The sequence below is a fragment of the Halichoerus grypus genome, chromosome 9 (genome assembly GCF_964656455.1).
Source record: "Halichoerus grypus chromosome 9, mHalGry1.hap1.1, whole genome shotgun sequence".
Taxonomy (NCBI): Eukaryota; Metazoa; Chordata; class Mammalia; order Carnivora; family Phocidae; genus Halichoerus; species Halichoerus grypus.
The window spans coordinates 2,425,261-2,496,635 of NC_135720.1; the positions used below are offsets into that span (position 1 = coordinate 2,425,261).

General features: G+C 48.8%; 2 protein-coding genes across 6 annotated transcripts; one reads left to right on the top strand and one right to left on the bottom strand.

Annotated features, from left to right (window-relative positions):
- The first annotated feature begins 7,181 nt into the window (after positions 1–7,181).
- On the top strand, positions 7,182–10,094 carry GPR31 (G protein-coupled receptor 31). Its single transcript, XM_036095690.2, has one exon. It carries the CDS (start codon positions 7,706–7,708, stop codon positions 8,645–8,647), a length of 942 nt encoding a protein of 313 aa, XP_035951583.2. The 5' UTR covers positions 7,182–7,705; the 3' UTR covers positions 8,648–10,094.
- A 12,060-nt stretch (positions 10,095–22,154) lies between these two features.
- CCR6 (C-C motif chemokine receptor 6) lies at positions 22,155–58,893 on the bottom strand. 5 transcript variants are annotated; one of them, XM_036095687.2, is made up of 9 exons: positions 58,638–58,893; positions 54,273–54,362; positions 51,424–51,612; positions 49,872–50,160; positions 39,041–39,155; positions 37,042–37,137; positions 29,275–29,370; positions 24,790–24,899; positions 22,155–24,690 (listed from the first exon to the last, which is right to left on the bottom strand). In XM_036095687.2, the coding sequence occupies exons 8-9, from the start codon at positions 24,796–24,798 to the stop codon at positions 23,572–23,574; spliced, it is 1,128 nt and encodes a 375-aa protein (XP_035951580.1). In that variant the 5' UTR covers positions 24,799–24,899; positions 29,275–29,370; positions 37,042–37,137; positions 39,041–39,155; positions 49,872–50,160; positions 51,424–51,612; positions 54,273–54,362; positions 58,638–58,893; the 3' UTR covers positions 22,155–23,571. The 5 variants fall into 5 exon arrangements, with proteins under 5 accessions (XP_035951580.1, XP_077910598.1, XP_035951578.1 ...); XM_078054472.1 differs by lacking the exon at positions 29,275–29,370; XM_036095685.2 differs by lacking the exons at positions 29,275–29,370; positions 49,872–50,160; positions 51,424–51,612; positions 54,273–54,362; positions 58,638–58,893 and adding an exon at positions 39,681–39,803.
- Between the last annotated feature and the right edge of the window lie 12,482 nt (positions 58,894–71,375).

Below are 71,375 nucleotides of genomic sequence, written 5' to 3' on the forward strand. Positions count from 1 at the left end.
GAGAAGAAGAGAAAGGGGGTGGTGTTTCTCGAGGATCAGGTTCTGAGAAGTGCATTTTATTTATTTTTTTAAAGATTTTATTTATTTTTGTGAAAGAGAAGGAGAAAGAGAGAGCGAGCACGAGTGCGGGGGAGGGGAAGAAGGAGAAGCAGACTCCCTGCGGAGCAGGGAGCCCGACGCGGGGCTCCATCCCAGGACCCTAAGATCATGACCTGAGCAGAAGGCAGACGCTTAACGACTGAGCCCCCCAGGCACCCCTGAGAAGAACATTTTAATCAGAATTAGAAACACTCCCATTCCTGTGTCAGCTCCTCAGCTTGCTGACAAAGCATGAGGCCCAGGCGTTTGGTAGGATAACCCGTCCCTGAGGGGAAAATCAGACTCCTTCTCGAATCCGCCAGAGGAGCTGCCTGGCCTCTCTCTAAAATACGAATAAATAAGTACATAAGTAAAAATTGCAGACTGAATGGAGGGAAAAACCACATTGTAAGCTGCGTCCCCCAGCACTGAATCTATCTTGTTTGCATGAAATCCTGGAAGGAAATTCTCTGCATGGCAGGATTATAAATGATGTTTTTCCTATTTGACCCTATAGCTGCCTATATTTTCTACATAGAAGAGATCACTTCTGTAATCCGAAAATAAGCACAAATTTAAGAATTAAATTATTAGGTTGTGAGTTTGCATTGTGCTGGGGAGAACCAGTCCTGGATGAAGGTCGGGGCCTGCGGGTGATGCACAGACTACATTCCCGAGAGAGGACGTTTGTGCGATTAGCATTTTGCCACTGGCCTCGTGAAAACGAGAATGTGAAGACCCCTTCCGACAGGTCTTACAGATACAGAAATGGCGGGGCATCAGGGGAAAGAAGACCGGAAAAGAGAGGAAGAGCCAGCTGGGGGGAGAGGGGGATGGCCATCAACTCCCCTGGGGTCCCCGCCCTGATCTGGGAAGGGCGCGGGTCGGGAATAAGGAAGAAGCACAAACCATAGCTACGTTTGGCATCATTTATTTTTTTTATGATTTATTTATTTATTTGAGAGAGAGAGAAAGCCCCTGTGAGCCAGGGGCAGCGGGAAAGAGAGAGAATCCCAAGCAGACTCCATGCTGAGCTTGCAGCCCGACTTGGGGCTCAATGTCACGACCCTGAGATCACGACCTGAACTAAAACCAGGAGTCAGACGCTTGACCGAAGGAGCCACCCAGGTGCCCTGACACCATTTAAGTTTAAAAATACATGTGTGTCGGGCGCCTGGGTGGCTCAGCTGGTTAAGCGACTGCCTTCGGCTCAGGTCATGATCCTGGAGTCCCGGGATCGAGTCCCGCATCGGGCTCCCTGCTCGGCGGGGAGTCTGCTTCTCCCTCTGACCCTCCCCCCTCTCATGTGCTTGCTCTCTCTCATTCTCTCTCTCTCAAATAAATAAATAAAAAATCTTTAAAAATAAATAAATAAATAAATAAAAATAAAAATACATGTGTGTCTCTGCCGGGGATGTCACAGTCCCTGTCTTTTCCCTTTTCATTGTGCGTTTCCGTGTTTTCCATTTTATGCATTGAGAATATATCACATGTGCAATCAGATAACATTCAAGTTATTCTGTAAAGATGCTTCAAGGGTCATAAATGGGACTGGACCGTGGTCAGTGGGCCACAGGTTTATTGAATGAACAAACTAATGAATAGCGTACTTAAAATGACCAGTTTCACAAAAGCCTATTTTAAAACACCACTTCTGGCTCTGTTCAACCCATTTCCCCGGCAGCAGGGAGACAACAGCTCTGAAAACCTGGTCCCATTCACCAAGACTGCTGTCAGTTTTGCTTTCGTCCACACCTTCCTCTCCCGCGTCCACTTCGGAAGAGTTCGGGGTTTTCCATCATTCTGAACTTGAAACTCCGTTTAATTGTAACATGTGCCCAAAAAATGATGAAAAAGAAAGTTGTTGGGTTTTTTTGTTTTGGTTTGGTTTGGGGTTTTTGGTTTTTTGTTTTTTTTTTCTGCTAGGTAGAACCTTTCTACACTTGACCTGTGTTGGAGTTTGAGTATGATCGGTCACAATTTTATTTTTGTAGGATTAACACTTTCCTACAACAATAACTTATGTTCATAGTGATTTCTTATGCATGAAACCCTGATTACATTCATCATTCACTCCTTTGGGGGTATTTGCATTGTAGGGATATTCTGAGGTTGCTGAAATTCTTGTACCCAAACCCTAAATTCAGACACGTGCTCTGGATCATCACAGGACTCTGCCACATTCATGTGACTTCCACGCTCTGAAGCGGTACTCCCAGCTCCTTTTTCTAAAACATTAACCATTTTTCTTGGAAATGACCATTGCTCCTTCCCCCCAAGGCTCACCCTCCCCGGGGTCGGAGGTGAAAATAAGAGAAGTGAAGAGTCACCGGGTCTTAGACCGGGAGTCCTGCCCCGCTGGGGTAAAGTAGGAATTCCTTAGGAGGAGGAGAAGCAGGCTTGCGGGGGCTGGCAGCTGGGTATGGCAGCAAGAAAAGAAAGTAAGATGCAGTGAACTTTTGAGAGTCTCCAAGACAGCCGCTCGCCACGGTTGAGAAAACGTGCCGTCGCTGTGTTGGGACCCTGCACACCCCAGCTGTGGGCCCAGCCCCCCAGCTGCGCTGCCGCCTCGCCCCGGCATGCCTGAAGACTCTATCCCCAGCCCATTTCAGTTGTACCTATTATTGAATTTTATCATGCGTTTCTTACAATCCTGTGTGTATTCCTTGGCCTTCCCTGCTGGAATGTAAGTCCTTAAAGTTAGGAAGTATTATGAACATGATTAGTATTTGTATCCCCAGCACAAAAGGTACAACACTTAATATGTTCTAAATTTTTTTTTAATAAATAAATGTGTAGTAAAGTATTTACCTTTGCCCAAAAAGAAGTGCTGACCTTTGGCCTCAGCTGCTGGGAGGTCACTCTCAGCCCTTGGAAGGTCATGCGTGATAGAGATATGTTTTCCCCGGGGGCTTTGAGCCAGCCAGATGGTCATACTGTGATGAGGGGCAGGGGCTTTGGGCCACACACATCAGCTGGTCCTCCAGAGGGGAAGGAGCCTGAGATGGGCCACACAGAAGGCCAGCCACCCTGACGTGATGGACCTCAACGAGGCCTCTGGACATCAAGGCTGGGGGCTCCCCTAGCTGACAAGGGGATACGGGGAAAGCCACCTCATCCCGACCCCATGGGGAGGACAAAGGAAGCTCCATACTTACTACTTTCCTGGACTCTGTCCCCTGCACCTGCTCCCTCCCTCAGTGGATCCCAATCTGTGTTCTTTTTCTGTAATAAAATGAAATTATGAACAAAACAATGTTCAATGAGTTCTTGGGTCCTTCTAAAGAATTATCAAAACTGGGGGTGGTCTTGGAGACCCCTGACTTACAGTTGCTGTCTGAGAGGAAGTGGTCTTGTGGGGACGGTCGCTCCAAACCCCATCGTTGGTAACCTCGAAGCGAGTGATAGGAGAATCTAATTCAGAGTAATTATTCAGTCTTTACAAAGTCTTCCATCTGGTTACCCTCAGACATAAAAGAAAAACTGGAAAGGAAAAGTAGAATTAAATTGGTGTGTTGGTTTGAAGCAGTGATTCAGTTTTCATTTAAATTTAAGAATAGGCTTGGGCGCCTGGGTGGCTCAGTCGTTGAGCGTCTGCCTTCGGCTCAGGTCGTGATCCCAGGGTCCTGGGATCGAGCCCCACATTGGGCTCCCTGCTCAGCGGGAAGCCTGCTTCTCCCTCTCCCACTCCCCCTGCTTGTGTTCCTGCTCTCGCTCTCTTGCTCTCTCTCTGTCAAATAAATAAATAACAATCTTTTAAAAAAATAAAATCTTTAAATTTAGGAATAGGCTTGTAAATAAAGCATACACCGTAAAAACTTCTCTGTGAAAACAGAGAAGCTTCCTTAATGGGAAGAGCATTGAAGAAATAGTAATAGTGATTGAAAATAGAGTTTCTGGGGTTAATAAGATTTAATAAGACAAGATCCCTGAGGGAGAAGCTCAAATATTATAACTTTAAAAGACAGGAAGTAAAAAACAATTTAGTGTTTTAGAAATAAGGAAGATAAGTGTGCACAAAGAAAAAGAAGCAGAATTTTAAATTCTGTTATTTTTATTTCCTATATTTATAAAGGAAAACATGTAGTTATTAATGTTTGTGTTATCTATTGAGTTAGGATATCTATTATTTAGAAGGTTTTTGGTATAAGCTGAAATCTGCAGTTACGGGGTAGCTTTGAAAGTCTGTCAAAGTCCTCAGTGTGTCGTGAGAAACACATTTGAGCAGCTTACATCCCTGAAGAGTTAGTTGCCAGCTTTTCTGGGTGTCCCCGGGTGCCGATGGCAGTCACAGGGATGAGGCAGGCAGCCTCCAGGCGCCCTACCTGGGGCTGGCCGTATCGGCCGTGTCGAATTGTCTCGTGCTCCCGAGGAGCCAGCCACAGGGAGGCTACACTGGCGGGTCCTCGTCCATAGAAGGTATCACTATGGGGGTGCCCACTGGGACATTCCCACAGTCTGGAGGCTTGGAAGACTCTCCAAAGTCCCCTTTTAGGAAACAAATAGGTGAACCTGCCTGATGCAGAGATGGGTAATATGTGGGTTGGTGGTCCAGCTGGAAAGGAAAACTCTGAGTCAAATCACCTGAAATATTAGGTAAATCAATGGCCCTGGTGGGCTTCTAGAGACGTGGGCTTTTTCTGACACAGGAGTGAACTGTGGCCAATCGGGAGGCAGCAGAACAACATGGTCACATCCCCGGGCACTGGTTGGCATCTGGGCTGGGAGGACCCTGCTCCTGCCATTTCCTGGCCTGTGACCTTGAGCAAATTACCGAACCTCTGTGGGCCTCCTCCTCTTCATCCATAACATAGAGCTTAAAATTGTACCTACTTCAGTTCATTGCTGCGTGTTTCACTGATAACATGGGTGAGTGCGTGGTGGTGCTGGACACCAGACAAACATGCAGCAAACCTTAGTGGCTATTACTGCTGAGACGTTTCTAGGTCTAAAGTCAGGTCCCAGAAGGGAAGACAACAGAGCACCCTAGAACTGATGATCAACACAAAAGGGAAGCACTATGTTGGGAGCGAAAGGAGTTCTGTTGAAATCACATGGAGATTAACAATGACAACAGCAAATGGATCCGGCACCCACGGTGCCCCAGGTGTGGTGGGAAGGATTTACCTGTAGAACCTCTGACACTCATCGTGACCCTGCAAGGAGGTGCTCTCATCATTTCTCACTCAACAGGCTGGTACACAGATGTTCCTTTGCCTCCCTCAAATTACACTGCTGCTAAGTGGAGAAACCAGAGTTAGAATGAAAATATAGTTGACTCCAGAGCTCAAACCACACTAAACAGAACCAAGATAAGTGAGGCTCAACAGTGGGTCAGGACCCAGGTGAGTGAGGCTCAACAGTGGGTCAGGACCCAGGTGAGTGAGACTCAACAGTGGATCAGGACCCAGGTGAGTGAGGCTCAACAGTGGGTCAGGACCCAGATGAGTCAAGGTCAACAGTAGGTCAGGACCCAGGTGAGTGAGGCTCAACAGTGGGTCAGGACCCAGGTGAGTGAGACTCAATAGTGGGTCAGGACCCAGATGAGTCAAGGTCAACAGTAGGTCAGGACCCAGATGAGTGAGGATCAACAGTGGGTCAGGACCCAGGTGAGTGAGGCTCAACAGTGGGTCAGGACCCAGATGAGTGAAGGTCAACAGTGGGTCAGGACCCAGGTGACTGAGGCTCAACAGTGGGTCAGGACCCAGATGAGTCAAGGTCAACAGTAGGTCAAGACCCAGATGAGTGAGGCTCAACAGCGGGTCAGGACCAAGATGAGTGAGACTCAACAGTGGGTCAGGACCCAGATGAGTCAAGGTCAACAGTGGGTCAGGACCCAGGTGAGTGAGGCTCAACAGTGGATCAGGACCCAGGTGAGTGAGGCTCAACAGTGGGTCAGGACCCAGATGAGTCAAGGTCAACAGTAGGTCAGGACCCAGATGAGTGAGGCTCAACAGTGGGTCAGGACCCAGGTGAGTGAGACTCAACAGTGGGTCAGGACACAGATGAGTCAAGGTCAACAGTAGGTCAGGACCCAGATGACTGAGGCTCAACAGTGGGTCAGGACCCAGGGGAGTGAGGCTCAACAGTGGGTCAGGACCCAGGTGAGTCAAGGTCAACAGTGGGTCAGGACCCAGATGAGTGAAGGTCAACAGTGGGTCAGGACCCAGGTGAGTGAGGCTCAACAGTGGGTCAGGACCCAGATGAGTCAAGGTCAACAGTGGATCAGGACCCAGGTGACTGAGGCTCAACAGTGGGTCAGGACCCAGGTGAGTGAGGCTTAACAGTGGGTCAGGACCCAGGTGAGTGAGACTCAACAGTGGGTCAGGACCCAGATGAGTCAAGGTCAATAGTAGGTCAGGACCCAGATGAGTGAAGATCAACAGTGGGTCAGGACCCAGGTGACTGAGGCTCAACAGTGGGTCAGGACCCAGGTGAGTGAGGATCAACAGTGGGTCAGGACCCAGGTGAGTGAGGCTCAACAGTGGGTCAGGACCCAGATGAGTGAGGATCAACAGTGGGTCAGGACCCAGGTGAGTGAGGCTCAACAGTGGGTCAGGACCCAGATGAGTGAAGGTCAACAGTGGATCAGGACCCAGATGAGTCAGGGTCAACAATGGGTCAGGACCCAGGTGAGTGAGGCTCAACAGTGGGTCAGGACCCAGATGAGTCAAGGTCAACAGTGGGTCAGGACCCAGATGAGTCAGGGTCAACAGTGGGTCAGGACCCAAGTGAGTCAGGGTCAAGGATGGGCCAGGACCCAGGTGAGTCACGGTCGAGAATGGGCCAGAACCAAGGTCAAGCATGGTCCACAATGGGAAGAGATGACTGGATTCATTTAATATCTCATGATCTTGACTTTCTGGTGGAATCCATGCATCTTGACCAGCCATCAATTTTATTTTGTTCTCAGGGCCAACGGAGGCCCGCAGGTCTAGATCCTAATCCAGGTCGTGTAGGAGGGAGGGGAAGGCTCCTCAGCAGAAAATAAAATTTGACAAAATAAGAGGACAATCGAAAATGGTCAACCGTGAGGGAGATAACTGGGCCACCAGAGCGTCCTCTGTGATGTCAGGGACCAGATCTGAGTGCCTGTGCGTGAAATGGAGCCCCGTGCAGGAGAGGCTCAGTAAGTGTCCTTCCTCCAGAAGAGGAGTGCTTCCCCACGAGGCAAACTCAAACTAGAGAAGCCTTTGGTTTGCATCATTATTTTAACTGTATAAAGACAAGACATCCTGGTGTGATGAAGCCCCTCAGGCTCCGTGGCCAGTAGCCACGGATGCGCACCTGTGCCCACCCAGACATTCAGGACATGGTCGTTCCAGCGAAAGGCCAGATGATGTGAAGTGAAACACAGTTTCCCCTTTTTAGGGCAAAACAAAACAGAACAAAACTGCCAGGGTTTTTTCCCTCCCCGCCGATCCTCTTTCCCCAAACAAATTTTAGTTTGCTTTTGACTTTATCCTGATGCTGGTTCAGTACTTTTTCTTTCTGAGAAAATGCAGAACTCACAGATCCTGTGGCAGGAAAAAGCCCGTGTCTTTCACTTTGTGGGAAGGAGCATTCCCCAAAGCCCCGGCTCTCTGTGCTCTGCTACTTTAAAGTGGAGTCCGGCAGGATCGGCGACATGCCCCCCGCCAACTGCTCGGCGCCCAGCGCCGTGGTGGAGGCATCTGTGGCCACGCTGCTCCTGCTGGAGGGCGGCCTGGGCCTCCTGGGCAACGCCGTGGCGCTGTGGACCTTCTTCTTCCGCCTGCAGGTGTGGAAACCCTACGCCGTCTACCTGCTCAACCTGGTCGTGGCCGACCTCCTGCTGACCTTCTGCCTGCCCTTCCATGCCGCCTTCTACCTGAGACACAAGACGTGGAGCTTTGGACACGCGTCCTGCCAAAGCCTGTTCTTCCTGCAGGTCCTCAGCCGCGGGGTGGGCGTCGCCTTCCTCACGGCCGTGGCTTTAGACCGGTACTTCCGAGTGGTCCACCCTCGGCTGAAGGTCAACCTTGTGTCCCCCCGGGCGGCCTGGGGGGTGTCGGGCTTCGTGTGGCTACTGCTGCTCGGCCTCACCCACCAGAGCCTGTTCGTCTCGGAGGCCGCGTGCCCGGGTCTGGAGCCCGCGGGAGAAGTCTCCTTCAGCATCATTTGGCAGGAAGCACTGTTCTTCCTGCAGTTTGTCCTTCCCTTTGGGCTCATCCTGTTCTGCAACGCCAGGATCCTCAGGACCCTCCAGAGGAGACTCCGAGACCCGGACAGACAGCCCAAGCTGCAGAGGGCCCGGGCGCTGGTGACGGTGGTCGTGGTCCTGTTCGCGGTGTGCTTTCTGCCCAGCTTCCTGGCCCGGGTCTTGGTGGCCGCCTTCCGCAGGGTGGGCGGCTGCGGGTTCCTGGGAGCGATGGTGCACGTGTGCGACGTGACCAACGGCCTCACCTACCTGCAGAGTGTGCTCAACCCGGTGGTGTACTGCTTCTCCAGCCCCGCGTTCAGATACTCCTACCGCAAGGTCTTCAACACCCTCAGAGGCCGAGGGAGGGAGACCGAGGCCCCGGGGGACATCAAAGACTCCTACTCTTGAGGCCGGCCAGCCCGCCGGGCCCCGGGGCGCAGGAAGGGCAGCGATCTGGGCGCTAACGACCACCGCTGAGGGTTGCAGGACGAGGACACTCCGGGGCTGCGCCACAAGGATCGGGACCCCCACGCCGGCACAGCTGTGGCCAGTGCTCTCACACACACCGTCTTCTGGATTTCCCTCAGCTGTTCTGCATGATCGGACAGAGCAGGTGAGCAAGCCAGAGGCTCCTTTCCACCCACGACAAGGCAGACTGAGCCGCTGACCTGGAAGCCCGCTGCTACTGCGCTCTCACGGAAGGTGTTCTCATGGGCCCATCATGGGAGGATGAAGGCGGAGAGGGGCACCACTCTTGCTGCGTCTGGTCTTGGTGAGTCATCTGCTTTCACTCTCCGGGGAGTCTGCTCTCTCCGCCTGCCGCACACACTTGTGACGACTGGCCCCGGAGAGGGCACGCGGGACTGCAAGGCCACGTTCGGGGGGCGCACCTTATTGAGTTCCATGCTCGGCTCTGCCTGGCACATAGTGTTTCCAGTTTATAACATTTTGCTTCATTTGCATGGATGGTACATGATGTCAAAGACAACACTGTTCCCTAGTTTATTATAAGAAACACGTTCCTACTAAATTTCTCAAAATTGCCACCAGAACTTCTCTCTCGAGTTTGAATGTCTAAATGCTTTTGAAACTCGCTTTGCTTCCCTGCCCTGAGAAGTCACTGTAGTTAATGCCCCGGGAGGCCACCCAGAGCCGGTGGGCCCACCTGAGCCCAGCCCCCACGCTCCTGCAACAGCCCCATGGTCTCATGTCGTGCTCTGAAATGATGCCCACGTCTGGAGCTCGCGATGCTGACAACAGAGTGTGGAGGTTTCCTACCGGACTGCCTTGTCTTGTCCTCTTCAAACCTGGTGCTGTGGCCCCCAAAAGGGACCCCCAAAATGCGAAGAGGAGGCACAGGGTCTAGTTTGTGGGGGGCCCACACCTGTGGCCTGAAGCTGCACCTGCCTGGTCCACACGGACAGACCCCTGCTCTTCCCCGGGCCGCCCCAGGATCTTGGTAATATTCAGAGTGAAAAGTGGTGACCTTAGGCCAGAGGAAATGGCAATCCTACCTTCTGGATCGTTCGCCTACCAGGTAGGCTCCTTCTCGGACCCAAGTTTAAAATGTGAGTGTGTTCCTGTTCCTGTGCTCTGCCTAACACGGTTCCCAGAGGATGGCAAATGCGCTCAGCGATCCTAGGCCACGGTTAGCAGGTTTCGTGTCCTCTAGAGTGAGTGGGATTTCAGGTGGCTGGTACGGAGCTGTGACCAGACAATAATGCGGGAGGTCCGAATAAAATTCTCTGCCCTGGACACAGTCTACACCGCGCCCGTCTTCTTGCCGTGGGCTCACTGCACATGCCATTGCACACGATGCTGCTTTTAACAAATCTAACATTTAACATAAATTTAATTAAACATAACATTTTCCACCTCATGATAAACTCTCCACAGTCTTTCTTTACTTGATCCCTCAATAATCTGTCCAGATGTTTCTTAACCATTTCCCTGAGGCTGGACACTGCGATCTGCAGCCCTCCGCACAGGTAAATCGGGCTGTGAAGTCACACAGCCCCCCAAGAGACCTCAGGCCTGGGAAGCCGGCCCACACCGGCCGCCCGAACAGGCTCCGGCCCAGTGCCAGGCGCTGCGGAACCTTCTCAGCACGGCTGTCTCCGGGCTCCTTGCTGGGTGAGCCAGCCTTGTGCAGGAGCTCAGCAGCCGGCCGCACTTCCCACCGATCCCTGCCCGTTAGCCCGGCGACCAGGGGTCTCATCCCAGCAGAGCCCCGGCCCTCCTCTCTGCTCCTGCCGCCCGGCAGGTGGGGGACCCAGGATCTTTCAGAACACCCTGATGCCTGGGCCAAGCCCGATGTTCTGGCTTGGTCGTCTGGGGGTCCCAGGGCACCAGGGTTTTTGAAGCCCCTCTTTAATCCTGTGAATGCGCAGCCAGAGCTCTCTGCCTGGGGTGAGTGGCCATGGTCAGGGCCCTTGGGTCAGCTTCCTGCTCTGTCGCTTCCTAGCTTTGTGACCCGGGACAAACCACCCAACTGCTCTGAACTTCCCTCGTCTGGTGAAACGGGGGTAACAAACCCCGACCTGTGGGATTATCGCGTGGTTTAGGGAAGACAATACATGAGATGTGGAGCACGGAGCCTCGCACAGCGTCAGCACGTAGTAGATATTACTCTGCCGTTCTCAGGCGCTCGGGCTTTTCCACCCACTTCGTTTCCATCCCCGAGCAGACTGTGTGCCCTTCGGGGGGACACAGCGGTTTGCCCGTGCGCCCCCAACATGGGGCCGGGAGGGGGACAGGCAGTCAGCGAACTGGAGGTCGCAACATTCTGCTGACTCAAAGGTTTGCTAGGGTTCTTTCTTCCCGGGAAATATTTTCCAGATCTTCTATGAGCATTCTGTCGGCCTCGAGTGTCATTCTGCACGTCTGTGGAGAGGGACACCGTTTCTGCAGTTGGCAGGTCCCGGGTCCAGCGAACCCTCGCCTCTGAGGATGCTTCTCTGGCATCGTGTCCTGTCACTCCCATCACAGAAGCCCCGCGAGTTCTGCATCAGACAGTTGTCTTCTCTGAAGACATACGGGGGAGGAAGGGGGCTCTTGTCCTTCTCCAAACTATTTTCTCTGAGTGAGGAAATGAGTCAGAAGGAAAGTGTGGGCAGGCAACAAAGGATGGGCCTCAGAACCACAGCTACTTTGCTGTCAATAGCAAGTTTTACTTTCTTTTCTCCTTTGACTTGCTTCTTACAATGCAGCAGGTGCACGGTCTCGTCTGCTATTCTTGCAAATCTCAGCATTGTCTGGAAGGACAGCCAAGAGCCCGAATTTCAATCTGAGTGATGAGTTTCTTTCCCTTTTCAGAGGAGACTGTCAGTGTTTTTAAATTCTGTTAATGTTGTCTTTTTTTTTCCCCCAAAATCCAGTAAGTCCCTGATTCCTCCTTGGCTAAATCTAAGTCCTCCAAGTGCTGGGCATCGTACACAGAGCATTCGAATCTCTGTCTTATGACTTCCTACCCATGTTTTCTGGTCTAGCCCCAGACCAGCCCCTTCATAAAGCCCCCTGACGACACCCCCCAGCACCCCAACACACTCCCCCCACCCTGCAGGCCGCCCTCTGGTGCTCACACCTGCTTTCCCCTCTGCGTCCCCTCCCTGAAGCTTGTATGTGTCCATGTATCTTTGTGTCCCCAGCAGGTGCACGGGGCCTGGCACACAGTAGACAGGGACTACATTGTGGGATCAATAACAAATACATGAACAAACTAATCTGATTTAAAGTTAACCAATTAACTTTATTAATCACATAATAGGTTTTTTAAAAATATACTTTGAAATTCTAGATCCAGAGGCAAAGTTAAAGTATCTTTTTTCCCCTAATTTTATTTTATTTTATTATGTTATGTTAATCACCATACATTACATCATTAGTTTTTGATGTAGTGTTCCATGATTCATTGTTTTCATATAACACCCAGTGCTCCATGCAGTACGTGCCCTCCTTAATACCCACCACCAGGCTAACCCATCCCCACACCCCCCTCCCCTCTAGAACCCTCAGTTTGTTCCTCAGAGTCCATAGTCTCTCACAGTTCGTCTCCCCCTCTGATTTCCGCCCCCTTCATTTTTCCCTTCCTTCTCCTAATGTCTTCCATGCTATTCCTTATTATCATATTATCATATTTTCCTAGGAAGACAAGCATACAAATGAAAATATGATAATCTTTCATATTTATTGGAGAAAGCTTTTCCTCTATATTTTCACAGTCTCTTCTGCCACTAATTGAGTCAATAATTTCGATTTATTTAGGGGTCAGGATAATGAACCGACTGCGTATCTGCCTGTGGGCTGGGTCAGGGGCCATGAAGTGCGTCAGCGACTCTGAGGCTTCCGGAACACACCGCTAGTGTTTATGGACCCCCCAAGCTCCGCCATCCTTGGAATGTCTCCCTTCTTACATTGTGGCAAAACACACATCACGTAAGATTTGCCATCTTAACCGTCTTCCTGCACAGTCCAGCGGCAGGAAGTATCTTCACACTGTGGTGCCTCCATCACCACCGTCCATCTAGAACTTTCCATCTTCCCCAGCTGAAGCTCTGACCCGTCCAGCGCTGAGCCCCACCCCTGCCCCGGTCCTGCCACACACCCGGCTCTTTCTGTCTCTGGGAATGGGACAGCCGCAGGGACCTCGTGCGAGTGGGTTGTGCAGTGTCTGTCTTTCTGTAACTGGCTTATTGCCCCCCTTCCCCGCACCTGTCCCCTGCCCGTGGGGCGTCCATCTCCTGCCCTCCCAGGCCGGGCCCCAGCGATGCCCTTCTCCCAGAGGCTGCGGGCCCTCCTGCACAACCCCGTCCGCTCCCTCCCCTCCTTCATGCAGGTGGTGTGAGAGTGTAGACGGTCTACACTCCACACAGTGTGTGCTGTGCTTCCGTAACACGCCGTGGCCCAAAATAGTAGATGCACCAATGGAGTCTCAATAATAAGTCATTTTCGTTTGCAAAACCTGTGGGGTAAGCAAGGAAAGTACTATTTCCCCATTTGCAGGTGAGCAAACTGGCGCTCTGCGGGGTCAGGGGTATTGTGGGGCCGCAGGTCACCGGTGGGCAAGACCGTGACGCGGGCCTGGGCCGAGCCGGTTGGGGTCTCTCCAGGATGCTCTCGGCCTATGCCTTTCTCTTGGGCTTTCACTGCTTTCTTATAATTTGATTTTCCTCCTATCTGGTGGCATCCCAGTAAATGGCCATCTAGGAGAAAAGATGTGGCGTTTGCTAAGCACCATGGGGTTCGTGCCCACCGTGGCAGGCTCACCGATTCCAGAACATTCCACAGCTGAGTCACCAGCGCAGCACTGCTGTGCCCCCTCGTGTCCCCTTGCGATCTGGTGTCGGTCCCTGCGCACTGCGGTCCCCTACCGTCCACGGGTGCCCCCCTGCAGGCAGGGCCCAGGGGCTCGAAGGCACACACAGAATTCCCCGCAGGTGCGTGGAGCAAGTAGACGCTGTGGTCCTGGGCCCACAGGAGCCCCGCACACCCGCTCGTCATGGACAAAGCTTCGTGGGCACCCCGTGGGGACTCGTGGAGACGTCCACAATGAAAGCTTTTGGTAAAGGCTCCCGAAGGCCGGCCAGATCCAGGCACCCGGAAGAAGCTCAGGGAGAGGCTCTGAGGGCTGAGCTGTGGTAACTAGAGGACATCGGGAGGCAAGCCCTGGATTTCTGAGGAACGGAAGGGGACGTGCTCTGGACACGGAGCCCGAGGGAGCTGGACACTCAGGATAAAATCCCAACTCCTCCCCTTGTGGCTCGTCACTCACAGCCCCCAGACGGGAGGACAGTCTCCTGGGCACGCCCAGGGCTCCCTGCTCACGCCTCCTGGGAACCCCTTCCCGTGATGGAGCCGGCAGCGCGTCTCCGGGAGGGGAACTGAGAATATTAAGTGAAAAGAAAACTTACAAATGCCAGAGACATTAACCAAAAACTGCTGCACAGCTCCCCTTTTATGTTTTTATTCCCAAAATACACCGTAACATGGAACAGTTTTCCCTGTTCTAGTTGCGGATGGCAACAGGAATACTTGGCCCAAATGATAGTCTTACTAAGTTAAACTGACTGAATACAGCACAGCAGGACCTGGGGAAAGAGGCTGGGTTCACGGTGTCATGAGCGTCACGGTTACAAATTTCCTTCCTTCCTTCTGTCTGTCTGTCTGTCCTTCCTCCCCTCCCGCACCCCGGGTGCTCTGGCTTCTCTCCCACCGGCTGGGGAGACCAATGGGCGGCATTTCCAAGCCCAGGAGCGCTCCCGGCCCCAGACTGTGGCCCCAGAGAACACCCGGGAATCTTCCCTCCGTCAGTCCGTCAGTCCGTCAGTCCATCAGTCCGCCCGGGGAAGGAGCGCAGAATGCTTTCTGCACTTTCACTCACAAAGGACAGTTGGCCTGATGAGCCGCCTTGAATCCGGGGAACTGAGCCGTGAGGTCCCTGCCGCCATCCCCACTTGGCGTCTGCAGCAGCTTCCGAGAACAAGCGTGTGGGGGGCACTGTGGGGCAGCGGACGGCCAGGGGGACGGGGGCCCACAGACAGGCTCGCGTGTGTGGCAGGCGGCCGTGTGCGGGAGAGGAAGGGAGAAGCAACAGACCCACACCTCGGGGGCCCCGCACAAGACACCCACAGAGCCAGCGGCAGGAGGCGGGGGGCCCGGGCGCACCTGCTGCGTAGGGCTACTCAACGACACTCTGTAACCTGCTGCCCAAATGCTGCACTTCGGCCCACAGACAGATTCTGATTGGCTCACAAGGCTCACAATTGTCATACTATGTGTAGTTAAAAAAAAAAAAAAAAAAAAAACACATTTTTAAAAGTCTGGATTTCCGGCTCTTCTTGGAAACCGGAAGATTTACCAGCCCTGGACACTGATTCCCCATGCACTGGCAGGGGTGCAGCCCTGCCCATGAGGGCGCTTACCTTGTGGCCCCTCTTCTACACTTCGCCGTGTTTCAAACACAGTTTCCCAGTGTCCCTTCCTTGGTAAATGTGATGGGATGGTTGACTTTCTGTGTCCACTTGGCCACACCATGGTGGTCAGTGGTTCAGGAGATGCTAGTCCGGGTGTTGGGTGAAGGTGTTTAATGGATGTGGTTAACATCTACTGTCAGTTGTCTAGGAGCAAAGAAGATGGTCCTTACTAACGTGGTGGGCCTTGTCCAATCAGGTGAGGGTCTTAAGAGCCCAGACTCTGAAGATGCCTCCAGACTGGGGCTGGAAACCCTGCCTGACACGGCAGCCTGCCATCTGACAGCCACACGCGAGCCACATGCTTGAAGTAAATCCCTGTATCTGCTGGGCATCCCCTGCAGGCTGTTTCTCTGCAGCCCTGAGGGACAGAAGGAAGACGGACTCTTGGCCCTGCTGCCCCACGCTTCCACGGAGCAGAGCCGCCATCTCAGGGACCTGTCAGTGCAGAGTTTTGGGTTCACTCTGTCCCCTCGTTCCAGCTGCGGTCACCTCCAGCTCCCCCCTGATGTCAGTATTCCTGTACCAGCTTGAGGACAGTCCCAAGTCCCAAGGCTCGTCATTTGGTTTCTGTTCGTCATCGGGCCAGTGGTCCTCATGCCCCAGTCACACCGCACTGGGTCAGGCCACAGCTCGTCCAGCAATGCTAAACACGGAAATTCAGCACAGATGCAGGTTTGTTTTCGACCTCTGGGCCAAAGCTCACACTGTTCTATGATCAACACATTTGTATGACACTTTTTAGATTTGGCCAGAAAAAAAAGAGCCAAGCCTCCCCACAAACCTACTCGCATTTCACACCTGCATGAAATAGAATCACCAATTCTGGGCTAAGTGCTCTTTTCAGTTAAAACACACCAAAGGCATATTTAATAATTAGAAATATTTCTAAACTTAAAAAACACAGGCAAAAGAAACCATCTCTGAGCCTGAGCAGGAAGCTGGGGTGCAAACGCAGTGCACATTCTAGAGAAAATAACTACGTTTCTGGGAAGCGATTCCTCGAGGCCACCAAGAGCGTGGCTCAGGTGGAGGACGTGAGATGTGGGGCTCTGGTTTTTAGCTTGTACATTGCTCTCAGGTGGAGGAAACTCCCCAACCCTTTCATGAATCATTGTTCTCATTTTTACTAGAACTCGGGTGCAATCACACTTCTGAGGTTGAAGACTCCAATCACTTGCATAATTAGAAACCTGTTAGTATAATTAATAATCCTGGAACACTCCTGTGATTATATTATTTTACCCACAAGCAATTAGAACTTTTATTTTATTCTAAAACATGGCGTTTCTTTGACTTCAAACACCAGCATAAAACAATTTAAGAGCTAGCTGCCTAGAAAAATGCACTGCTTATTTCTTCTATTAATACAAAAGTAAACACTCGGAAAATAAAGGAAGGAAACTATAAAAATGGTGTAGTGCAATTCACTGGAAGCCATGGTAACTTAGTAATCACATTACTTGAAAATTAAATTCCCCACCTGACATTTAAGGGGTCGGGGGTGTGGAGGATGATTAAAACAAACAGGGTCATTAGCAGAGAGGGAAACAGAGTCTGCCATCCTCATACAACCAGGGCCCCGGATCCCGTGCAGACTGCAGCTTAGCATTTCCTGGTGGGAAGAGGCTTCCCAGGCACTGAAAGTCCTGCCACCAGCGGATGCGCCCCTCCTGGCCCCGCCCACCTCCCTCCAGATCCCTGGGAGAGCTGCGGACTGCCTTGGTAACCATGGTAACTGTCAACAGCTTGGCGAAGCCTGGGTGCTGGAGCTGCCCGGTGAGCGGCTGGCCCCAGTGTCTCCTTCAGCTGGCAGATACGACCGATTCCTTAACACCCAAGGGTGGGTGCACAGGGTATGGGCGTTCCCAGGGAGGAGCAGGAGGCCACAGTCGTGACCTCCCAGTAGGATCCACATCAAACTTACAAAGCCTCGTTCTGAGTTTGCTTCTCTGTGAAATGTGGCATTCAAAACAGGTTTCCCACATCTATGCTCAGCTTATTATTATTAACCATGGCTTAAAACCCAGGGGGTCAGGAGTGTGCTCGACCCACGAGGGGCCGTGGCCAGGGACAGCCATGGGATCCAAGCTATGGGATACAGGGGAGAAGCTCTCAGACCACTAATCAACCTGCTGCAGACACCTTTGCCACGTTTGTGGAAGATGGCAGGGCTCTCTCTGCTGGCAACCCCCTCGGGGCACTGCCAACCAAGGTTGGTGGGGGAGGAACATGGAGGAGAGCCTGGGAGGGAGGTGGAGGCTGTGGGGTGGGATGCATCCTTTGCAGCAGGGGGACCGCCAGGCCCAGGCGCTGCACCGCTTGGACGGGCTCAGCCCTGTAATAGTAACAATAAAAGGCAGGTTGGCTCCAACACGGTTAATGTCTAGTTCACACTGGAGCGCCAGGGAGTGGACTGACCAGTGGGAATTCTGCTGGCTCCCAGGTCACCCAGGATGACGCGCACACTGGTACCCAGTGTCACCGGCTAGAACAGTCACCTGGCTGAAGGCAGTGCGGTGTGTGGTGTCTACGCCACAGTGATAGATCACCTGTACCCAGCCGAGGACTTCGATGTGAGGGGCCCAACAGCTGATGACATAGCTACCAAGGTCATGCACATGTCCATAGTTGGGACCCCAGAGCCCCTGCTCCCAGATCCAGTGGTGGCCACTGCATGACCTTCCCCACATGACTGAGGAACGGCTCTGTTAAGAGGCTCTTCCCAAAAGTGAGGCTAGGCTCCTGAGTCCCCCCCTCCTTGGCACTTTGACATGGGGTCTCCAGGGAGGACCCCCATACATCTCCCACCACACTGCACAGATCAGAAGCCGCAGTGAGATTCTCCATGCATGCTGACTCACCCAAATACCACGCTACTCCTCTGTTGTCCTAATAATTAGGGGGAAACAAACCAGGTATACCCAGAATCTAGAAAGCTAACAAAATGAGTGTTTAGTTTTAGAATTTTAGAATAAATTTCTGGTGAGTAGGAGATTATATCTCTTCTTTTAAAAAAAAACACCTCTCCTTAGTACTTTAGAATACCCTAAAAGTGTCCTAAAATATATAATTTAACGTATATATAGATAATATATTTTCTAAATCATTCATAAAACATATATACATTTGTAAATACATATGCATACACTATGACCAAAACAAACAAGGAGAAACCTAAAAACCAAAATATAGGTAGTCACGTGGCAAAAAAAAAAGAGCCAATCTACTATTACATGAATATTAAAGGCAATTTAAAAAATGAGTGGCAGCAATACTGCAATCAGATTTAAACTTAGTAATTATTATAAGGATTTTCTACTGATTCTGGAGGATATAGTAGAAGATTCTATTCATATTGTATATTTGGTTTTTTCTGTAAAATAGATTTATTCATTACAAATAAACCTTCTCCCGTTAAAAATACAAAATCTGAGGGCACTTAGTTTATTTTTGTATCTCTCCATTCAGAAGGTGACATTAGGTTATCTAGAATCTCCTTTTTTATTATATGCCTCTTTCCTGTTAGAACTGACATTTTAACTCATAGATTCTTCATTGTCCATTTTGTTACTTTTCCTTTTGTTTATTCCCTAAACCAGAAAGTATATCCCCCTGTTTTGTTAAAGCTTTACATCCTCTCACATATCTCAGAGCTACTTTGTTACTTTGGGTGCAAGCGGCGGGGGGGGGGGGGGGGGGGGGGGGGGGGGGGGGAGCTTCCAGTGCGCGTGTGTCCTACAGAGTCAGGACCTTTCACCGGAGAACGTCCTTCAGTGTCCACCTTGTTTCTAACATCATCCATCAAAACACAAAACAAAACAATTATTCAGCAAGTGCTAATATGTGTCCACATATATACACAATATAAATCAAATATTGTGTTATTATAGTGATATATAAGGTAGAGTACAAATAGAAAATACACCACGCTGAAATCAGAAGCATCTCAGTGCCAACAGATAGAAGATTTGGGGGCAGTTCCTTTTTTTCACTTCGTACATTTGTTTTTGGGCGTAAACTTTAAAGCGCTTGCACCACGCAGGCTCGCGGCCCCTGCCTGAAGCCCCTGCGGACGCTCCCAAACCTGCAGGCGCCGCATGCGGCCACCAGGGGGCGGCAGCGCCCCGCCGAGGAGCGGGCCCCAGCCCTGCCACGGCCCTGGTGCCTTGGTCTGCCGCACGTGCACCTGCCCGCAGGCCCGGCTCAGGAAAAGGATCGCGAAGTGTCACGTTGAACTCAAGAACCCAGGTAATCTCTCAAAAGGAGGCAGAGGAATGAAAATTCCTTATTAAAACAGTAACGCTCTTCCCAAACCCGGTGCTGTGAAACTGTGGACTGAGCAGCGCGGATTCCCCGGGGGCTCCTCCTTGGGATGTGGTGGGGGAAGCTGCTGGGCTGGGCCTCCCGGCCGCCTCCATCACCCTCCGCTGGGGCCCCAGCTGAGACCCCGCCTCTCCCTGCGCTCAGACTCCTGTGTGGCTCCACCTGTTTCCTTAAGAGGCGCGGCCTCTGTTCCTTCCTTTTTCAAGGGACCCACTCGGTCCACTTGTCCTTGCTCCCCCTGAAGGTCCTTTTCCTGGCATCCCTGCTCCCATCTCACATAGTGACAGAATTACTGTGTGTTCACTGTTTTTATAGGGACGTGGACACGCGGACAGCCAGTGGAGGACTTTAGGAGTTTTCCCCAGCTTTCTTCCACCTGCTTGTAACCCCGTAGCTAAGCAAAGGCCAATAGGTTGGAAGAAGCCATTCCCACAACTTACAGGTTGTCCCGTTAAAGACCAGGCCACCTGACACCTGCTTTCCCCTTTTCCTCTTTCTGTTGGCTGGGACGGAAATGTGATGGAGGGAGCTAGCGCAGCTCTCTTGCACCAAGAGGATGGCCTGGAGTTGAGGACAATAGCATCGTACTGATCATCTTGGACTGTCTACCTGGAGTCAAAAGAGAAATCAACCAAAGGATTAGGAAGATACAGCTCTTGCCTCCAGCCATCTTATGGAATCCCCTCAATAAAACATCAGAAAAAGTATTATATTAGCAAATGCAACCCAAGGAAAACATAAGAATGCAAGCTGGCAGTCGGCAGCCGAGTCACAGGTGTATGTACTGAATCCTGAAATGTGAAAGCCAGTCACAGCAGATCGTCCTGAGCTGGGCATGCTGCAGCCTCCAGGCTGTAAAATCTCTGAGCACAAAGACAGCATGCATGTCAGGGTCCCTGTAGGGCCACGAGCCGAGTGTAGACTAGTCATAGCAGTTGGACTTTGGGGGGCAGGACAACCCACTAGTCTAACAGTAAACGTGGAACATCGTCGCTCTTCCTGGCGTCGTGAGGGAGGACCTGAGGTGCTCCCAGAACTGGGTCACCACAGCAGGGGCCACCTGACCTCAGCAGCAGGAGCGCCCTGCCTAAACACACGGGGGGCAGAATAGGGTCCCACGGCACGGCCGCCACCACCGTCTGCTACCGCAGCTGCCCCCCCACGCCGCGTGCCCGGAGGAGGCGGGTTTGGGGAAATTCGCACCGCACTGCTGCGGAGCCTGAGGCTGGGACCCAGGGTAGCAGACTGGCCTCTAGAATCATGGCGCCGAGCCTTGCTCAGAGGACGTGTTGCCCCGGTGGGTGGGGGGGTGGGTGTGGGGGCTCAGTTACTGCACAGATTCAGTGGCAGGTGCAGTCTGACCCAAGACGGCCGCCGTCTTTTCTCACCTTCATTCCGTGGGGATGCGCCTCTGAAAATCTGAGAAGCTGGGGTGGAAATGGATATTTGGAACACCCGTTATTAGAAAGGAGGAAACTACCTGGAAAAGAACTCTCAAGTATTTGAAATTAACTTTAATATGAAAAGTTGCTCCACCTGCAGAAAACATGGTTATGGGCTGGATTGTGTCCCCCAGATCCACGTGCTTGTGTCCTGGCCTTCAGTTCCTCAGCCTGGGACTGTATTTGGAGAGGGGGCCTTTACCGAGAGGGAAGACCCAGTGAGGCACAGGCAGAAGGTGGATGTCTGCACACCCGGAAGAGAGGCCACATCTGCCCACACCTGGACCTCAGACTTCCAGCCTCCAGGACTGCGAGACAGTGAATGTCTATGGTGCAAGCTGCTGGGTCTGGGATATCTTGTTACGGCGCCTTCCCAAATAACGCACCGGTATACTATTAGCATAAACTCCGTAGTCATTTAGACCAGATTCTCTGTGCCTACACCTCCAGAGTCCCTGGAATTTGCACACATTCTCAAAAATCTTAAAGGGATTTGAAAATATTGTACTTTTCTGGCCTCATTTTAAAACTAGCTTATTTGTTCAGAAGCAAATAAGAATGCAGTCCGCAAGGTGATGCTTGAACACCTGTCATGTAGGTTTGTCATTTGCAAGGTGATACAGTGCCTGAATTTTCACCTTCGTTTGAGATTTACAAAGTATAGTAAAATCTCATTTATCTAGAAATAACTGATCAACTACTTTGTAACAGGAACCAAGAGAAATCGTCTTCTGGTCAGCACAAATAGTTCTGATCATATGTAAACACACACGTGAGTATGTAATAAATGTAAGCATGTGTATACAAGCAATTTACTAATAACAAACTGGCAAGTCCTAAGTCACTGCCCCTAGGAAGACAGCTCTGACCAGAGCAGAGAGCTGGTTCCTCAACCATAGTAGAATGGTGTTTGCAAAGGAGAAGAGGAGGGTTAACGGCAGACACATGTAAGGTCCAGCCAGAGCCTGTCAGTGGGAGGAGATTTGGGGAAACCAATGAAAAAAAGATACCAGAACTATTAAAGAACAATCCAGAGCCCCTTAATAAAGGGTCAAAATCCATGCGGTTCTGTGTTTCCAGAGGTCGTCGATGCATTGCTGCACCAAAGAGTACGGGTGTGCCTGTTCTGATGCTCAGGGCAGCAAGAAACGATGATATTGAACAAAATAAAGTTATGTATTGTATTTCGGAAACACTTTTATTCAGTATGGCTGAAATTAAATGGGTTATTGCATAAAGAAGTAAGCTTCATTTATCTGAAAATTCGAATTATACAGAAGAGCTGATTTCCAGCTGTGCCACAATAAGCGAGCGGTTTCCGTGCCTGCTTAGAAACACAAACTTATCTCCACAGATTCTCTCGGTGCATCGGCGATCCTACAAGGAGCATCTGAGTAACAGCCCCTGTGTTTCGAGTGCTAGAGTCCAACGCTCATAAGCTGGAAGGATGCGCAACCTCTGAACACCTCTGTCTCTGAGTCAGAACACTGGTTCAGCTTTATTTTGCAAAGCTAAAACTATGTTTGAAACATACAGACTTTGAATCCTAAGCTATCGCGTTGAATTTCATATAGAGATGCAGGTCAAGCTTACAAGAACAATAGAAAGTTTCAAGAACAGATTTCTCAGGATTATACATGTCAGTATCTTTGTAATTCGCATCAGTACCTTCTAATACATGCCTGCATTTTTGTAATGTGGTTTTATTTTTTCTACTTGTGTTCATATGTTTACAAAGCACTCTCAAAGCTTGAGTTCTAGGAACTTTCTAGAAGCCAGAAATTGGATTCCATGATCAACGTCAGACTTTGGGTAAAACCACCTTAAAGTCAGCAGCGGAAGAGAAGGATCCCAGCTCCTTGCCCACCCTCCTTGCCGACCCCTTGGCACAAGGGTCCTCTCTGTGCTGCTTCTGCTTCTGGACGTGGGACAAAAGCTCTTTCTGTGTTGTCTCGGGGAAGCTTCCTTGCATTTTTTAAAAGAAGATAATTTAAACACCTTATGCTCTAAACTGCGCTATAACCCCACTTCCACTCCGATTTGTGTAACAAATAGTTACTAAGCCCCTCTGTGTGCTGAATGTATGCTGTTCCTATGCGGCTTCGTGGAACTCTACCAGATTTTGGGAGAATTACCGACTGCAGAGAACGTTTTCTTGGGGAAATAAAGCAAACATACACTTTCCCGATGGCCTGTTGCCACCTGATCTGCCTTATCCGTGGTGACAATCAACACCAGTGCGTATCCAGCCGCTGTCCATCTCCCCACGCCACTTTTCCAGCTTGGGTGAAATGTTTCACCTTCTGCCTGAAATGAGTTGTGTGAGGGCTCTTAAGTGATTTTTTTCCATCTTGGTTTTCCAAACCCTGTGCATTTTGCTGTGATCAGGAGAAACCGTGCTCTAGAGCTGCTTCACGAATATTCCTGAAAACATCCACGCTTGTGCACGGTTGGCTCGGATTCCGCATTCCCTGGGGCCTGCTTTGGGGAAGGCCAGCTGTAGGGTACCCTGGGGGCTCGGGGCTGCAAGAGGACAGTGTTCCTGAGGGCATGTCCACCGTCCCCGAGCCCCCGGGCACCGCCCGCTCCGGGCCAGTCACATGGTGAAGGACGACGCGTTCTCGTTGTCCACGGTCTCGCTGTTCTGCCTGGAGGTGAAGGTTTCCGAGTACAGCCTGGAGCAGGAGAAGCCCGGCGCCTTCTGCCTCCGTCGCACACACCACAGATCCTTCACGATCTTCAGAAAGTAGCTCCTAAACTTCTGCCCAATGAAGGCGTAGAGCACAGGGTTGAGACAGCAGTGCAGGAAGGCCAGGACCTCGGTGACGTTGGTGCTGTAGCCCAGCAGCTTCTGGCCGTGGCAGGAGCGGTTCATCCTGCCCAGCTGCACGGCCGTCACCAGGAGCACCATGTTGTGGGGGATCTGGCAAGCCAGAAACACCAGCACCACCGCAATAATCACACGGATGGCCTTGTGCCGCTTGGAGTTCTGAGCCTGCACTAGGGTTTTGACGATGAACGTGTAGCAGAAGATCATAAACACCAGTGGGATGAAGAAGCCGAAGAAGAGCTGAAGCCCCAGCATCAGCAGCTTCCACTTGATGGGGTTGGAGGCCTCGTGGTAGCGGGGCTCGCACACATCGCTGCCCTGCACGCTGTACTTCTGGTTGAACACGAACGTCCAGCTGGAGATGAGCATGGACAGCACCCACACCACCAAGCAGATCCTCCTGCGATGCGCCAGCGTTCTGGACCGCAGCCGGAACGACTTGGTGGCCTGCACGATGGCGATGTAGCGGTCCATGCTGATGCAGGCCAGGAGCAGCATCCCACAGTTGAAGTTGACGGCGTAGATGCCCTTCATCAGCTTGCATATGGCATTGCTGAAAATCCACTCACCCGTGGCGTGGCTAACAGCCCAGAACGGGAGGGTGAGGACGAACAGGATGTCGGCAATGGCCATATTCAAGAGATAAACGTCTGTCATGGACTTGGTTTTCTTATAAAAAGCAAAGGTGGCCACCACCAAAATGTTACCCAAAAGGCCAAAGACACATATCAGGGAGTAAGCCGTGGGCACAAAGAGCCCAGAGAATTTTCTGACCTCTTGCAAGGAACACAGTAAGGTGTCATCATCAAATGAATAATCTGAAGTATTACCCAACCCAAAATAGTCCTCACTGAAGCTGAAGACAGTGCTGAAATTCATTGCTTCCTGGAAAGTGAACAAAGGTAGAGTTAGTTGTAGTGCAATCTGCAGGTAGCCACAGCTGACCGAAATTACACTCCGAGCCGAAATAAAAGAGATGCTCACCCCACTCATTGTGGTGCTTGTTCTTGGCAGAAATGGCAGGCCTGGTATAGAAGGGGATGGACGTTCAACCCCTCTGGTTCACCAGCAGAGGTAACGGGGGGGGAGTGAATCTAAGGAGGAAAGAAAGCAAATACACTGTGATTGAGACAAGTATTCCGGAGCCAAGAATTACGTTACTAGCATTCCATTTCACTTGGACACAAAGGGTGCACGGAGTGCTATTTTGCAGGAAAATATTCATTTAGAACAACGGTCTGCAGCCTCTTTCTGCAAAAGACCAGACAGTAAGTATTTTAGGTTCTGCAGGTCCTATAGTTTCTGTCCCAACGACTGGAATCTGCCCTGGCAGCTTGAGACCAACAGGAGACAACTTCACACGTGAATGGGCTCAGCCAGACTTGGTTGCCATGGCTACAATTTGTCAATCCTTGATCTATGGTATAAAGAAGGGAGATACCAGCAAAACCACAGGTTCTGATCTGCACAGAAATCTTGGTGCAAAATGCATATTTAATGACACTCAACAGGGTTCCACTGAACAAAATCCACAGAACTGTAAGTGTGTCTAGAATACTTATGATTTATAGCTTACAGTATGATTCACCCAGCTGGGCATGTGAGAATCTCTTGTAGAATTTTTTAAAGTTTGAGCGTGGGAGTCATTCTCGAGATATGCTGAATAAGGTTCTCTGGCTTGAAAGGCAGTAGGAACGTATATATATATTTCCTACAAGACACAGATAATGTCAGCGTGCACTAGAGTTAACAAGCACCAATCTGCTGGGGCAGACACATCATAATCATCGGAAACCAAGCTGGGGGAAGAAAGGTCAAGGTTAGTGTGGTTCAGGATGGCTCAGTGGACAGGCCCCCTCGGTCCTTGGAGAAGGGGCGTGGGGCAGGCAAAGGGATGGCAGAGAAGGCGAGCAGGTGGAAAGGAATAGCGAGTACTGAGCTGTGCAGCAGCAGTGTGGCCGACCCCTCTGGTTCAAGGTGACTGTTACCAACCAAGCTCTACGGAGCAAGTGATGTGCTGGGAATGCCCAGGGGATGATGCATGGGGCCAGCTCAAGAAGTTCATCAGTCCTCACCTACACGGTCAATATTGATACCCGACATTTTGGGGAGGAAGTCAGTATTACACAAAGCTCACCCTGCGGATTTTCTGACATACTTCTCATATCACTTGATTCTCGTTGTGTTGATTACACAGTCACAGATCAGGTGGCCCCAACCCCATTTCCTCCCTAATGCCTGGAGCCATCACTTGGAGAGCGAGTCTTTGCTGCCTCTCAGCAATTGCTCTGGACATGACACTGGGGGCGGGGAGGGGGGTCACCTGTGCACTTCTGCAGTGACCTGCAGCTGTGCATTCTCACTGAGGGCTTTAGGGTGTGCAGAAAAGCCACAACATAAAGCCTTGATGTTGCAAAAGCATATGAAGAGATAAACATATCCATCCGATTATCAAATGAAACATGTCAATCAAACAGGACTACAAGATTTACGGTTCAGCCATGATGGATTCACAGAAACCAAATGTACTCTACTGCATTAAACAACCAGAAAAACCTGTAAAATATGCTAACAGTTTTCAGACATTGGGCAACAGATGTCACAAGAGTAAAGTACCTGACCAGAAGAGAACAGGTGAAGTGAGCTATGACCTGAGCTCTGGGAAGCCCCCAGCTTCCAAGGAAGCAGTTTCCAACTGCAGAGCATGCGGACAACCTGAACAGGGAATGGGGACCTCACTGAGGACACAGGGATCAGGGTTCTGGAAGGTCAGGGCAAGACGAGGTATGGGAGAGGAGGGAGCTACACACAGAGAAAGGAGAGCTGCAGAGAGGCGTCCTTGAGAGGGAGCAATGCAAGAACATTTTGAGAAAGGAGAGGCAGAGAAATCCTCAGATCCCTCGCGGGCTAAAATAGTTCTTTCCCACAGAAGGCGTAGCAGCACCTTCTAAGTCACAGGGCATGGGACAGCATCCTCAGAACAATACCGTTTGAGGAGTAATGCACCTAAAATAATCCTACTTTAAACACTACTCTGGGCCTGCCACAACAAAGTTTGAAAGACAGTCTCAGATGACCCATCTGATTCCAATAACATAACTACATCCCAGAACAAAGTCCCAAATCGTTTAAAGGCACGCAACGAATTCCAGCCTTCAGCCGTGTAAAATTCATGTCAGGCATCCAAACAAAAATGTCTAGACCATTGGAGGCTGAATGTTTGTATCTCCCCAAAATTCATATGCTGAAACCTAATCTCCAAGGCGGTGGCATTTAGAGGTGGCGCCTCCTCTCATGAATGGGATTAGTGTTCTCATAAGAAGAGACACAGAGAGCTTGCTTCCTCTCTGCTCCATGCCTCCTGAGGACAAGAAGACTGAACCAGGGGGTCCTCACCAGACACTGGGTCTGCTGGCACCTGGACCTTGGACTTCCCAGCCTCCAGAACTGTGAGAAATAAATGTGTCCCGTTCAAGCTACCCTGTCTGTGGAAATCTGTTACAGCCTCTCACATTGACCATGACACAGACTTTTGAAGAAACAGGAAAATATGGCCCATAATGACATGAAGAAACAAGAATGACAGAGACGACTGAAAAACCTGCCCTGGTAATTACTATCAGTATGCTCCAGATGCTCAAAAAAGTAGAGGTAAGCACCCATACAATGAAGAAAATGACAAAAAATATAAAAAAGACCTAAATAAATGTTCTATAGATGAAATACAGAACACATAAAATGAAAAATACACTGATGAGGGTTAACATACACAGATCAATTGTGATTCTATGCCCTAGCAATATTTGGAATATTTGGCAATTAAGACTGGAAAAAAATTATAATAGCATCAAAAAACATGAAATAAAATACTTATGACTTCATCTTAAAAATCGATACAAGATTTCCATGTTGAAAACTATAAAACATTGCTGAAAGAAATTAAGATCTAAGTTAAAGGAGAAGTGTATCAGGGTCTGGATTAAACAATCCAATATTAAGATGTTGGTTCTCTCCAAACTGATCTACAGATACAACACAATCCAAATCAAAATGGTGGCAGGGTTTTGGAAGAAACTGACAGCCTGATCATGAAATTGATATAGAAATCCAAGGGATTTAGAAGAGCCAAAACCATTTTGAAAAGAGGACAGAATTGTAAGAGTCATACTACCCGATTTCAAGACATACTATGAAGACACAGGAATCATGACAACATGGTATTGGTAAAGGGATAGATACAGAAATCAATGGACCAGAATAGAGTCCAGAAATAGACCCATACATCAATAGCCAACTGATTCTTAACAAGGGTGCCAAGGTAATTAAAGAGGGAAATAACAGTCTTTTCAATAAATGGTACTAGGACAACTTCATGCATAAGAGGTTGATCGTTTCTTTTACCTCATGCTACAAACAAAAAAATAACTCAAAACGAATTATAGATCTAAATGTGAGAACCAAAACCATAAAACATCTGAGGAAAACAGAAGAGAAAATCTTTGTGCCCTTGGGAATGGTAGAGATTCCTTATCTAAGTTGCAAAAGGCATGAACTGTAAAAAAAAAAAATTAAATAAAAAATTGATAAATTGTAACTGATCAGAATTTAAGGGGCTCCTGGGTGGCTCAGTCGGTGAAGCATCTGCTTCAGCTCAGGTCCCGATCTCAGGGTCCTGGGATCAAGCCCCACGTTGGGCTCCCTGCTCAGCAAGGAGTCTGCTTCTCCCTCTGCCCCTCCCCGCTGCTTGTGCTCATGCTCTCTCTATCTCTCTCTGACAAATAAATAAAATCTTTAAAAAAAATTTGTCCTTGATCAGAATTTAGAACTTCTGCTTTTTGAAAGACGGGGGCACCTGGGTGGCTCAGTCGGTTAAGTGGCTGCCTTTGGCTCAGGTCATGATCCTGGGGTCCTGGGATTGAGCCCCGCATCAGGCTCCCTGATCGGCGGAGAGCCTGCTTCTCCTCCCTCTCCTTCTGTCTGCCGCTCTGCCTACTTGTGCTCTCTCTCTATCTCTGTTAAATAAATAAATAAAAATCTTTAAAAAAAAAAAAAAAGTAAAGTAAAAACAGACCATGGAATGAGAAAAAATTTTTGTAAACTTGTATCTGATCATGAATTGTATCCAGAATATACGAAGAACTCTTAAAATTCAACGTCAAGAAGACACAACTCAATAAGAAACAGGCAAAAAATGTGAAGTGAGTTCACCAAAGGAAATACATGGGTGCCAATTATGCACAGAAAACTTTTTCAATGGATTAGTCATTAGAGAAATGCAAATTAAAAGTGCAATGAGATACCGTTTGTCACCCACTCAATTGTTGAAAGTCAGAGGTGGACAAGACAGGAGGCGCGGATGGAGACATGGGAGCTGGCCAGCGCTCGGCCCCAGCGGTGGGAATGCGAAGTCACACGGCCACTTTGAGAAGACCATGGGGCGATGTCATGTAACGTTAAACATGCACTTACCATGTGAACCAGCAACTGACTTACGTATTTAGCCGAGAGAAGTGAAAATGAAAGACTAGTACTTGAATGTTCACGGCAGGTTTATACGTAACAGTCCTGGATCGGAAAGAACCGAAGCTTCCATCAGCAGGTGAACAGACAAGTAAGTCGTACCATCTCCATATCACAGAACACTGCCCACCAACCAAAAGGAACAAAGTCCTGATGTCCGCTCCATGGGGGGGAATTGCAAAGGCATTTTGCTGGGTAAAGAATCCAGACATCTAGGACCAAGCATGGCATTATTCCATTTACGTGAACTTCTAGAAAAGGCAAAACAGGAGTGATGGAAATCAAGTCCGTGATTGTCCTAGGTCAGGGATGAGAAGAGATTGACTGAAGGGGGCACAGGGACCTCTCCGGGGTGATGGAAATGTTCCCTATCAGGATTGTGATGTTGATGTGCATTTGTCAACACCCATTGACTCAGATACTTCAAGTTGGTGACATTCACTGTATGTAAATTATACCCTGAGAGAGCGAATAAAATAACTGCACACAGGTCCATACAAACGTGCTGGTTAAGACAACAGGTGCTGTAGGTCGGAGTCCTCCCCAAGGACGGAGGGGTGTGTGCAGGTTCATGAGCAAGGCAGGATTTGAGGCAGCCCCTGAAGGAGGGAAAGCACAGACTGGGGGTCGTGGGGGACAGGTGAAGGGAAGAGGGGCAGACACAGCACGGCGGCCACAGGGCTGCTGGAGGGACTGAGGGGATGGACCGCATGGCAAGCCGAGGGGGCCGTATGGGCTCCCAGCGAGGTGGGGTCGGTGGGGTGGGGCACGACGACATTCGGGTCACACGGAGGCTCGTGGCTAATGAGGGAGCGGGCAGCAGAGCAGCTGTGAAAAGGGGACATCCCCGTGCGCTGTGGACACGGTGCCCAGCTGGAACCCCAGCTGGAACCCCAGCTGGAACCCCAGCTGGAACCCTGCTTCAGAGAAATGGTTTCTTTAACCACACCATGACCTATAATGTCTTCTGAATTCAAATTCAATTCCGTTCAACAAAGGCTTATGAGCCCTCTGTTGAGGATGATGCTGGGGATACGAGGATGAGTCACAGGTCAGCTCCAGGTCCAAGCAGCCGTCGGGTAAACAGACGCAACACTCGCAGCAATCCTGTAAGGCCGAGAAAAACAAGTGGCCGGCTCTCGGCGAAGAGAAGGCCAGCGTCCAGAGGGCCTTCCTAGAGGGCGTCCACCCGAGGAGCTGGGTGGGCGGCCCCGGGGGGGACGGGGTGCTCAGGCCAGGTTGGGGGGCACGGGGTGTTTGCACCTGCTTGGTATGAACAATCTACAAATCTGGACAGCAGTGAATTCAATGCTGTTGTGGTTAAGAATCAGTGTTCTCAATAAAAACACTTGTCACGTTTCCGTGGATGCCAGCCACTCAGCGTGATTGAAGTGATTCAGCCTGCCCAGACCACCATCGTCACCACAAAAATCATGCGAATTGTGCTGAGGAAATCGTATTGGTGACAGATTGGCATCCGGGCCACCACAACCCATAAGGAAGCCTATACATGTTTTGTGCAAGTAAATTACCTCAGATCTTGGGTAGCAAGTGTCACCTTTTTGGAGAAACAAGTTCTGGACTTCTTTGTTCCAAACATTGAGATGGTAAAGTCATGAAGACATTTTTGAAGACCTTCTTCACTGAACAGGGGCGGGGGGGGGGTGTACTGTCTTATCCACCGGGGTGGGGACACGTCCGTTCTTCGCTGAGGTGACAAACTCACAGTCTCGAAGTTTCTGGACACAGAAGGCTTGCCCCACCTTGTTTTTAAAGCTCATTTCTCTCTCTCTCTCTCTCTCTCTAGCATATCCTTGTTATCACCACCATTCTTGCCAGGTCTTATTTTGAAGATCACATCTAAAGGCACCAGGCTCAACCGATTCTTAAAATGTAATTTGCTTATCTTTGAAATTCGAGTATTTCCTAAGTCACTGTCTCTCCCACAGCCGGGAATACGAACACTTCCCCAGAACCAGTTAGTATGAAGAGAATCTGTGGGACGAACTGTTCTGAATTGTCCTTGGGAGGAAGTTTCAAGGCTTTGGAGGGGAAATCATGATGACACGATTAGAAACACTACTCTGTTCAACCTGGTTTTGCAGTGAGGAGCCTTCCTGCCTGGTACTCGGCTGCTTTGAGTAAAGTGCCGACTGTTGCTGGCTCAGGCACCCACTATCACCACCTGCCTGAGCCTCGGCCCCCTCGGGCCCCTGGGGTCTCACATCCAGCCCACTGTGGCATGGCACTGAGTGAGACGCGGGGACCAGGAGGCCCAGATCCGGTGGCTGAGGCCCGTGGAGTCCCACCGGAGAACAGACTGTGTTTGCAGAGACAGAGAAGGTCAGCGCCCTGGTGCAGATGCCAGGCAGGACGCGGACATGTGTTAGGAAGGGCTCCGGGGCAGCCCGGGATGGAAGCGCCGAGCGCTCAGTCGGGTGGGCCCGCACTCCAAGCCTGCTTGTCGTGGTCACCAGCGCAGAGCAGGGAGGCATTGTAGACACTGCAAATCTGTGATTAAATCTGAAATCTATAAGTCCTCAAGATGTGGAAGTATGATCTAGGTGGTGGTTTGTGAGCTGGGTGCCTGCCCAGTAGAAGACCCTTACTGGCACCATGCTGGGCTCTGTCCTCAGCCCTGTGCTAACCCACTATTTCTATGAATGTGAGGGCCAAAAATAGAGGAGGCAAGCTCATCAGGCCTGAAGATGACAAGACGCCTAAAACTAGAATTATTATATTGGATGACAGAATCAATGTGAAAAAACTCTGGACAGAATCAAACAATGGGTCGAATGTCATAGGGTAAAATTCAGTGGGGAAAATAGGAGGTTCTGCGCTTGGATTTGAAGAGTCAATTACACAGATAGAAAATGAAAGCTTAGCAGCAGGATCAAAGGTAAGAGTTTTATTTGATGGTAACTTCACTGAGAGATGATTGAATCTGTATGACAGGTACAGCGCTGCTAGCCAAGCGTCTAATGGAAGGTGACCTTCATCTACGTCGTATTTTCCCACCTCAATCACATACTGCTTGCACACTTCCTAACAGACACACTGTTCTGATAGACAGGGTCAGTGTGTGCGGCTAGCAGAAGCAGGGCCCCAGAGATCCCCATGCCCTAGTCCCCAGAACCTGGGGAAACGTGCCTTTCCATGCCAAAAAGGACTAAGCATTTGAACCCTGAGATGGGGAGATGACCCTGGATTATCCAGGTGGGTCCCATGTCGCTTCTTGAGTCCTTAAAAGTGGGGATCTTTCCCAGCCGAGATGGAAGAGGGAAGAGAAGAGATTCGAAGCATGGGAGGACTCAGTCCATCGTTGCTTTGAAGACCAAGCAGGTGGGTAGCCTTTGCAAGCTGGGACCGGCCCCCCTGACAGCCAACGTGAAGAATGGGGATGTCAGTCCTACGGCCACAAAGAGCTGAATTCTGGCCACAGTTTGATTGAGCAAGGAGACAGATCCTTTTTTGAGAACCTCGGAGAGGAACGCACCCCTGCCAACAGCTCCATTCTAGCCTGGTCAGACCTGCCCTGGACCCTGACCTACAGAGCTGTAAGGTACTCGGTCTGCGTGGCTGAAGCTGCTGACTTTGTTACGACAGCAAGAGAAAACTAAAAACAGTGCTCGCTAAATGCATCCTGTTAAAATTCATTTGTTTTTTAGGTCAAATCAGTAAAACTCTAAGGTTTAGAATGAGGTGGGTAATAGTTCCAGTGACTCTGCTCCCGTCAGACTCCACGGAATTCTGATTGCACTACCGGAAACGTGAGCAGCCCAACGGCCAGGCCAACGAGAAGCACCCAGTCACCACGCCTGCGAGCGCCAGTCGCCTAGCCTAAAAACAATGACGGGTCAGGTAGGAATGAAGTCATCAACTAACCTGCCAGGTTGCCGTGTGAAAGAGGGTCTAGCCTTACACTCCCACGAGCAGAGGTTACACAGACAGACTGTGACCTAGCATCGGAAGAACGGTTGGACCGTTTAGCAAGAATGGCACGGGCCCCCTCAGGAGATGCTCCTCTGTCAAGCACAGGTGGGTGAGTCTTTACCGAAAATGAGGTGGCTGGGAGGTGGATCGGACCCACTGAATCAGAATTTCTGGAGATACAGCCCTTTGGAAAGGCAGGCTTACCAGTAGGCTGCCCCTCCTGCCTTTCAGCTGGGGCTCCAGCGACCGTGAACCTGGACCAGCCCTCCTTGGAAATACGCTAATGGCCTTTGCCAAGGGACAGAAACCTGGGTGTCCCTACCTAAACATCTGAACGTGCTTTTAAGCAGACTATCCCTGTATGCCCACATTCCTGACTGCATATAAACGGGATTTTATGGACTAGGGGCACTGTCCACGGGAGGACGGGAATCAGGCACCCAGGGATCTCTTATTTGCATGATGAGTGGGTATAAACTGGGGACCTTTGTGACAATGTTTTCACACACACACTCCAGAACACTGCATGTTGATTTGTTACTGAAACCCGTTTCCAGTGAGCTATGTCTAAAGGTCTGGGGCTCCTCCAGGAACGCGCCTGGTGCTTCCCTGGGGAAAATTTGATGTCGGAAGAGAGCTGTAGGTCCTGTGGATGTCTGCTTTGACCACTCAGCTCTTGGGTCCCACACACTGTCCACATTACTCTCCCCCATATTCATGTGTGGGAACTGCTGCTCCCGAGGGAATCCCAACTTCAAGGGACCAGATCACTGGGAGAGACCAGCGTTTGAAAGTGGTTTCCAGGAAGGCTCTGGGTGGGAAGAAGGGAGGGAGGTTGGGGGGAGATGGCTCTGTGGTTAATAAGTTTGGGAAATGCCACTGACCGCATCCTCCTCTTGGATACTGACGCAGCAGTTTCTTATCAATGGCTCTTCGGAGCCCTGCTTGCTTGAGCAATGACAGCTTCCCAGACCCACTCACCCTCAGAATTAGAGGCTCGAAGTAACCCCTGAGTGACTCCCTTCTCATAGTGAGCATGCTCAGAACTGAACTTTCATTGAAAGATACGCCTTCGTGGGGCTCCGCTTCCTGTTTTAGAGGCATATAACGCTAAGTTAAATCTCATGAGACTTTTGCATCTAAAGTTTGAAGCCATATGAATATATCACCCTTCTAAATGAAAAGCAAGTGTGCTCAACCCCAAGATTGCATGTATGCACGTGGTCAATGATCATTTAGTCCCTGCTTTTCGGTCTTAACATTTCAAAGACTTTGTTACTGCCCATAAAAAGAAAGTGTTACTTTAAGAAAAATTCAATGTTACTTAGAGTAACATTTTAAAAATAGCGTTTAAAATGTTAACTTATATTTTTATTGCAATAAGAGAGTGTGACTCCCTGCACAATTTTTGTTAGATACCACATGCAGAAGAGTCTCAGAAACTAACAGCTAATTGATTAAGTCATTCAAAAATGAAGTGAACAGGAGTGCCTGAGGGGCTCGTCAGTCGGGGTCCAACTCCTGGTTTTGGCTCAGGTCATGATCTCAGGGTCATGGTATCGAGCCCCATGTCAAGCTCCACACTCAGCACAGGGTCTGCTTGAGATTCTCCCTCTCTCTCTCACCCTCCTCCTCCCCCCACTGTCTCTCTCTCTCAAATAATTAAATAAATCTTTAAAAAAAAAAAAAAAAAGAAAAGAAAAGAAAATCTGATACTACATGCCCTAAAAACCAGAGCCAGCCCAGGAAGCCAAGGAAAGGGTACCAGCGCACCCACTACAGTTGAGAAGCCAGCCCAGGCCCACCCCCCCCCACGCAAGCGCGCCCCCTGCGGGCAGAGGAGCCCCGCCGTGCCTCTGTTCCCTGAACTCAGAGCTTTGGGAGTTCTTCAGTCACCTGACCAGGGGCAGGTAGGAAACATTTCAAGTCCTTAGCAGCAAGGGTCCTAGCTGGGGCCAGCTAACTGACGCACACTCAGGCTGGTCACACTCTGTCGGGACCAGGAGTGGGTGGCGGCAGGCAGAGGGGCTGCAAACGGGAAGTAGGAGCCCCTAGAGAAGAGACGAGGTCTGGAAAAGCAGAAGGGGCAGCCAACACACCAACTTCCACTGCTTGTCCTTTGGCCAAGGGCAGACTCTACCCAAGAAAACTAAGTGTGGGGAAAACATTAATAAGACGTCAAAATATTATCAGCAAGGAAAACTGCTAAAATTTTAACTTAGTTTATAACAAGTTTAACAGTTAAAAATCAAATGAAAGCAGATTTTAAATCTGTACTTACTTTCATAAATAGTGATGGCCCACAAGATACAGAACAAGAACTAAAGAAGAGTGTGTGTATGTGTGTGCATATACCTGTGTGCACAAGAGTATGAGTGTAAATAGGCTGTGTGTGTATACGCATGCGTGTGTGTGTTGTGGATATGTGTGTGCATGTGTTTGTGTGTGCATATGTTGTGTGCATGCATGTTTGTATATTGGTGTGTGCTCATATGTGTGTATACACATGCATGTGTGTGAGAGCACTGTGGGCGTGTGCTATAAATTAAGTTATAATTGCATACTGGACACGGGGATCACTGCTTTACGTCTATTATCTCTTTTAACAAAAACCCTTTAAGGTAGACACTATACCCATTTCTCAGATGGAAGACTAGAGGACTGTTCACTCTTAACATTCTAATTCACTTTGTCTCCACAGGGTCTTCCTGAAGGACTGTAAATTCTCACAAGATCTTAGATAATACATATATTTTCAAACCTTTTAATTGATACCAGAATCTCTTATACTGCAACTACAGGTATTCAATAAATGTATGTTTTCTCAGTTCATTTGAATCATGGGCACATAGGGTTTTATCCTTTTTTAGATAAACATCAGCCAAGCTGAAACTCTAGGCTGGCTTCCTTCTGCTTTCGAATAAGAGCGGTTAAGAGAGAAGCCAGAAGGTTTTTTCCAGTGATTTGTATATAGGTTTGTAATTTTTTTTTCTTTTGGTTTTTTCGCTTCTTTGGAAGCTCACTTTTTTATTTTCTTTTTTGTTTGCAGAAATCATACTTTTAATCATTGCAAGAATAGATTTAATACAGACCTTGCATTTATCTCTTTACAGTGCTGATCTCCACAATCTGTTTCCGCTACTGCATAGGCTTCAGGGGGAATCTATGGCAGACTCTCTCAAAGATCATTATGCATTCTTCTGTGGTCATGGGACACTGACTTCTTAATCATTATGGCATTTGCAGACATTATCAGAGCTTTTTCTGTATTGCCCCGAGTCTCATAAAAATTTCCACCCCATCAATTTCTCTTAAACAACACCTTACAAGCTCCTTCCCACTCAATCCCCAGCTACTCAAAATGCCCACTCACTATCTTCCATTGCACAGATCACATTTTGCATTGGTTTCAAAACATTTCTTAGCTTAGTTTTTAGCTCTTCAAACTTTTTGTGTTAAATAAATGACTGCATTTCACTCAAGACCGCTGCCCTGCAGGTATTTAACTACAGGAAGAAGCAATGCCCAAACCATCCCCCACACTCTAGGGCAAGGCAATTAGGATAAAATCGCTCACTGCACACTTGGAGGAAAAGCGAGATTTTTGAAAGCACGATCCTGTTCCTAAAGCCAGAAAGACAATGTCTTTGCAAAAGCAAGACTGTTTGATCAAGTGCAACACACTCACCAGGCCAGTGTTCTGGAATTCCTGATGCCCCTCAGGCGAGGGTATCAAAGAAATGAAGACAGTTTGAAAGAAGCGAGGGGCTTGGCCGTGCTCACCTTAGAAACGCCGTGATCCGACGGGAATTGTCCTGTTACACCCCTCCTGGTGATGCTTCACGTCACCGCTGTGATTCTCTTGACAAGGTGCAATTTCTAATAGCCATTAAGAAAAAAGCAGTGAGAGACCAGAATTGGCCAAAAGCAAATTGCTGAACTACCACTTCCTACTTAAAAGTAACGCCTATTTGCCCAAATGCAGAAGGTTAACCATGTATATCCTGTGGGGTATAAAATAATCATATGACTCCCTGGAAGCGAGTCACGCCTGAGGAGGAGCTGAGGAGAGGCTGAGGACCTGGGTGGCGGTGCTCCTCACAGTGACTTCGAGCTTCTCCACTTGTGGTAACGGTGTGTGCTCAGACCTTCTCACTCCTTTGCCTAATTATTTCCCGTGAGCAAGGAAGGACACTTTGCAAACTGCCTGGGAAGGCGTAGACGTGTTTGGGAACGGGTACATGAGACTGTGGTTAGGGCAGCCCCTGGAGCCCCTGTGCCTGGATTTCCCCCAAAATCTGTGCACCCGCAGGTAGGCTCCTGACCCTGCGGGGACTCCACAGTTCCTTCCTCTGTCAGATTAACGGCCGAGTGGCTCTAGCCTCAGCGTGTCCTGAGAAATATGGCGTGGGTCCCTGGGAAGCAGGGAGAACAGCGCTCACGCAGAGCAGGCTCTCAACGAATATGAGCTATTGTTGTGTGATTTGGGCCATAAATACAAGTCCCTAAAAGCTGGGCACGTGATCTTTATGAGATGGCAGGTAACAGATCTGAGTGCCCTGCCGTTAGAGGTAGCAACTGATGATTCGCTTGGGGAAATCATTTTTAGGTGCGAGTGATTTAAAAAATGCAAAAAAAAAAAAAAAGGAAAAGAAAAAGGAGAAAGAGTTCTGGAATCATAAAGGTGTTGGTCATCATAGAGTGTGCTGCTGTGAATCGAGTCTCAGGAAATACCTAATGTTTTACAGCAAAGGGACCCAGAGATCAATGCAAGTCAGGGCCGGACCAGCTGGGGCTGCCAGGCCCACAGAGCCGAACGTCTCTGCTTCCTCCCTGAGCTCACTGGGGGCCCACAACTGCTCGGGGCCCACCCTGCGTGTCGGGCTCGGACGCTAGTCTGCCTTCACGCCTTCCCATAGAGCCCTGGACCCTGCTTGTCCCTGACCCCGAGCAAGCGTGTCCCCTTGTCAGCTTCTCTTGGGAACTGGCCGACCATAGCAGGTCGTTTTTCCTGGCAGAACAGGTTTCTCCCCTTGTCCAGCTGTCTCCCCCTCCCCCACAGTCTGCTTATCCTGACCCTGTAGAAGGCCACTCACAGACCTTATGGTCACAGGGAGCCCCAATGCCATTGTCCCTACCTGACAGGAGTCCTTTTGAATAAAAATCTCTCCATACTAAGTCCCGAGGTGTTGCTCTTTGAAAGAGCTTAAGATGTCCATCGATGTAGGGTGCCCTATTCCCTCTTCTGTGTGAGAGGAACCCCTCCGTGTGACTTCCTTCTTCGTCCCTTCCCTGTGGCAGACTGATGGTTGTTGGAGACAAAAGGGAGCACCTTGCTCTTCTTCCTTCCTTTAACTCATCATCTTCCCCCCTCTTCACCACCTCCCCCAACCCCTGAGGTTCTGCTTCTTGCTGTGGGTGGAAGCTGCTGGAAGACCTGCCTACTAGGGGCCTCAAACCCCTCACAGAGGAAGACACAGGCCCCCTGGGGAATTGGGGAATGCATGCATCCTGCACTCTCTACCCAGTCCCACTAACATCTCCTTTGATGGCCTTGTTCGGCAGGCAGGTGGAGAAGTAAGCCCTTTCATAGCAATTACAGCCCTGGACTTGGTCTGCCTAAAAAAAAAAAAGAAAAGAAAAGAAAAGAAAAACAGATCTGATCTTGCTAAGAAACTGCCCCCAAAAAACAGAAACTAGGAAAGTGGCATGTTGAGGAAAGGGACATCATGCAGCCACATGGAGAAACCCATGGAGTAGGGGCTCAGTCACAGCTCCTTACCTGGACAACACTGAGACCTGTGGCAGGGTGCGGGCCCCCTTTCAGAAGTAGAGCTCAGGGAGGTAGAAGGTGGGAGAACCTCCGTAGGCCTGACCTCCTCCTTGGCGCTCCTCTTCTGCCCCCAAGGAGAGATGGATCAATGCAGCATTAGATGTGGCCACCGAGCAGCCTTCCCGTTCAACCGTTCCATCTCTGAGGTCGCTACTCCGGGACGCACTGCCTGCCCAGTGCTCACTGTGATCTTTACCCCAATATTCCCTCTGTGTTTCAAAGCAAATCCAGATTATAGGTCATCCTTAGGAAGCTCAGACCCATTTTGTCTTCTTCTCTCTAGAAACTGGCCTATATCAAAAAGCCTGTGAGGTCTCACCCTTAGGAGATCTTCCTCAAATTTAGAATTGTGCTGCTCATTTGCATAGACATTGTGAGCTATGTAAAAAGCAAGAAATACAGTATGCAGTTATGCATTTTATGTAAACAATTTTACAGTCTGAAAGTTTGACAGCACATGGCAAAGTTCATTCAGAATGAAGTCCAATTGCAGTTGGTAAATGAATGCCCTGTCTATAAGGAATTGCTTCAGACCGTGGGGAGTCTGTTTGCTTTAGTGTGAGGGGGTTATGTGCAGGTCCGAGCTTACCAGCGACTATTTGTTCTAACTGCTGGGTTTCACCGCTGGGGCATCTTTCGGCTGCAGGACCCTCTAAAATGCAGCAAGAAATGAGAATCTGGCCATGCAGACCCGGCAGAGAATCCACACTGGCTCTCTTAAGAAGGAAAAAGTTAGAAGGAAAAGCAGATACTTGGGAAATGTGTATAATTATGAATAAACAAATTTCTTAAATTATAAACATAAAATCATAAAAATGTCAATGATTTCAAGCAACAATTTTGTAAAGAAAGCTTTTCAGTCAAATTGACTTCCTCACGGTCGTCTTGAGTGTTTCCTTAAAGGAAGGCAGAAGACTCAACATGCTTTTGACTTTGTGGGTACTTTCAAAAGATGATTCATACACAGATGATCAGTGTCTGCGGAGGAACACGTGGCTGCACATCGATGCGCCTTCAACAGTCTGGTAGGCCCTTGGCCCTTACTGTTGTAACAATTCCCACTCGCCACTGCGCAGGTGCACAACCTAGTCATGTGCAATGTTTCTGAGAAACATGCCTGAGTCTCGTTCCAGGGGCCAGTGTGCTGGAATGGTGGAGACCTAGCTGACCTTGGTGCTCTGTGTACCTCTTGTGATAGTGACAGATAAGAAATGGCCACTTTCCATTCTTCTACTCCCAATACAGTGTGCTGCTCACATGTCAAGAGTAAAATCTAATTTCCATCTTCTTGAATCTAGATTGGACCTGGCGACTTGCTTGACCAATAGGATAGAGTAGAAGTAGTAATCTGGGATTTCTAAGGCTAAGTCACAGAAATGCAGCTCCCTACTGGGCCTCCTGGGATGCATGCTTCCTTTTGGAACCCAGTGGAAACCATGCAAGGAGAGGCCGCATGTAGACAGTCTGCTGGGACCCTGACGCCAGCCAGCCTGGTGGGACTCCAACCTGCCCACTAGAGCCTTTGGATGACTCGGGTATGAGCTTCCCTCTGACTGAAACTGCTCAAGAACCACTCAGCTGAGCCAAATCAACCCCCAGAGCCACAAGAGATAATAATAATAACAACAACAATAATAATAATAGTAATAATAATAATAATAATAATAAATCATTGTTTTGAGCCGCAACTGCAGGTGGTTTGCCAGCTACATAGATAACTGGAATGGTTCTCTACTTTTCATCATGCACACTAGACCTCCTCTGAAATCATAAAGATGTATGAAAAATGTTTAAAAATAAAAAAAACCTACTTTTTTTAAGGAAGGAAGGAAGAGAGAAAGAGAAAGAGAGAAGAAAGAAAGAAAAGAAGAAAGAAAGAAAGAAGAAAGAAAGAAAGAAAGAAAGAAAGAAAGAAAGAAAGAAAGAAAGAAAGAAAGAAAAAAAAAGAAAGGCCACCATTCCCAAGAAAAGCAGCAGTTAGAACAGGTGCTGGAAGTGGGGGGGTGGGGAGAGGGGGGAATGAGAAATCTAAAGTGGTGACGTTGTTGGAAAGGTAGGAGTGGGATACGTTGAAAATAGGATATCAAACCCAGCAGTGGTTTGCATCTGTGCCATGCTGTTTGGATCTACCTCTTTTCTTCCATATAGAATTAAGAAAATGCTACTCATCAAATTATGTCAGCAAATCCCCATTAGGATCAAAGTGTATTTTACAGTGGGAATTACCAGCTTTGCTGACATCTCAAATTTGAGACTTTACAAAGATTTCAAGCTGTGTATCCTTCATGTTCACTCCCTGCTCCAGCTTTGGGCCTGCAGGGTTTTGACATGCTGTTACTCTACGCCCTAAAGTATCTGGCCTGAAAACTGTACTCAAAAAGCCACTCCAACCTAATCCACCTCTTATAAGTTCATATTTTCAGATAACTACCACATGCATGATACTATGTACAGATACGTGATGCAATTTCTTTCCCTCCTTTAAGAAACTTACACAGTTGGAAAGCAGAGACACATCCCTGGTGTTGGCGCCACGGCCGTGTGTGGCAAGGCTGAATGTGCTTCATCACTGAGAAGACGGCATTGAGAGGTGGAGAGTTCAGAGGAGGGAGGGAGCATGTGCTTCTAGCCACGGCACCGGTCCGAAGAGTCTTTGTGAAAAAAGAAGGGCTGGCGCTCAACCATGAGGGATGAGGAATATCTAGCCAGGTAGGAGGGGGTAGGGAGGCAAACAGCACCAGCAAGGAAAGCACAAAGATGGACTGCAACATGAGGACAGATAGAGGGATGGGACAGCAGGAGAGCTTTGTGAGTCATGGAGTGACAGGGAGCAAGTTCACAGAACTGACTGGAGAAGAAGTGATACCATGTGGAAGTCACTGAGGGGAAGGAGGAATAGCTGATAGTCTAAAGACAGGCACCCAGGTGCTTTGGGTTCCTACCTTGACATGTCCCTTATTCTATGTCATTAATCCTCAGAACAAGATAGTGTTGGTGTTGTCAAACTGAAACTCAGAGAAATAAAGCAACTTCCTAAAATTCATACACTTAATAAGTTGAAAAGCTAAGGCTCAAAGTCATGTCATCTGATCCCAAAGTTCATACATGTTTAGGAGATATTTTGGAAAAATTAGTAAGAAACAAGACAAAGAAGGAATTAAAATGATGCCAATTTCTTCATCTCAACAGGACAGAGAGATAAGAACTGGAAAGTTATTTCTAAGTTTCTAACATATTCCTGTGGAGAAGTTACAGAGACTGGTCTGAGAGGAAGGAAATGAGTTTCACTTAAGGTACACAGAATGTGAGGAAATGAAGGTCTGTGTAACTGGAGATTCTTGACATGACTTTAGATCCATCTCAGCCACATATTAGTTGTTTTTCAAGCCAATCAATCTCTGGGATCTGTCTCCTCATTGATAAGATAAAGATTAAAGATTTACAAAAGATTAATGTGAGTTTAAGACACATAAAGTGCATATCACCTACAGTATTTGGCCCATAATAATAGCTGAGGGTGATGATGGTGATAGTCATGGTGGTGATGGTAGTGATGGTGGTGATGGTGGTGATGGTGATGATAGTGATGATGATGATAGTGATGATGATGGTGGTGATGATGGTGGTGATGATGGTGGTGGTGGTAGCGATGATGGTGATGGTGGTGATGATGATGGGGGTGATGATGGTGGTGGTGGTGGTGATAATGATGGTGATGGTGGTTATGATGATGATGGTGATGGTGGTGGTGATGATGGTGATGGTGGTGATGATGATGATGATGGTGGTGGTGGTGATGATGATGGTGATGATGGTGATGGTGGTGATGGTGGTGATGATGATGATGATGACGGTGGTGGTGGTGGTGGTGATGTTGATGGTGATGATGGTGGTGGTGGTGATGGCGGTGATGATGGTGGTGGTGGTGATGATGATGATGACGGTGGTGGTGGTGATGATGGTGATGATGGTGATGATGGTGGTGATAATGGTGTTGGGTCCTAAATGTGGGGCTATAGCAGAGATGCAGGAATGGTTCTGCACAGAGAGGTTGTAACTGAGCTCCGAGGTGTGGACAGAAGTCTGGGAGCTTGTGCTTATGCTTAGGAGCAGAAGGACAAATTGAAGTGAGGAAAAAAGACAGGAAAGAAGTGGCCAGAAGGATAAACCACTCAGTATTCCTGGGGTGTCTGGGTGGTGCAGTTGGTTAAGCATCCAACTTTTGATTTCAGCTCAAGTCATGATCTCAGGGTCCTGGGATCAAGTTCTGGGCTCAGCAGGGAGTCTGCTTGAGATTTTCTCTCTGTCTCTCTCTGTCTCCCTCTAGCCCTCTCCCTCTCTCCCTCTCTCTCTCTTTCTGTCTCAAATAAATAAGTAAATCTTAAAAAAAAAAAAAAAAAAAAAAAGAATTAACACAGGATTCCTGAGGCAGGGGAGGCAGGAAGTGCCCAGAAAAGGAAGTGAGGACTGAAACCTGGTGTGTGTGTGTGTGTGTGTGTGTGTGTGTGTGATCACCAGTGTTTACAGTGCTCTTTGAAGACAAGCTTTCAGTATGAATGTCTGAGTGAGGGCTGGTCGAAGGCTCTCAGAGAGACGGCACCGCGGGAGTGGAGGCTACAGCCGTAGTGAATGTGTAGCTAAAAGATCAGCGGTGAGACTCACAGCAACAGAATGGAGCTACGGAGAGCAGTGGGCACAAGTGAAATTTTCGTGATTCAGGAGCGCCTGGGGGGCTCAGCCAGTCTGAGCGGCCGACTCTTGGTTTCAGCGCAGGTCACGATCTCAGGGTCGTGGGATCGAGCCCCACGTCAGGCTTTAGTGCAGAGTCTGCTTGAGATTCTTTCTCTCCCTCTGCCCCTCCCCCACTGCTCTTTCTCTCTATCTCAAATACGTAAATAAATCTTTTAAAAATGTTTCATTATTCACCCTCGGGGTAAGCAGACAGCACCACTGACCCCCACACGGGACCCCGGGACCCACACCTGGGCTCAGTGGCAGCACTAGGGGCACACACTGACCTCTGCACAGTCCCGCTCTCCAGCACCCAAAGCTCGGGTCCTCTGACTCAAGTTGTTTTCTGCTCAGCCCTCAGGCACAGCCCACCAGGGCAGAGGAGATCCTGGCCCCGTGAACCAGCAGGGGACCCCTGAGCCCACAGGGACGGGGCTCAGCCTTTCACACCAGCACTGACCTCCCGGCTCTCCTTATGGGGCTGCCAGGCTCAAGGTGGCCAACCACCCTGATTTGCCAGGGGGTGGAAATTTCTGTGCTGAAAGCTGCACAGTCCTGGTCACCCTGGGTGTCACTGAAGTCCTTGCAGCAAGAATCGGGACCAAGGAGCCCTTCTGCCATGATTGGGACGGGCTGGGTGCGTCCCTCTGGAGCAGGACTGGGCCCGAAAGCAGGACCCTGAGAAAGGAAGAGAGAGGCTGGTTGGACCAGAGGCGGGGGCCACGGGGGAGAGGGCTGCCCCACACACGGGACCAACGCTGGCTGGCCTCATTCTCAGGGGTACCAAAGGAACACTTGGGCCAAAAGGTATGAAGAGGAGGAGTTCTGAGGAAATCAGGCTGCCCAGTCAGGAGGTCCGGGAGAATTAGGCATGCAGGGAGGCAGCATAAGAAAGTGCTCCGACAGGATCCCTACGGATGCAGCCCCCGCGTCCTCGAGAGATACACCTTTAAGATTCTGTGTTCCTGACACTTTGTGGCAGGTGGCTGCCCAGCTGCTCAGCAATGGGGACACGCGACCCCTCACACGTGACATTCTGTGCGTGTCCCATGCCAGGCACAGCCACTGTTTTAAAGATGAGTTCAACTGAACTAATATCATTCTTTATCTAATGCCCAGGTCCTTCAGAATGGGAGGAGAGGTTTTCAAAATGTCAAGTTGGCCTCATGACAGTAGCTGTCTCTTTATAGAATTTTGTTTGAGGCCCCAAATTTAAAGTTCTAACTCTGACCACAACATTCTAGACACAGGAAGTGTGATAAATGATGAGTTTTTATAAGTAAAAGTGAGAAACTATGACAAAACTGTGATCAGAATACAGCCTGGGATGAAATGCATTAAAATGATGGTAGTGGTTGCCTGCGGAGTTAGAAAGAGAAGAAATATCATTTTGTTTCTGTGTCTCTGTGCTTTCCACACATTTAACAATGAGTTACATTGTTTGCATAAGGAAACAATTTCTAAGAACAAGGAAATCTCTACTGCGGCAACTATTACAGATAGCACTGCTGGAAAACCCACACCTTCAGGATATTTCCTGACCATCTTCACTGGCTGAGTGTTCCTGTAATTGCAATTTCTTTGTCAGTTTCCAGAACGGTGAACATGCAATTTTGCTTCAAGTGAGAAGCAGGAAATGTGTCGGAATGTTGGACGTCCGCTCAGCACAGGAAAGCTAGAGAACATGGTATTTTTGACCGAATGAGACAATCAATAAAATAGGTCTAAGAAGCTCTAAAACTAACTTCCAATGGGACTGGTCTCTCTCAGACTTAAAAATATCACAAAACTTGGGGCACATGGGTGGCTCAGTCGTTAAGCGTCTGGCTTTGGCTCAGGTCATGATCCCGGGGTCCTGGGATCGAGCCCCGTGTCGGGCTCCCTGCTTAACAGGGAGTCTGCTTCTCCCTCTCCCTCTGCTCCTCCCCTGCTTATTCTCTCTCTCGCTCTCTGACAAATAAATAAAATCTTTTAAAAAAATCACAAAACTCTTCAAGGAGGGCACAGTGGATTTCACCAGAATACAGAGCGAAGGTGACAGAAGGGCCTCCTTAGCACCTGTCCCACCAGATCAGGAACTCAAAGGACACCGTGGCCTGGCGTTTGACCTCGAGAACCGCCCCGCACGTCTCGAGAGGAGATTCGGTGACCAGGTGCTCGCCGCGGTTTCAGAAGGGCAGGGGGGGCGTGGGGAGAGGCGAACCGCTGCAGCTGGGGTCATGAGATCGGAAAGAGCCCAAACTGACGGAAAGACCAAAGACTTAATGTATCGTATTTTCATTTAATTATACACACGAAACAGGGGATAGTGGCTTACTAAAACATGTTTATCTACCGAAAGAAGTCTGGGAAAGAAAACTGGACCTCCAATCAAATGATTTCGATGTCGATGAACCCACAATAAAATCTCAGGTCTCCTTCCTTGAACCTGTGCAGTCATCAGTGCCTCAGTTCCTCCGGGTGCTCACTGTGCATCACGGGGGGGGCGCCCAGCTCAGGGCCCGGGAACCCCGCTGATTCATTGTGTTCCCCAGTGACCCAGATTCAGGGCCTGCATTTTCTTTCTGAGGGGAACAGTCAGGCTGATTTATAAAGGTGCTACGGAAATGAGAAAGGGTGACGTCAGGATAGACGGACACAGCCTGCTCCCCAGAAACTTCCACACACACTTCACAAGACACCCCCATATACACACCCACACACACCTCCCACAGACAGCCCCATATACACCCCACAACACACACCCAACATGCATACACCTGACACACATACACACACACCCCACAACATGCATACACCCTATATGCATACACCCTACACACACACACTTCACAGACACCCCCCACATACACACACACACACACCCCACACATATACCCCCCCCACACACACATCCACGTGCATACACCTTACACACACACACACACCTACGTGCATACAGCTTACACACACATGCACGTGCATACACCTTACACACACGCACATCCACGTGCATACACCTTACACACACACACATGCACATCCACGTGCATACAGCTTACACACACATGCACGTGCATACACCTTACACACACGCACATCCACGTGCATACACCTTACACACACACACACGCACATCCACGTGCATACAGCTTACACACACATGCACATGCATACACCTTACACACACGCACATCCACGTGCATACACCTTACACACACGCACATCCACGTGCATACACCTTACACACACACACATGCACATCCACGTTCATACACCTTACACACACATACCCCCCCCACAAACAAGCACATCCCAACCCCCTCCGGAAGCACAGCACACAGCTGCTTCAGCGCTTTGGGCTGGGACAAGGGGCTTGCTCATGTCTGCCCCGTGTTTACAGTGTGACCAACAGCCCCCACTCCTGCACTTGGCCTGTGAATCTCCAGGGCTGAAAATGTAGATTCTGACGGACAGGCTGGCTGGGGCCTGGGATCCTGCTAACCCCGCACTTGAGCAGGAAGAGTCTTAGGGCCTCAGCTAAGGGCTCGGAGGTTGAGGTTCACGAATCTCATCGTCCACTCGCCCCTGGAACTTCAGACTGTGGGGTACGGTGAGGAGGAGGGGAGCACCCAGGGCTGGGAGCAGCGTGCAGGGCTTACAACCTGGAAGCCCATCAAAGAAGCAGGGTGCTGAGCAGGGGGACCCAGAGGCCGCATCCACCCCACTCCTGGGACACCCCACACCCACATGTGGGCTCGGCGTAGGGACCCTTCGCTGCTGGATGAGGCCCTAGGGCACCAGGGCCACCGTCGAGGTGCCTCTGGCCCCACCCTGCTCCTGGGCCCTGCACCCCCTCCTTTACAACCTCTGCGGGTCATCTCGCATTTCTTCCTCGCATCTCTCGCCCCTCTTCCCAGCCTGCCCTGTCTTCCACACCTGCGTTCTCTCCTCGTGCAGTGTTCTCTCTCTTCCTAGTTCCATCTCCTCATTCTACTTGCAAAACAGACAAAGTCGGGAAGATACAAAGGCATGTACTTCTTTCCGAAACACTCAGCACCGTCTGGTATGGAAGCCTTTTCAGATCGTGACACCTGTGTGCGGCCATCACGTCCCCTGAGCGCAGGACAAGGCATGCGCTGCTGAGCCCACTCCACACAGCAGCGCGGCGATGCCCACTCTGCCCGCTCTTGTTCTTGGGGAAAGTTATCCTACGTTAACTGTCAACTAAGGTTGATCATGTGCAGATCTATATTTTAAGATTTGAGACCTGATCCATGAAATTCCTGCTCAAACAGGTCTTCCAGTCAAATTGCCATCATCCAGCCCTGCCTCTGATGCCCTTTGTGGCCCCCACCATGGATGCGAGGCTTTCTCCTCTGCAGCAGTGCCCCAAATTGCACGCCGAGATTGCTCAGATACTTGGGACCCTTTGCTTGTCTACATTAAATGAGCCTAGGTTCTGCATGGAGCACTGGGTGTTATGCACAAACAATGAATCATGGAACACTACATCAAAAACTAATGATGTAATGTATGGTGATTAACACAACATAAAAAAAGCCTTGTATTTTGATTCACAAATATAAAATATATTTTCTCTATATTATTAAAATTATATGTGCAATCTAAAAAAAAAAATGAGCCCAGGTTAAGTATGTTGAGCTGTCCTATCAAGTTTGGGATTCTTCCACCCAACTTCCGATGGCAGCCAGTCTCTCAGCCCACTGCTCTCAGCGTCTGACACCGGCAGGTGACCTTTCTGCTTCCAGTAAGCTCTGGGCTGGGAAACCAAGCCAGCCCACTTATCAGAACTGCACCTAAAGTAAGAGCCAGGACTTCTGAGTGTGCACTTGAGGGTCTCCCCTGGGAGAAGCACTCCCAAGGTTCAGGGTATGGGCTTTATAATTTTTATTTTGGTTGCAGTCTCTTTTGGGGTTCATTTCCTCGTTCTCAGTTTGTCTTAGAGAGTTTGTATTATCAGATAAGCGACCTCCAGATAAAGGAAGTCTCAGAAGGTTTAAGACATTTAATAAGAGAAAGCAGAATGCACGACTAAAGCAGACGTCTCCCATATTGTCATATAAATGCAGTAACAGTATTTAATGGCATAAACGCATTAACCCACAACGCAGTGAAACTCATTGCCACCCATTTGTCACTTTCACTTGGAAGATGATGTTATCACAAGAACATCTTCCCATGAATTAGAGCCTGGTGCGTTCTCTTGAACCAGACCCAGGAGTGCAGACACATATGGGTGCATGTTCACAAACAGCTTCACACCCTCAGCTAGCTGGCTCCAGGCTCGCCCACCCCTCCTGCCACCATCAGCCCTGCTGGCCCATCTCTTTTCTCCATCCACATGGCACTTGCTCCTGCCCTGTCTCCTCACCCTTCGCTGCTCTTCCATAGCAGTCCCTCCCTCCCTCAGCCTCTCACCTCCTCTGTATGCCATCCATGTGTAGATGCACCAGCATGCTGTCTTGTAACACAGCTCAGAGCCCACGGCATGTGCAGTAAGTCAGGGAGACTGTGTTTGGCTTGGGTTTACAGAATCCGCATCTCTTCCTTATAGTTATGATTCATACAGATGATCCCCCTTTCAAAACTGGGCTCCTTGCAAATGCTACAGGCTTTTCGAGGTACAAGCCACCATGTGTCGGGTCACGAGCACCTGAAGGTCATACTTAACATCTTTGTGAGATAGGCAGAGCACCGACTCTGGAATCGGACGAACCTGGACTCAAATCCCTCCACGGCCACACACTGATCCTGTGACTCTGTCTAACTCCTGAATCACACCTGCCTCCCAGGACTGCCATCAGAACCACCTGAAATAAATGTGAAGTCTCTACAACAGTGTGTAGCTCCTAATAGACCCAGTAAAATTTAGCCTCCTTCTCTCCCCCCAAGGCACAACCAAAGTTGCCTAAATAAGCTTTTGGTCAACACCTGATTCCCTAAGATGAACGTTGCAATATTTTCTTTTACCTTCAAGGCATGAAACAGTTATTAAGACAACACAGATACAGTATTTTCTAAATTCCAAAACAAAGCAAAAACTTACCACTGAAGAAGTAGCTTTTTGTTCCACAAATGAGCCGCCGCTGAGTTTTTCCCTTAAATTTCAGATTTCTTAAATCTTCAGATTTCTCTTCACTGGTGGAAACAGCCTGGCCCTCTCCTTGCTGTGTAAGACAGCGTAGAGCCCTTACCACTCCAAGGGCTCCGCACTCTGGACGTCCTTGTGCTCGTTGCTCAGCAAACTTCTCAAGGGACTATTCTCTCATTCTTTGCCCGCAGGCTGGGCGGTGTGGTGAACTGTCTCACCACAAATTTTATTCCTCCAGCACGTACTTCAGATCATATAAAGGTAACAAATAAAGTGGAGGAAGGAAGACAAGTGTATGTAAGTAGGTCACTTGATCATTTCAATTTTACATATAAATTCTTTTTGTTTCAGAATTATTACTCTGGGGAATATTTTTTTTTATTCTTCTTGGAAATTCCAAATTAATTAGAATGATTATAAAGTTCTCTGAAAAGCTCCACACAATACTGAATGAACTTATAATCGGCTACCCACATTCCTATTCTTAAGAGAATAAAAAGCCTGAAAAAAATATGACTAATGTTTTTATGGTAAAGATATAATGACTAGAGAACCAGCGTGTCACAAATATCACGGGCCTGTGACCGTCTCCGATAGAAGGCATAACCCAGTTGCAAAGGAGAAATCCCACCCATGTTGTTTCACTAACCTCTTCTACAGCATGTGGTCATTATACCATAACTTGACCTATTTAGGAACCGCAGAAACCTGAGTTTTCACAGCCCCAGAACAACTGTCAAAATTTAGTTTGGGAACAGCCTTCTTATTTGAGGGGTAACCTGAGTTACCTTCTCCACCTATCTAAAATAAGCATTATTCAAGCTATAAATGCCCCAGGAAATGTTGCAAATTGGCCCTTGATACAAAACACAAGACTCTGTTGGGCAAAAGTGAGATTATACATCTCTGGTCTGTCCATTTCCTTTCTTTTTCATGTGATTATAAATAGTATTGTTCATGTTAATTAACATTTGTGTAATACAAATTAGAAGGTATTTTTCACATTTATCATTTCATTTAATCCTGACCAACAATTTTGGTAAGGTACTTTACAAACAGAAATGTTTTACAGATGGAAAGAAACTAGTACGTAGAAATGTTAAGTGATTTGCCCCAGAGTATATACATAAGAAACAGTGGATTCAAAATGTTAAGACCTAGGTCTTGTAAGTCCTCCTGACACCATACTACAATTCCTTTTTTCCTTCAGCAAATACTTACTGACACCTACTATGTGCTTGGCACTTTTCTAGGCAAAAGGGTTACGGCAGTGAATAAAACAGACAAAATCCTTGACCTCATGGGATTCACATTCCAGTCATGAGAGCTGGACAATAAACAAAATAAATAAAAAGATACGTAGTATGGTAGATGGTGATAAGTGCCGTGGAGGTCAGATGGGGGTCCCTGAGGCAATTAGAAGTAGAATAAACAGTGAAAGTTTCACTGATAAGGCAACACTCAAGTAGAGCCCGGAGGAAGGGGTGGGAGGGAGCCATGTGTTTACCTGGGGAGGGAGCATTTCAGGATGAAGAACAGCGAGGGCAGTGTCCCTGATGCATTTACCGGAAACGTTCAAAGCCAGTGTGGCTGGAGTGAGCCGGGAGAGGGCATAGGGAGTTGAAGTCAAAGAGGCAAAGAGGTGGTGGAATCCAGGTCATGGAGCCCTGCAGCCCATGGTGGCGACTTTACCTTCCTGTCAGGGTGAGATGGAAGGCTAGTGGGAGGTTCTGAGTGGTAGTATCTGATTTACATTGTAAGGCGATCACTCTGGCGGCCATGTTAAAAATAGATTAGGGAGACCCAGGGGAAATGAGGACAACTATCCCAGTAAGAGACGGTGGGTCTATGTGGAGTTAAAGCTAACAGGATTTCCTTACAGACAGCATACAGTGGTCTCATAGAAAAGAAAGCACAAAAGATGACTCCAAGGTGTTTGACTGCAACAATGGAGACACGGAGCTCATCAATATGGCAGGGAAACACGACGCAAAGGCAGGGTGGGGGTGAGAGAGAAGATCAGGAGGTTGGTTAGGGACTTGAAAAGTTAGATAACAAGGAGACTATCCCAGTGATGATATCCAGTACACAGATGTTTATTTGAATATGGAGTTCAGAGAGAGTACTGGGCTAGAGAGGTACTTTTAGGGCTCATCAGCTTATGAGATCACCAAGGGAGTGGGTGCAGATGGCCAAGAGAAGAGGCCCAGGGTCTGAGATTTGGAGGCCAAGTGCAAACGTGTTTCAAGAAGGATAGAATAATCAACCATGTCAATGCTGCTGGCAGATCAAGCAACACAAAACTGAAAAAAGTGACCACTAGACCATTTAGCAGCATGCAAATCATTGCAGCCTTGCCATGGTTTTTGTTGAGTGGCGTAGAGAAAAAAACCTGACGGTAAGAGAGTTAAAGATAGGAGAGAATACAAACATTTATCTCAGGGAATTTGCATGAGGGAAAGAGAAATAGGCAGTAGCTAAAGATGATACTAGAGTCAAAAATATTTTGTGAAGATGCAAGCAATAAGGGATGGGTTTGCATATTGGTGGGAATGGCCAGTGAAGAAGGAAATGTTGACTGTGCAAGAGAGAGGGAGAAGTGCTTGCTCTCCATCATGGACTAGACCAAGGTGGCAGGGAGAGAGTGTGGGGAGCAGCCGGACTGGGGGAGGGGCGGCCCCCCCACCCTGCAGTCGTGGGCAGCGAGGCAGCATCTGTGAGCAGAGGCCGGGGGGCAGGTGCGGGTGGGGGCGCAGACGTGCTTATGCAGGTTCCTTTCTCATTGTTCCTGTGTTCTCAATGCATAGGAAACCGCGTCATCCCCTGAGAGTAAAGATGGAAATAGAGGTGTCAGGCCTTGACCAGAGAGAAAAAGGAATGAGGAAACCATTTGGGGGAAAGGATAGAGAAATCTCTGCTGCCAGGCACAATCGGTGAGCAGCCATAAATTTAAAGTGAGACCAGCGACTACCATTGTTTGCTCTCTTTTTCTAGACATATTCGGTTATATGGGCGCAAGAGCGGAGTAGGAGGAGTGTTTAATTCAAGCAGAGCTGTGTTTTAGCCAACTGAGTAAGACAGAGAGTGTGCCCGTATGATACTGCCTTCTACCCACTCTACCCAGAATACTTCCCCCAGAATCTCCACTGACGGCCCAAGGACAGACCACTCCCCCCAGAATCTCCAGTGACGGCCCAAGGACAGACCACTCCCCCCAGAATCTCCAGTGACGGCCCAAGGACAGGCCACTCCCCCCAGAATCTCCAGTGACAACCCAAGGACAGACCACTCCACCCAGAATCTCCAGTGATGGCCCAAGGACAGACCACTCCCCCCAGAATCTCCAGTGACGGCCCAAGGACAGACCACTCCACCCAGAATCTCCAGTGACAACCCAAGGACAGACCACTCCACCCAGAATCTCCAGTGACGGCCCAAGGACAGGCCACTCCCCCCAGAATCTCCAGTGACGGCCCAAGGACAGACCACTCCACCCAGAATCTCCAGTGACGGCCCAAGGACAGGCCACTCCCCCCAGAATCTCCAGTGACGGCCCAAGGACAGGCCACTCCCCCCAGAATCTCCAGTGACGGCCCAAGGACAGCCCACTCCCCCCAGAATCTCCAGTGACGGTCCAAGGACAGCCCACTCCCCCCAGAATCTCCAGTGACGGCCCAAGCACAGACCACTCCCCCCAGAATCTCCAGTGACGGCCCAAGGACAGACCACTCCCCCCAGAATCTCCAGTGACGGTCCAAGGACAGCCCACTCCCCCCAGAATCTCCAGTGACGGTCCAAGGACAGCCCACTCCCCCCAGAATCTCCAGTGACGGCCCAAGCACAGACCACTTCCCCCAGAATCTCCAGTGACGGCCCAAGGACAGGCCACTCCCCCCAGAATACTCCAGTGACGGTCCAAGGACAGCCCACTCCCCCCAGAATCTCCAGTGACGGCCCAAGGACAGACCACTCCACCCAGAATCTCCAGTGACGGCCCAAGGACAGACCACTCCACCCAGAATCTCCAGTGATGGCCCACGGACAGACCACTCCCCCCAGAATCTCCAGTGACGGCCCAAGGACAGACCACTCGCCCCAGAATCTCCAGTGACGGCCCAAGGACAGACCACTCCACCCAGAATCTCCAGTGACGGCCCAAGGACAGACCACTCCACCCAGAATCTCCAGTGACGGCCCAAGGACAGACCACTCGCCCCAGAATCTCCAGTGACGGCCCAAGGACAGACCACTCGCCTCAGAATCTCCAGGGATGGCCCAAGGACAGACCACTCCCCCCAGAATACTCCAGTGATGGTCCAAAGACAGACTAATTGAAAAAAAGAAACTAATGATCACCTTGTAGCTTCAGACACAGGGTCTAGCGGACACACAGTCTTGTCTCTGGCGCTGGTACCAAAGAATACATCATGACTGGGTGTAGCTGTCCTGTCAAGTACAGATTTAACAGCAAGGTTAATCCAAACTCTTGGCTCCTTTAAAAATCAATGATGGGAGGGCGCCTGGGTGGCTCAGTCGTTAAGCATCTGCCTTCGGCTCAGGTCATGATCCCAGGGTCCTGGGATCGAGCCCCACATCGGGCTCCCTGCTCGGCGGGGAGTCTGCTTCTCCCTCTCCCACTCCCCCTGCTTGTGTTCCTGCTCTCGCTATCTCTCTCTCTATCAAATAAATAAATAAAATCTTTAAAAGAAAAAAAATCAATGATGGGGGAGCTTGGGTGGTGCATCTGGTTAAGTATCCGACTCTTGGTTTCAGCTCAGATCACGATCTTGGGGTGTGAGATCGAGCCCCAGCAACACGCTCCTCGCTCAGCGTGGAGTCTGCTTGAGCTTCTTCCTCCCTCTCCCCTCTGCTCGTGCTCTATCTCTCAAATAAATAAATAAATCTTTAAAAAATATCTATGATGGTCTTCAACACAAAAACATTTAAATCTTGTTTTACTTTTTATTGATTTTGGCCCTGCCAGTTCTCAGGACAATTGATTATTGAATTTTGCTATCATCTATAAAAGCAACACTTTTTTTACCCTAACTTACTTTTCTTATGCATCTAATACATTCTAATACTCTGAGATTTAGCAAGCAAGCCTGTGTGCGGTATAGTGCTATCAGTATGGTAATAATTACCGCATCAGGCTGTTTACAGTGCAGAGATATTTCAGAAAGGTAAAAAAATGCTACTTAAGCAAAAGTAGCTATGTGAAATTGCTTGTTCGTTCTTAGTAGAGTAAATAGGATAAGCAACCTTGGGGTTGTCTGCCCTTGATATGGAAAGCTTGCTAATGGGTGCTTTTAGACATCAAATGCAGGCCCAGAGACTTACCTGGGCTGGGGCCTGGGAGACATTATTCTGATAAAATAACATGAATTTGGAGGCAGAAATTTCTAATATTTGGATCTTAGGTTGTCCTGGCCTTTACTGTGATGTAGCCAGCACTCTAATATCCCCAAACCTCAGGGAAAACCTTGCTGCCTACATGAGACATACATTAGAGGTGCTCTATGGGAACAAAGAAAAGAAATGGTCTTCAGAACTCAGCACTGAAACCAAAATCACTGCGGCCAGGGGCCAAGAGCACTGTCAGCAAAGCAAGGGCACACCCAGGGGTGTGGTGGCTCGGAGATCCCCCAGATGGCCCTGCCACGGCCCATGCTGCCCCGGGAGCTTCCCACGCACTACACCTGAGCATGAAGCCGGAAGGTGATTTTGAGTTCTTCTCCACTGGGATGGCTTACTTGACTTTTTACCACCTGGACTAATTTACTTATCTGAGCCCAGGGAAAAGGGCTAGTCCCACCTCGAACTAGTCCCACCTCGAACCTAGGGCCAGCTTCTAGCAAAAACCCCAAACGAAGAACTTACAAACTTGTAAACATTGCCCTGAGATAAATATGTTTTTATTGTTTTAATACCTACATTGTCCTTCAATACGTACAAAAAATATTTACAGTTAAACATTTTATTTTGGTTTGTTGAAATACACACTTGTAAGGACGCCAAATGGGCCCCTGGCAGAGCGAGCAACTGAGCCCTTCGGCAGTCAGCTTCCTTAGTGTTTCGGGAGCCCAGTGCTGCTCACAACTTTCATTTACTCCGAGAGAATAGAGTGGGCCCACTTTCTGCCCTCCTGCAGCGGAGCACAGATATGTCACAGGACTCCATTATTTTTAAATAAGGACCATGAGTGACGAGTAACACTTGCATTTTAAGGACAGGATTCACGGCTGTGCACCAGGGATTTGGAGATTCAGTGTGAGCATGAATAATGAAGCCTAGTCATTCTAATCCTCATGGTAATGGCCTCCCTTCATGTGCATTGAGATGTCATTATTTAGAACTGTTGCCTGCCGGCACCTATTATTACATATTGGATTGACATAATTATTAACTAAAAGCAAATCTTCAGTGATTAGAACAAAAAGGCTCAACCTTCCATCTGCCCCTTTTCCCTCCCACGTCTCCTAAGAAAAGGGGCCAATGTGAAGTCTTAGTTAAATTCTGAATAAGCTGAGCATTGTTATTATATTCCCCAGTGTCACCTTCATGCCTCCCAAGATTAAATTTCTAAATGTGTCATATGAGGGCATTCAGCTTCTCAGGGGTGTCACCTGTTTATGGTAGCGCCTAGGAACCAGCACAGGGTCAGATAAAACAGAAAGTTAATTCGTGGAAATAAATGAAAACCTAATTGTGAAACAGAGCGGGTCCCCCATACATCTGATGCTACAAGGACATTGTGATGAAAACGAAATGTTGCCTCCCCGGTCCGCACCGTCCAACCACCAAACACACTTCTCTCATGACTTACTCTCCATGAGATCATTTCTTCCAAACCCACCTTCATATTTCTCGCTTTTGCTAAGATGTCACTTTTCTCACCAGCCTCATGTCTTAAAGCTCTAAGTGGGCAGAACAGGTAAAAGAAACTGTTTGTGGCTGGTCTGCGATCTTACAGAGAAGGAGGGTGGATTGACTGATAACATTGAGGCCAGAACCGATAGCTTCGTAACCCGCACGGACCCGTCCCTGACCCCTCGCAGTTGTCCCACTAAAACCATTCAGAAAGGGCCAGGGCACACTCACGTGATGTGCTTCATTCTCAAGGGCTCTTTCAAAATCAGACTTTCCCAGGTCTCCTGACCTTGACACCTGACACTGCACATTGGAGGATGTTCCTCAATTTGGGTTTGTGCTGTGTTTCCTTATGACCAGATGCGGGACATGCCTTTCTGGCAGAAACATCGCAGAAGTGATGCTGTGCTCTTCTCACCGGGTCCTAGCAGGTGGTGCAGGGCTGGGATCGTGCAGGGCTGGGATTGTCCCGGGGGTGGTGTTAAAGCGATGGAAGATGAAAGGGCGTCGGGTAGACTCCAGTCAGGTCATTCTTTCTCACTTTGGAATGAGGAAGTCCTTGAAGAGGAGAAGCTGTGAAACTCCGTAAGCGTCCCCTTCCTCATCCAGCTTCCACCCGCCAGGTGCAGCACACCTGGGCGCTTCCTGCCTCACTTACTAGGAGCGTCCAGCCACCAGCCCTCCCACGTCAAGACGCCTGCATTCTGCTAAAAGCTTCCTCTCTTCCTTATTCACTGATGCCAAATCAGGCTCACAGGTTCCTATTTAATTCAGTGGGTTATTGAATAGCCCACTGTTGTTTTATTACTGTCAGTATCATTATTTATTTTGACATGAAGTTGCTCCAGATTTGACCAGGAGGAGCCCCTGGGAGCTGGCCACTCTGTCCTCTCAGCACTCAACCCTCTCAGCTGTTGGAGCTCTTCCTGCTTCCTGCTGTCAGCCCAGCGGGCCCTGCCCCAGCCCCAGCCCTGGAAGCTGCCCTTCCTCCAAGCCTGGCTCCATTCTGTGGAGAAGGGGATGCAGAAACGAGTCCCTGGGCTCTAGCATGTTCTTGGCTACCAGGGTGTCTGCTCCCAGGCCCTCGGGGTGGAAAAGCCAGGGGTGCATTTTTGTCCGCACGCACATACACACACACTCACACACGAGTGCACACACACAGTTACCTCTCTACTTGTATCTGTGTCTACCCACATATGTTGAAACCAGTCCTCCCCACGAATATCTCCAATTTTAACGTAGCACTGCAGGATTTATTCTAGTCTTCTCCCTTTCCATATTTACAATTTCCTTCTTTGACCATGAGAAACATGGCTTCTAAAATCGCCAGGATAATAACCTATTTGATCAATCCTCCCTCTGTCTAACCAGTCTCCCGTCACCACTGCTGTCATCCTCGGTAGCTGCCCTCTGCCCTTGGCTTGGTTCTGATAATCCACTCTGGGTCGCCATCCACACTCCCACATAAACAACCTCCTCAATCCACTTGTATTCTGGACCATGTGTCTTCAGCTGGACCACGTGTCCACAGCCACAGCCCCCCTGGGCACTTGAATGTTAACTTCCATGTGAGTAACTATAAGCAGGGCTGCCGCTCATAGTTGCACAGGATGTACACTGAACAACTCCAGGGAGTACCATCTGAATCACAGTTTGTGGAGGTTTTGACCCTAGTTTCCTTTCCAGGCTCTTCAACTTTCTGCAGATATTTACTAATATATTAGCACTTATGAAAAGATGTCTATAATAGTAAACTCATGGACATTGTTTCTCTCCAACCACTGATGAAACTTGCAAACAAACAAAACTTTCCTCAAATATTTTTCTCTCACTTACTTGGTCAATACTTACCAATAACATTTATTAGGATTTCAGGTTAATTAGGATCTTCCCAAGTCCAGAATGTTGCTCTTCATTTATTCTCTAGAATCAAGAGGCCTTCCAGGACCATGGCCTTTGGCCTCTAGGACATTTCCTTGGACATACAAAAGACACGGAAGTGACTTTTGTTCGTGACTAGTGTTTCTATCTATTGCCGGTAGACGTCATCAGTCATGTACTCTCTAAGCAGCCTGGAAACAGCCTATTTTTCTCATTCACAAATGCTTTTGTCTCTTATTTTTCTCCCCAAGTCCCTCATTCACTTCCTGGGGGGGGTCAGGGTTTTAACCAAACAAACCCAGTACGTGTTGGTTGTCATCGGCGATGGGAGGTCCCCTGCACCACACACACTGTCAATGCTCCTCCCCCGCCCCGGTCAGCTTCCTCTTCCCTGACCCAGGTGGCAGGTGCCCAGCCCAGCGCCCAGCTCTCCTGGGTCCCGCTCCTGCTGCCCCGTTTGAGCGCAGAGCCGGACCCATAACAGCTTTGCCTCCTTTGATGCTCCAAGGCTCTAACCATTTACACACTCGTTTTCTGAGTTTTGAACTGGTTAAAACTGCATCTTTGTAGGAAAAATAGAGACAGCATGCTTACATGGGGCTCAAGGAAGACAGGTAACTGAGGGCATCGCCTTTGAGCCAGCAAGCCCCCTGGAACAAGCAGCCGAAACCCCCTGATGGTTTGTGTTGTCTTCAGACCGACGCGTGGCCCTGTGCGTGAGTCCCAAAGTGTGCGAGCGGCCCCTGCGCACGTCTAGGCATGAATACGTGCAGACTGCGGAGGCGAGGGCTGGCCTAGAGACCAGCCTCTCCCAGTCTCTGGGCCCTGCTGCTTCCACGGGGCTGGCAGTGCCGCCTGGACTTGCGGCCACGGAAACAAAGACCTAGGTCTGCACGCCAGCCTTGGTGGCATCCCACGTGGCATCTCACGTGGCAACCTGCAGCATCCCATGTGGCATCCCGCATGGCAGCATGACAGAGCTCTGGCTCTAGGGTAGTTGAAGGGTCCCCTGGTGTGTGCCCTTCTCCCTTTTTCTCTGTCTGACCAACCCCTTTACTTGGTGAGCAGAGGGCCACGCCCTAGGGACAGGGGACGGCGGTGCAGGGAGCCCTGAGCCACATGAGGACCACCTGTCCAGGGCCGCACATCAGCAGGACTTCCTAGGAGAGAAAAGCCCAATTCCAGCTTGCTTAAGACTCTACACTTTACATCTTCTGTCTGTGTAAGACCACTCACTACTAACCGATACAAGGACAAAAGATAACAAAACCCAACCACAGCCTTCTGGGGGGTGTGATCAAGTGTACAGATAGCCGGGGACAGAGTCCTGAGCAGGAGCGCAGGGGACGGGCTCACAAGGAGACCATGGCAGCAGCCAGACTCCTGCACTCTCTCCTGAAGGACGGGGCAGGAAAGTGGGGAGGAGTCAGACATCGTTGGGGATGAAGGATGTGAACAAAGGACACAGGGAGGACACCGCAGGTGGTTAGGGAGATGGGGAGGCATAGCACTGTTTGTCCAGGAGAGGAGACAAGAATAAAGAGGTTTTGACTCCCCTTTTTAAAGCCTGACTTTGATGTGTCTGACATCATGCTGACCCATGTAAGAAAACTCACTCCAAGGCATAAAAATTGTAAACCAGCAGCATCCTCGCCCCTCCCCCTCCCCCGAACCTCAGCAGTCCCTGAGCAGCATCGGGGAGGGCTGGGGTCTGGGGAACTGAAGAGGATCAAGCACAGGAGACAGCTCCCACCACTTACATTACCAGGCAAAGCTGAAAGGATGGAAAGTCAACAGGTTTTATGCCACGTCACAATATCCTCGGGTTGTAGTGGTCACCTGAGAATAATTCCCCACACGTGACAACAACCACACACTCATGCCAAAGAGCCCGTCAGTACCACCCAGACCCACAGACAGAAGCAAGATCAGGTCGGTCCAGGACAGTGAGAGCCGCCTGAGGGAGGACTCTGACCCTTAAAGCCAGCGGCCTTGGGAGCCCATGAGGGTCATGCACAGGTGAGCAGGTTGAGCACTGCTCCATAGTCAAGTCCATGGGCTGGAGGAGGGATGCCAGTTGGGTTGGGAGACAGATGCAGGCGGAGGAGTTAAGTAAGCTGCTGCAGTGGTCTGACTATGTGGGCGAGGCCAGTGGAACACGCCACCCCCAAATATGTCTCTTTGGCCTGTGCACTGTTTTGAACTAAAGCCCTCGAAAACCAGCAGAGGCAGGAACAAGTTCTAAAACATGGCCCAAGTTCTCCTTCTGGAAAGGAACCCGTGCCCCTCTCCCATCCCAGGAGGAGGAGGACTTCACAGCTCCATTAGGCGGAAGACACAGGCTCCTATCTGCATAACGAATCTGACTCCCGGCCCTCGGCCCCATCCTTTCCTGGTCCTCTCCCCACAAAGTGCCTCCCCTGCCCGGAAGCCCCCGCCCCCGCCCCCGCGTTCAGCCCCAGACGGAGGACCCGCCCGCCCTCTGACCAGCCTTCGGGGGACTGGAGTCTGGGTGCCCCCGCGCGGAAGCACAATGCCGCCTTAAAAACCTCTGCTTTTGTCTCGCTGCTCCGTCTGTGGTCAGTGGTCACTCCCATGCCCGGGGCCCCGGCGGGAGGACCCCGTTGGGCTGGAGGAGAAAGAACCCTTCCTCCCCTCTGCAGGTCCTGGAGTGAACGGAAGAGAAAAACAGAAATGCGGGGGAACGTTTTGAAGGAAGAAGTAGCAGAACTGACAACCGAACCCGCAACTCGAGGGGTGAGCACGATGCCCAGGTGGCAGGTCGCGGTCAGTGTCGGCACGCGGTGGTCCCCGCGAGGCTGCGCACCTGTGACAGGCCGGCGCGGGACAGGAGAGCGCCAAGGGGGCTTGCGGGGCGCCAGGCTCCAGGCTCCTGGGGGGGCGGGGGGGCTGCACTCGAGCGGAGCGCTGGAGGATGACACGGGACCGGCCACCTCCCTGAGAAGGTGAGTGGGGAGAACACATTCCAGGGAATGGCACGAGCCACGCCCCGGGGCCGGGGGTTGCTCCTCAGCCACTCCTGGCCTGACCCCCACCGGGCCCTGGTGCGTGGAGGGGGCGCGGGGCGCGGGGCGCAGGTGCGGGCGCGCCCAGTGAAAATCTGTCGCGTGTCCTTCTACAAGTAAGAACATATTTCATAGCAGAAAAGTCAGAGAGAGAGTATCAGGGAAGGTATTGAACTTTACCAAACTTTCCAGGGAGATTATTTTCACTGCGCTTGCCTCCACGCACGTGACCTCCTACATCTGGTTTGAGGCCTCCGTGGCTCTGTGGCCTTCCCTTGACTGAGACGTTTCAGCAATGACCCCTTCGGGTTCCTCCTCGTCTGCGTGGGCTTCGGGCAGAGGCCGACATCCTCTGACACCTGACGCGGCCTGGGGAGTGGAAACGCACGGCCGCAGAATTCAGATGACAAATGTCCTGCAAGCCCGAGAGTATCGGACCACGGAGAACGATGCTCACGGAACTGGAGACGACACATGTCCTGAGTTCCCAAACGAAAGGATGGAAAACAAGCCCTCAAGACGCGCGGTCACTGGACGCCCCAGACGTGCGCTGGAGCGCGTGCTGCCTACAGACTCGTGGGCACTTGGAGAAGAGCCTGGCGAGCGCTCCGAGCACACCGTCCACACGCAGCTTCCTTTCTCTATTTTTTTCAGATAAAATGGCAGGATGTTGAAAGCATGCACTGTGATGATTCGATATACCTATACCCTGGGACAGGAGTCCCCCCTCACATAACCAGCTTGAGGTTTTTCGGTGAGAACCTCCAAGTTCTACTCTCAGCGAATTTCAGTTATACAATGTAGTATTATCAACTACAGTCATCATGTAGGCATCGGATTGTCGGAACTTACTCATCTCAAAACTGAAAATTTGTGCTTGTAAAAACTACCTCTCCTATTTCCCCCCAACCCCTGACCCCAGGCAACCACTCTTCTGCTGTTTTTATGAGTGCAACCTTTTTTCTTTTTTTTTTAGATTCCAAGTATGTGTTAACTTGCTGCATTTGTCTTTCTCTGTCTGGCTTGTCTCACTTAGCATAAAGCCCTCCAGGTTCATCCATGTTGTTGCAAACGACAGGATTTCTTTCTTTTTTAAGGATGAATAATATTCTACTTTATACGTATGCCATATTTTATCCATTCTTCTGTCGACAGACACTTCGGTTGTTTCTGTATCTTAGCTATTGTGAATAATACTGCTATGAACATGCGAGTACAGCTATCTCTTTGAGATAATAATTGCATTTCCTTGGGATGTATACCCAGAACTGGGATTCTTAGATCATAGGGTAGTTCTGTTTTTAATGACTTGAGGAGCCTCCATACGGATTTCCAGAGTGGGTGCGCCAGTTCCCACTCCCGCCAACAGTGCACAAGGGTTGCTGTTCTCCACATCCTCTTGTTGTTTTTGACCGTGGACATCCTAACAGGTGTGAGGTGATATCTCTATGAGGTTTTGATTTGCATTTCCCTTATGATGAGTGATGTTGAGCATTTCTTCACGTACCTGTTGGTCATCTGTATCTTCTTTGGGAAAAATGTCTATTTGGGTCCTTTGCCCATTTTTCGATTGGGTTTATTTTGGGGTGGTTTTTTTGTTTTGGGGGGTTTTTTAGCTATTGAGTTGATGAGTTGCTTGCATATTTTAGATATGAACTCCTTATCAGATATGTGGTTTGCAGATATTTTCTCCCATTAATTGGTTTCCTTTCATTTTGTTGAAGGTTTCCTTTGCTGTGCAGAGCTTTTTGGTTTGATGTAGTCCCACTTGTTTATTATTGCTTTTGCTGCCTTTGATTTTGGTGTCAAATCCAAAAGAGCATCACCAAGACTGATAAGTGTTTTCTTCTAAGAGTTTTATGGTTTCAGGTTCTGTGTTTAAGTTTTTAATCCATTTTGAGTCGATTGTTGTGTACGGAGTAAGACAGGGGTCCAGTTTCATTCTTTTGTATGGAGCTGTCCAGTTTTCTCAGCACTGTTTATTGAAAAGGCTGTTCTTTTCCTATTGTAGATTCTTGGCTCCTTTGTGGAAACTTCGCTGACCACATATGTGTGGGGTTATTTCTGGGCTCTCTATTCTGTTCCATTTATCCCTGTGCCCGTTTTTATGCTAATACCACACTGTTGTGATTTATGTGGCTCTGTAATACAGTTTGAAATCAGGAAGTGTGATACCTTCAGTTTTGTTCTTTCTCAGACTGCTGTGGCTCTTTAGGGTCTTTTGTGGTTCTCTACAAATATTACACTGCTTGTTTTATTTCTGTGAAAAATGTCATTGGATTTTGATAGGCATGGCATTGAACCTATAGATGGCTTTGGGTACTATGGACATTTTAACAATATTAACTCTTCCAGTCCATGAGCACAGAATATCTTTCCATTTATTTATGTCTTCTTCAATTTCTTTCATCAATGTCTTACACTTTTCAGTTCATAGATCTTTCACTTCCTTGGTTAAATTTATTCTTAAGAATTTGATTCTTTTTGATGCAATTGTAATTGGGGTTGTTTTCTGAATTTCTTTTTCTGATAGTTCCTTGTTGGTGTATAGAAATGCAGCTAATTTTTGTATATTGATTTCATATCCTGCAACTGTGCTGAAATTGTTATTAGTTCAAACAGTTTTTGGTGAAGTGTTATAGGGTCTCTATATAATATCACGTCATCTGCAAATAGAGACAATTTTACTTCTTCCTTCTTATTCGGATGCCTTTTAATTCTTTTTATTGACTAATTGCTCTGACTAGGGTTTGCAGTACTATGTCAATAAAAGTGGTTAGAGTAGACATCCTTGTCTTATTTCTTACCTTTGGGATAAAGCTTTCAGTGTTTCACCATTGAGTATATTGTTAGCTGTGGGTTCGTCATATATGGCCTTTATTATGTTGAAATATGTTCCCTCTATACCCACTTCGTTGAGAGTCATTATCATGAGAGGATGTTGGATTTTGTCAGATGCTTTTTCTGCACCTATTGAGTTGATGATATGATTTTTATCCTTCATTTTCTTAATGTGGTATATCACATTAATTCATTTGCAGATGTTGAGCCATCCTTGAATCCCTGGAATAAATCCCACTGGATCATGCTGTATAACCCTTTTAATGTATTGTTGAACTCAGTTTGCTAATATTTAGTTGAAGATTTTTGCATCTACATTCATCAGGGATACCGGCCTGTAATTTTCTTTTCTTGCAATGACTTTGTCTGGCTTTGGTATCAGAGTAATGCTGGCCTCATAATATGAGTTTGGAAATGTTTCCATATCTTTTATTTTTTGGAAGAATTTGAGAGGATTGGTATTAATTCTTCTCTAAATGTTTCATAGAATTTCACCGGTGAAGCTGTCTGGTCCTGGACTTTTGTTTGTTGGGAGGTTTTAATTACTGATTCATTCTCCTTACTAGTAATTGATCTGTTCAGATTTTCTATCTTTTCATGATTCAGGCTTGGTAGGTCGTATGTTTGTAGGAATTTATCCATTTCACCTAGGTCATCAAATATTTTTGTGTGTAACTGTTCATAGCAGCCTTTAATGATCCTTCATATTTCTATTGTTCAGTTGTAATATCTCCTCTTTTATTTCTAATTTTATTTATTTGAGTCCTCCCTTTATTTTTCCTGGTAAGTCTAGCTAAAAGTTTGTCTATTTTGTTTATTGTGTCAAAAAATCAACTCTTAGTTCCATTGATCTTTTCTATTGCCTTTTTAGTCTCTATGTCTGCTCTGATCTTTGTTATTTCCTTCCCTCTACTAACTTTGGCCTAGTTTGTTCTGCTTTTTCAAGTTCCCTGAGGTGTAAAGTTCATTGAAGTATAAAATTTGGTTGTTTATTTGAGATCTTTCTTTTTATTAATGTATGTGTTTATCACTATAAACTTCTCTCTTAGAACTGCTTTTGCTGCATCACATAAGTTTGGGTATGTTGTGCATCCATTCTCACTTATCTCAATATACTTTTTGATTTCTTCTGTGAACCATTTGCTGTTCAGGGCCATGTTGTTTAATTTCTACATATTCTTCAGTTTTCTTCTTGTAATTGATTTCTCATTTCATACCTTTGTGATCAGAAAAGATGCTTGATATGATTTCAGTCTTCTGAAATTCATTAAGGCTTGTTTTAATAAACAACATATTTGGGCCTAACATATTATCTATCCTGAGGAATGTTCCATGTGCACAAGAAGAGTGTGTATGCTGCAGCTGTTGGATGGAATGTGACATCTGTCAGGCCCATCTAGTCTAATAGTAGTGCAGTCCCATATTTCTTTATTGATCTTTTGTCTGGGTGCTCTATCCATTGTTGAAAGTGGTCCCCTCCTATTATTGTATTGCTATTTCTCCCTTCAGCTCTGTTAATATTTGCTTTATCTACTTAGGTGCTCTGATGTTGGGTGCATAAATCAAGCTGGGAAAGTACATAGTTAAGTTCCTTCTAGGGAGAAGCTTGGAGATGGGCCTTTTTGCCTGCTCCTTCTGTGCTGGGCCTGGGTGTATAGCCACCGGCAGGAGGCATGCGGCAGATGAGGCTATGTTGCTCCTGTGACCATTAAGAACTGTTTGCTTGCAACAGTCCTGGGAATCATAAGCGCTAGCCCCTTTGGCTACTGGGGACAGGTGATCCAGGGTCCTGTCCTTTCAGCTGGAACCACAAAAGCTGAGGAAGCACATGTGTGTTCAAGCACCTTCCAAGGAGACACTGGCAGCTAGGTTTTATTACTGGAGCAGGCTGGAGGGAGAAGGGATGAAAGGCATCTACCTGCTTCCCAGTCTCTGGGGAATATTTCGGCCAGCACCTTAATGCTGGCCAAGTTAGAAACGTGGCCCTTGGATAGTGACTTTTCGAGTATGCAGATAAAACCCTTTCAGGGAGAGACTGAGACATAGGTCATGTTGCCTGCTTTCTCTATGCTGAGTTTGGGGGATAGCTGGGTGAGTACTTGCTTGCCCACTGACAGTTGCTTCTCTGTTTGCCACAGTCTTGTGAGTCTCGTGGACACACGTCCCATTGGCTTTCAGAGCTAGTTGTTTGGGGGCCCCATCCCTCTGGTGGGAGTCTTAAGAGTTGTGGGACTCTAGATGTGAGATCCAAACCATTTGCTCCTCAAGGGGAAGCTAGGAACTGCAGTTCCCTCCTGAGATCGTATGGCACTCTGCCAGGGGTAGAGTTTACGGCAAAAGTGTGTCTCAGCCTTTCTCACACAATGAGATGTGGTTATTTGTTCCTGTGTCTCGTGTGTAGGAGTCCCTTTGCCAGTTTCTGGATCTCTTTTAGAGGGAATTGCTCCATGTGTAGCTGTAAATTTGGTGTGGCCGTGGGAGGAGGGGCACTCAGGAGCCTCCTAGGTCATCATCTTGGTTGACTCATGCCTTGTTTCCTTTCTCAATGTGTCAGTTCACTGGTGTAGTGGGGAGCTCCTCCCTGTCAGCAGATCTCAGTTTTACCTCCCGTTCTTCAAATCTGGATTTCCACAAATGTATTATGATTGTAGCAAAGCACTTCACAAAAATTCTTTCTAAATCCTTCTGGATAAAATGGTAAAAGGTAGGCTGAATCACACTACTCTTAGGCAGATTCTTAATGGATTGAATCACAGTAGAGCCAGGTATGGTAAATCATTTTCTCAGTGTGAAATAAACTGATTAGTGAAATGTTATGGGGTTGTGATATTGATCTTGTGCTCATCAGAATTATTTTATATCAATGACTTTGATGAAAATAGGGAAGAGATGCTTATCCAATTTGCTGAATTATAAAATTTGTGAGGGATAACTCATAGTAAAGAGAATGCTCGGGATTCCATATTATTTGACGTGATTGGAACTGAAAGCAATAAGATACTGAAAAAAGAAAATTACAAACATACAGGCTGCAAAGAGACTATCTTGAATGGTGTTGTGAGACATAACATGAGTCACGTGTATAATTTGTAATTTTCTAGTATTCACACTTAAAAAGCTCAAAAGAAACTCAGGAAATTAATCTTCAAAATATTTTAAAGATTCATTTATTTATTTTAGAAAGAGAGAGAGCACAGGTGAGAGGGGCAGAGGCAGAGGGAGAAAGGGAATCTTAAGCAGACTGCGCTGAATGCAGAGCCCTATCCAGGGTCAATCTCATGACCCTGAAATCACAATCTGAGCTGAAACCAAGAGTCAGATGCTTAATCGACTGCGCCACCCAGGCACCCCAATCCTCAAAATATTTTTAACTCAATATATACAAACTATAATCATTTCAACATGTAATCAATATAAAATTTATCATTGAGAGATATTTTACCTAATTTTTGTATGAAGTCTTCAAAATCAGACATGCATTTGATAGTTACAGCACATCTCAGTTCAGTTACCACATTCCCAACACTCCATTGTCATGTGGCTACGAGCTGCCGTATTGGGCAACACAGGTCACGATGTTGGTATATGTAAACATTCTGAGATGAAGGTAAATTGATCACAAGTTTGCTGTAAGTCACTATGATAGATAATCCAGTCTTGGATGGCACTGGCAGTATGGTATATAGGTTATCTACTGCCAAAATAACACTGTGTAAGAAAGAACCCTAAGACCTCAGTGACATGTGACACGAACCTTTATTATTGCTCATAAGTCTACAGGTAAGCTGGGACCAGACAGCCAAGGTGACTGGACCAACTGACGCACCTGTCTTCCTAGGTCAGCCCCTGCTGGTTGGTCTAGGGTGGCCTCAGCTGGGACAACCCAGCTCTGCCCTGTGTGCTCTCTCATCCTCACCAAGCAGCCCCAGCCTGCTCTCAGGATAGGGCAATTCTCTGACAGAAACCTCTCAGGGTTAGACTCAGAATCGGCGCAACGTCCCTTTGCCGCATCCCCTGACCAGATCAGTCTCAGGCGAAGGCAGACCAACTAGCCGGGTAAACCAATCTGCCTCCTCACAGGAGGCCTATGAAACCACATTGCCAAGGACAGGAGTGCAGGGCCACTCTCTGAGGCCACTGGGGCCACCAATCTGCCTCAGGTGGTGTCCGTGCTGACAAAGGGTCGTTTCTTCCAGGCTGGGCACCACATCCTAGGTGTGATGTGAGCTGCACTGAAGAATGCAGCCTGGGACCATGAGCCCCTTTGTAAGGAATCCTAGGAACTGCATATGTTTAGCCCCAAACAAGAACACTGGGGGAGCAACATGAGAGTTATTTTCCGATTGCGTCAAACTGTGCCAGGCAAGAAGCAGCCTTGTTCTCAGTTCCCCTAGCATTTTCTGAGGGTTTGTTACACACCAGAAAGTGTGCTGCAAGAGGAGATTAGTAGCATAAGGGAAGTTTCAGCAGATATCAGTTCATTCAAAGGAGAACTTTCTAACAAATGAGAGGACTCCTTACTATCAAATAATTCGCCTGCCACAGTGAGCTCTAAGACTAGAAGTACTTGAGCAGAGGCAGGGCCGAGGGAACTCCTTCTCCAGGGTGGGTCACAGAGCTGCCTGCTCAGGGACCTTCCAGCCCTTACCTCTTCACGCTGGTCTCCCAGATGCGGCTGTTCGATTTGTGGGGACACATCTAATCACCCTTCTGTGCACAGACCCATCTGGACTTACAAAGTGCTCCAACCACAGACATGAGACCTGCCCCACTTTGGTAAGTGTCCGGCACACTGTTTTGTTACACCAAAGGGTGAGAAAGTACAGAATGGTTACGTGACTGGCGCTCACGTGGAACAAGAGGATGAGCTGGATGTGAAAGAGCCTGTGGGTGCTCATCTGTGAGGTGTCGCTGTTCCTGGCACAGTGACACAGCGCCTGTCAGCCCTGAACTGTGGAAGATCATCCTTCTCGTGTGGCTGATTAAGTGCATGCCTTTACCCAGAGGAATAATTTAACTTTCTCTGGGCTAAAACAAAGCAAATCGTTAGCAACCCCAGAGTTTGAATTCAGGAGCATCACATTGAATTGTCTCTGTTTCCTTAGAAATACAAAGAAATTCATAAAACTTCAAGGAACTCATGGTGGGGTCTGCCATGGGAGATGCAGGAATCCCACACAGCTGGAGAGCCTTCTTCCAGTCTCAGGAGAAACAGAGGTTCTGGAACGGGTCTTCTTGGTTCTCAGAAGTCATGTAAGCACAGAACAAGTAGGCCATGGTGGCAAGTTGTACCGAGAACTTTTGTAGCTGGCTCGACTAGGGCTGCTCTTTGACTCAGTTTGCAAAACTGTAAGGCTCTGGGAAAAAGGGGCATAAATCTACATCAGGGCCAGAGGCACCCCTACAAGAAAAGAGACATTTTCTTTTTAGGTTCAGCATTACTAAAACTTCTCAGTGGTCTCAACTGAAGTTCACTGACGAGAAGAACATCAAGAGCCCTGGGGGAAACACACCATGAAGAAAGGAGGACCAACAGGTGACGGCGACTCAAAGCTCTCAAACAAGATTGATGAGAGGCTTTGCCTCCACCAGGAGCTGAGCACACCAGGGAATGACACTGAGCTTGTGCAAGCACAGAATATACCCTTGACTCAGTGGTGGCATCAGCTTCCTTGGGAAGACCCCTCTGGCCTGCAGTTTCTAGACAAACCGTAGCAAGGCTCCATTCAGCTCCCCACCACCGTGGGACAGAAGCAGTAACAATACAAGACATGCCCCTATGCATTCAGGCTCAGGGGTGGGTCAGAGTCTTCATTTCTCTCTCAGTGGTGCCTTGGGAAGCAGGACAAGCCCCTCAAGGACATCCTCCCAGGATTCTTGGGAGATGGGGGCCAGTCAGCAGATGCTGGGCTTTCTGCTGATGTGGCCAGAAGAGTGATCAGGAAGTTGAATACTCAAAGACCCGACCAGTGGTGGGCCACTAAATGTTTATCAGCCGGCTTTTCAGGAGATAAAAAGGCCTGACTGATAGTACTTGCCAATTCCTGAGGCGTGACTCTCCCACATTGGCCAAGGTCAAGCAGCCTACACCACGGCACGGAACGCAGGACTGGGGAGAGATGCACAGCATGTGCCCGCGGACTCCAGCCCACCAGCGCGCATGACGCCACAGCGTGCAGGACGCTGAGAACGGCAGGCACAGCAGTGTACCTTCGGCGTGACTCCCCGTTCCCGAGATCCTAGGGAGAGCCGCTAAGACATGGTGACCACAAACAGATCAGGGCTTGCTTGCAGCAGGGAGGGAGGGGCGGGGATTGATAGGAAAGGAAAACCTATTTTGATTGTGGTTGAGGTTACACTGGTATAAATTTGTCAAAACTCGTTGAAAGAACCTTGAAAATGAACGCATTTTGTTGTATATAAATTATATCTCAAAAAGTTGAAATTTAAGATATGCGACACCCCTCCCAAGCCAGTGAAGACATTATGAGGCTGATTCCTAGTAGTGGGCCCTGGGCTGCAAGGACACTCAGTGATGACCGACCTGGCCCAAAGCTTCGTTCCCGCAGCGGGCGGGGTGGAGGCGCCGCACACACTTACCCGCTGTTCCCCCCTGGTGTTTCCCACTGGCTACTATTTTGAAATTCCCCTGGAATGATGGAGAAGAGGAGGTGTCAGGCTCCTGCAGGGGGCCCCTCACTTCTGTGTCCCAGACGTCAGGGTGCCCTGTGCTCAGGCCCCATGTGGCTCCGTCCGGACCAACACTCTAAACCCTGTCTGAGCCCTGAGATCCCACGTCCGTTTCCCACCGAGGTCTCAACAAAGCACCAGCACGTGGTGG

Bases quoted from the DNA above. Each gene is read 5' to 3' on its own strand.
- GPR31 (XM_036095690.2), top strand. From the start codon at position 7,706: ATGCCCCCCGCCAACTGCTCGGCGCCCAGCGCCGTGGTGGAGGCATCT.